General features: G+C 31.9%; 2 protein-coding genes and 2 long non-coding RNA genes across 13 annotated transcripts; 3 read left to right on the top strand and 1 right to left on the bottom strand.

Moving 5' to 3' along the window:
- Positions 1–29,942: 29,942 nt before the first annotated feature.
- Positions 29,943–35,668, top strand: LOC107920793 (kinesin-like protein KIN-14G). 4 transcript variants are annotated; one of them, XM_041108706.1, is made up of 19 exons: positions 29,943–30,034; positions 30,878–31,044; positions 31,137–31,280; positions 31,398–31,625; positions 31,717–31,788; positions 31,863–31,931; positions 32,013–32,090; positions 32,165–32,341; positions 32,429–32,510; positions 32,581–32,676; positions 32,758–32,934; positions 33,046–33,152; positions 33,242–33,420; positions 33,507–33,668; positions 33,750–34,003; positions 34,093–34,256; positions 34,372–34,527; positions 34,610–35,091; positions 35,171–35,668. In XM_041108706.1, exons 2-19 carry the CDS (start codon positions 30,973–30,975, stop codon positions 35,277–35,279), a joined length of 2,808 nt encoding a protein of 935 aa, XP_040964640.1. In that variant the 5' UTR covers positions 29,943–30,034; positions 30,878–30,972; the 3' UTR covers positions 35,280–35,668. The 4 variants fall into 4 exon arrangements, with proteins under 4 accessions (XP_040964640.1, XP_040964641.1, XP_040964639.1 ...); XM_041108707.1 differs by lacking the exons at positions 29,943–30,034; positions 35,171–35,668 and adding an exon at positions 30,050–30,573 and having other exon boundaries at positions 34,610–34,813; positions 34,918–35,077; XM_041108705.1 differs by lacking the exon at positions 29,943–30,034 and adding an exon at positions 30,052–30,573.
- Positions 35,669–40,748: 5,080 nt separating this feature from the next.
- On the bottom strand, positions 40,749–43,660 carry LOC107918471 (uncharacterized). 2 transcript variants are annotated; one of them, XR_001690113.2, is made up of 4 exons: positions 43,364–43,660; positions 42,244–42,411; positions 41,350–42,141; positions 40,749–41,213 (listed from the first exon to the last, which is right to left on the bottom strand). It is a non-coding gene; the product is annotated as an uncharacterized lncRNA (long non-coding RNA). The 2 variants fall into 2 exon arrangements; XR_001690114.2 differs by having other exon boundaries at positions 42,322–42,411; positions 43,364–43,656.
- A 664-nt stretch (positions 43,661–44,324) lies between these two features.
- On the top strand, positions 44,325–46,036 carry LOC107918994 (uncharacterized). 3 transcript variants are annotated; one of them, XR_001690329.2, is made up of 3 exons: positions 44,325–44,789; positions 45,518–45,737; positions 45,834–46,036. It is a non-coding gene; the product is annotated as an uncharacterized lncRNA (long non-coding RNA). The 3 variants fall into 3 exon arrangements; XR_001690328.2 differs by lacking the exon at positions 44,325–44,789 and adding an exon at positions 44,816–45,207; XR_005922678.1 differs by lacking the exon at positions 44,325–44,789 and having other exon boundaries at positions 44,802–45,737.
- A 20,679-nt stretch (positions 46,037–66,715) lies between these two features.
- Positions 66,716–69,715, top strand: LOC107920566 (probable protein phosphatase 2C 73). Of its 4 annotated transcripts, none has more exons than XM_016850332.2 (6): positions 66,716–67,848; positions 68,080–68,386; positions 68,476–68,784; positions 68,873–68,990; positions 69,074–69,297; positions 69,379–69,715. In XM_016850332.2, exons 2-6 carry the CDS (start codon positions 68,141–68,143, stop codon positions 69,559–69,561), a joined length of 1,080 nt encoding a protein of 359 aa, XP_016705821.1. In that variant the 5' UTR covers positions 66,716–67,848; positions 68,080–68,140; the 3' UTR covers positions 69,562–69,715. The 4 variants fall into 4 exon arrangements, with proteins under 4 accessions (XP_016705821.1, XP_016705818.1, XP_040964638.1 ...); XM_016850331.2 differs by having other exon boundaries at positions 66,748–67,076; XM_016850329.2 differs by having other exon boundaries at positions 66,716–68,386.
- Positions 69,716–72,089: the final 2,374 nt, after the last annotated feature.

Below are 72,089 nucleotides of genomic sequence, written 5' to 3'. Positions count from 1 at the left end.
AGCATACACACCAAACATGCTAGCCAAATAAACATATAGTATAAGCATTATAAGCATAGATAAGCATCACATTTATTTATGTATCAAACTTATCAACATGAGTTAATTCATAAACCATTTCTGACATTGCTACATACCAAATCATATACCAAGTATACCACATACATATACTATGAAACTTTATTTTCTCACATGAACTTTAACTATAACTAATAATGCACAATAATAAACATCATTTCTTTTCAACCGTTTATCGATTATAATCGAGAATACGGCCAATTATACACAAATCATTCATATGTTCTTCCAATTTTCCTCCTCATCTTCTCCATTCCACATCCTTAATGTGTATAACACACTTAAACAACATTAACTACAATTTTGCTATTCACTCACATCTATATTCAAAGTTGTCTATTCGAGTTAGACTCACTAAATTATTTTTACCTAGAGCTAAAGAACTCCAAATTAAGATCTGTAAATTTTACCCAAAACTATATTCACATATCTTCTTACCATAAAATTTTCAAAATTTTTGATTTAGCCAAATAGTACAGTTTATTCTTTAAAGTTTCCCCTATTTCACTGCTTGACAATTCTAACCTCTCTTCACTAAAAATTAATCATCTCATTATACAGAATTCAGATATTGTTTTTGTTTGTTTCTCTTGAAAATAGATTCACTAAGGATTCTAAACATATAAAATTTATTCAATAATTATTTTTGTACAATTTTTGAAATTTTTTCAAAGTCAAAACAGGGGATTCCAAACTCATTCTGACTCTGTCTAACTAAACTTCAAATATCTCAAAATATATAACTCTTTTGTTTGCTCTATTTCTTTTATGTGAAAATAAACTCATCCAGCTTCAATTTCATATACTATTCAGCCTCTAATTTAATCTCCACCATTTTGGTGATTTTTAAAAGTCACACAACTGTTGCTATCTAAACTGTTTTATTGCTAAATGTACTCTTTCATAATTTCACTTTTTCACTTTCAATCACAATTCAATTCAAAATTCACTTTTCTATTTCTAAGTCGATATTCAATTCAATTCCACACCTATGTTAATTATTCAATTACACTTAGTCAATTTCCCGATGAACAATTCAGAATAATAATAGATACTCGGTGGATTCAGCACATAGCAACCACCTTATTAATCAATGATGTCCGGTGGTAGCCTGCACATAGTACTACACATGTGACCATTACCATTCGATACACGTAGTAGCCTGCACATAGTACTACACACGTGATCGAAACTATCCAGTACGCATAGTAGCCTGCACATAGTACTATACATGCGACCTATCATTCCGGTACACGTAGTAGCCTGCACATAGTACTACACACGTGACCATCACTTTCACTTTTACATTGTGGCCTACACACAATTCGTGCCACACATGTGATCATTTCTGTCACTTCATTCGTATCCCTTTTTATTCCAAAGGTTCATTCGGGAATTTTTCACTTTTTCTCACTTTTCTTTTTATCGATCAATTTCAATTTCTCATCTTTCTTGATTTATAAAAATACATTTAACTTATATAACATTCACACTATTCATTCCAGTCCAAAAATCATAGTTTGGAAAAATTACGTTTTTGCCCCAAAAGTTTCACAAAATTACGATTTTGCCCCTAGGCTCGTAAAATAATTTTTATTTAATCTCCTTGCATTTTAGGCCTAGCTGAACCATTTTCATAACTATAGCAGTCTACAATACTCACTTATTCACACACTTGTGACATATTTTATAACTTTTACAAATTAATCCTTTTAAGCATTTTCATCGAAAATTACTTAGTACAAATTGTTTATCACACTCCAAACATTCATATTCTTCCATAAAACATCAAAATACATGCATATCATTCATGGGTAAATTTTTAAACACAAACCATAGTTCAAAAAAATGGTAAAAATAGGTAAATCTTGTTACGAGGATTTCAAAAACGTAAAAATCATTAAAAATGGGGATAGAACAGACTTACAGTCGAGCTTGGAAGCTTGAAAAACCCTAGACATGGTTTCTCCATGCAATTTTTGGCCTAGGGTTGAAGATGGACAAAAATTGGCTTTTAATTTTATTTTTAATTCATTTTAATAACTAAATAACCAAAATGCCCTTAATGAAAAACTTTGGAAACATGCCTAACATACCCATTTTTGTCCACCAACTTAACCAATGGTCTAATTACCATATAAAGACCTCCAATTTAAAATTTCATAACAATTGGACACCTCTAACATATAGAACTTAACTTTTGCACTTTTTACAATTTAGTCCTTTTGACTAAATTGAGTGCACAAACGTCAAAATTTTCACGAAATCATTTTGTGAATTCATGACCATAAAAATATAATGAAAATAAAATTTTTTTCTCGTATTTGTGGTCTCGAAACCACTATTCCGACTAGCCCCAAATTCAGGCTATTACAAATTGTAAAAAGGAATTAAATGTTGATACCCTATTAACTAGTCGAGTTGAGTCTGATATAGTTGGCATGTCATAGGATTGGATTGTGTATGGATTTATGTGCTTACACACTAGGATGCACATCATGTGCCAGTATGCATTACATGCCTATTTCCTTTATTTTGACTTATATAATAATGCACTTTGATGCCAGTCTGGTCTTTTGGTTGGACGATCCATGTATTCGTCCAAGTCCGAGTTAGGTTAATAGGGCTCACTAATAATATTCTTGATAACTTATACCAAAATGAATTGGTATGATACTTGAGAATTGAATAAATTCATATATGAATTGAAATGAATAAAGTATGAATCCTATTATGAAAAATAATCGAAAATGAGCTTGAGGGCCGAAGTGTATATGAAAGAGTCTGTAGACTCCAAAATTGGACCGAATGGCATGGTTATATAAATGTATGTGTTTAATTCTTAAATGTATTGTATGATTAGTAATTAGTGAACAAGTTGGAATTGAACATATATTTGCATTGTTGAGTAGATTGGTTGATAACATGTTGGTATGTTTATACATGTGGATTGATAATGAAATATAATTTACAAATTGGTTTATGATTTGGTTTAGTGTTAAGAATATAAATACATGATTTTTGCTAAAGCTTTTTGTTAATGTTAGGTTATATATATTTATGTCTTGAATTATAAATGTACCACTGAGCCTATTGCTCAACGTACGATTTGTTTTCTTTGTGCACAGGTTTAGGTACCTCCCGAAAAGTGAAGCCAACATCCAAACCGACATTTTTTACTGAACAAAGTTTGTATAGTTCGTTCATTTTGGTTTTGTGGCATGTACCTAAGGACTTTTGGCTAAATGTCTCAAATGGTTAAGTTGTATATGATAGGATCATATGCTAATGTTTTGAATTTGTGTTTGGATGTGTTCATTTAGTTGGTTTTAAGTATAAGATTAATAGATATGCACTTGAATGAATCTTGGTTGGTTTTGGATATATGAATGGTTGAAGTTAGATTGAATAGTTGTTGTTTTGGAGATTACTAATTGGTGTATTTTTTTCACTTGAAATCATTTGGTAAGCTTATGAATTGGTTGCATAAGAATGTATATAAGTGATTTCAGGTCTATTTTAACTTATAATAAGTTGAATTTGGAAAATATATAAGTGATTTCAGGTTTATTTTAACTTATAACAAGTTGAATTTGGAAATAACAAATTGTCACATAGCGATGACGAACCTTTGGTGTTGCGACGAGGAACAGTGTGGGATTCTCACAGCTACATTGTTGCTTCGAGGTCATGGCGAGTCTAGTCAAAGAGTCACATCGAGACGAGGAAATCATCTAACACCTCTAACCTGTACTCGTCGTCGGAATAGGGTTACATAGCATCACCAGAGTTAACATTTCAAAACTATCAAAAATTTAAATCATTTACTTCACAACATCAATCATATCAAATTACATTAATAACATACATATTGTCCCTTATACGAGCCCTCGAGGCCCTAAAAACTCATTAGAAACAAATCGAGACTAAATCGAAAACATATAGAATTTTTCGAAAAAAGATAAAAATTTTCTGTGTGGCCAGGCCGTGTGACTCACAAGACTGAGAGACATGCTCGTGTCTCAAGCCGACTGGACACTCGAAGTAGGGACACACGACTATGCCCAAGCCCGTGTAACTCTCTGACTTGGGTCACGTGGCCAAGCCACATGCCCGCGTGTCAGGCCATGTAACTCTCGAAATGCGACCTTTAAAAACCTATAGGGGACACACGGCCGTGTGGAAGAAAAATAGGTTATTTCCAATCCAATTTTCTCACATATAATCAAGCATCCCAAAGTGCATCAAACCGTGCAACAACAAGCTATCCAAATATAGTATATGTTCATACAACCATTATGCTCAAAAAGTACCTCAATCACAACAATTAAACATGTATAACCATATAAATAGTTTAGCCAAAACTTACCATTTTGTTCACATATCAAATCCACACTCATACCGCCAAATTGACCATTTAACGTTTAGCACTATAAGTCATAAATACCAACTACATTTTTAATACCAAAATGACCATGTTCAACTTCCATCATCTATGCATCATAAAAACTATAAATTTATCCATCAAAAGGCCACATACATATATCCAGATATCAACCATTTCAATCATTCAAAATACCAAATTTACAAGCCAAAACATAATGGCTAAAACATCAACCAAAAACACCTATAAATGTGTATATTTATCCATTTATCAATTAACTTGTTTCCAAGCCAAAACTTAACATAATTGCTACATAATTACCACACCATATTAAATTCATGCCATATCTAGTTCAAAACCTTTCCAAAGCATACCATATCTTGACCATGTTGAGGTCAATTCATCATATATCACTTTGATCATTCAAACATGCTTTAACAAATTATCAAATTAACACATATCAACAAGGCACCAAATGTACCAAGGCTACATCACCCAAAATGTCATATACATGCCAAACACATCAACTAATATTCAACTAATCATCAACCATAGGTTCACCTATACATGCCATTATAACCTTAGCCAAGACATCAAAATCTACCGATTTAATCGTTGGATAGTGTGATGGATCTCCAACTAGCTTTCAACCCGATCGAGCTTCCAATAATTTGAAAAGTAAGGAAAAATAACTGCATAATCAATGAATACAGTAAGCTCGTATAAACTTTAGTCATATCAATCCATTTCAAATATGAAATTTATACATATCAAGAATAATCCTATACCGATACTGCAAGATTCATGAAACCATATTCAACAACTCACAAAGTGAATAAATCCACAGCATCACATATACATATCATCCCTAGCATAGTAGAATTTTATAAAACTTTAAGCCCTTTCAAATTTTCTTACTTTCATTTGCATTTCACTACTTTCCATTTTATTTACTTTCTTTAGCTTAAATAACAACATTAATTTAACTCATCATTCCCTTTTTCATCATTTTACACTTCAAGTATGAACTTACTATTTCATTACCATTTCACACCTGTTTCATATGCTTAACACATAAGACATAAGCATATCATCAACCATAGCCACAAGCTAGTGCATTTAAACATAGTTCTTTTGAAATTAACCACATGATAAACCATTTCATAAGAAATTACATAATTTAAACGTTACCACTCTTTCATGAACACAAGCATATTTCCATTTGGGCATTTACTATTTCAATGCATAACTTATAAGTAATTGTAATACAATCCATCCAATAGCCCTAAGCATTCACACCAAACATGTTAGCAATATAAGCATAAGACATAGGCAATTTACTCATGGATGGTCACAACATTTAAACATGTAACATATGAATATATCATCCATCTCAACTCACATTTATCCATGTATCACCAATTCAATTCAATTCACATGTGAACATGTCTTAGTTCGTACCGAACTCTTACCATTTCCTTCCAAATCATATTCGTTGAACCGTTTAGAATACCATTGGATATTCAAGATAGCTCACACAAAGTGTGCTAACTCATATAACTATAATCTGTCAATTCCTGTATGTATGCTCACATGAGCTGTGAATCAGAATGCTCACACGAGCTGTGAAAATGGGCCTGCTCACATGAGCTGTGGATCAAAACGTAGTTACACGATGCTACTCACACGAGTTGTCGAGTATCCGCAACACATGCCAAACCTTAGCCATCGATAGGACGTTCAAGACCAGAACCTGAATCATGTAAACCATAATGATATGTCATTTGTATCCTACAAATTCCTAAGGTTCAACGGGGCTCGGTAGTCATCAAAACATCGTTGGATTTCCATCGTTACATTACAAGATAAATTGCATACAAACACATATATATATTAATTTAATCACAATATAATCACATATTAACATTCAATTTAATCAAAATTATATAGAATACATTTCATACATGCTTACCTAGCTAAATTGCAGAAATACCAAAGTTCAGGGGCATTTTGATATTTTTCCATTTTTCTCGATTTTTCACCCGATATTGATCTAAATTAATAATTTCATTCAATTTATCAATTTAGACAGTAAAACAATGTATTTCATGCAATTTGGTCATTTTTGATATTTTTCCAAAATTTCCCCTAAAGTTTTACTTTTATTCAATTTAGTCCCTGAGCCCAAAACATGCAAATTAACCATTTTTAATGTCAAATTATAACTGCAAAATATTCATGGCACCCATATCAGCCCATATTTTTCTTAATTTCACATTAAATCCTTGTACTTTTACTATTTTAACAATTTAGTCCCTAATCAGAAAATTCATCAAAAATCACTTAATAAAATACTTTTAAATAACAACTAATATCTCAAATTCGTCATTTAACATCTAAAATCACAAGTTTCATCAATGAAAACATTCAAAATCTTTAACAGATTCAAAATCGAAGGTATGGGCTAGCTAAACCTAGTTGCAACGATCTCAAAAACATAAAAATTATTAGAAATAGATAGTTTAGGAACTTACTTGCACAAAATGAAAAATGGTCGAACCTAGCTTCCATAACCATGGCTTTAGGTTGAAAAAACAAAATACAAAGGAAGATGACAACCATATCTTTTACTTATGTTTTTATTTTAATTTAATTAATTATCAAATTATCATTTTACCCTTGGTTAATAAATAAATAAAACACCAAAGTCATGTACATATTTGTCCACTAACCTCTTGAATGGTCTAATTACCATTTAAGTCTCTTTTCCTTTATTCAATTAACCATTTAATCACTCAAATCAAATGGTGATCAATTTTTTCATCTTTTACAATTTAGTCATTTTTAATTAATTAACCATCGAAACGTTGAAATTTTTCAACGTAACTTTAATACTACCTTAATAACACTCCGATACCTCATTTTCTAAAACCACTTGATCTTAAGGTCATACCACTTGAACTTCATAAAACACTTATATAACAAAAATTACTATATCAAAAACATTTTTAAAACCATGTTTGACTCGTAAATATTAAATAATAATGTTTACGAACTTATTTGTCGAATTCAGTGGCCCCGAAACCACTATTTTTGACATCACTAAAAAACAGACTGTTACAAACTCTGAAGTCACGATGTCGACTCGAAACTTTGTATTTTTTTCATTTTGGTCCATATCAATCTTGGGTTAGCAAACAAGCTTTCATAAGCTTGTATAAGACTCGAAAATGATTATATATTGTTTAATAAACATGATTTGCTTGTAATTAAATTTATATTAATTCTGAATAGAATGTTATAGATTGCAGTTGATCCGACAACGAATGTGGCACCTTATAACTCGGACCCGACGATCGAATCAGATTTCGAGGTGTTACAATAAGTGTCATGGATATCTTATTAGGATGTGATTAGATGGTAGACTTGGAGGTAGCAAGTGAGATTGGTAGTGGAGTTATGAAAGGGCCATCGATCAACACTAAGACGTGATCTGACAGTGAACTGTGTGAGAAGCACATGATCAAGGGAGTCATCCTTAATTAAAGCGGAAAACATGACAAAGCTATCTAGGAGAGGTGGTTATGTAACATCCTGATTTAGGGCCTAGTCGGAACAGTAGTTTCAGGACCACAAATCCGATGAGGAAAAATTTATTTTTACTATACAATTTCACGAAAAGATTTTGTGAAAATTTCGTTCAAAAATTTTGACATTTGGGCACTCAATTTAGTCAAAAGGACTAAATTGTAAAAAGTGAAAAAGTTGAGTTTTATATGTTAAAGTTATTTAATTGTTATGGAATTATAAATTAGGGGTCCTTATATGGTAATTAGGCCATTAGTTAGTGATGGACAAAAATGGACATGAGATAAGTGAAATAGGATTTTTTTTTAGTAAGGACATTTTAGTCATTTAGTAAATAAATAGAATTAAAAGGGAAAAAGATGTAAAAATTGTATTCATCATCTTTGCTTGCTGCTGAAATTTGAAAGAAGTCATAGCTAGGGTTTCTTCACTTTCTCAAGTCATAGTAAGTGATTTCAAGTCTCGTTTTTAATGTTCTTTACGTTTTTGGAATCCCGGTAGCATAATTTAGCTTATTTTAGCAATAATTTAACCTAGGGTTCATATTTGGAAAAATACCCATAGGTGAAATATTTTTATTTTGATGTTTTATAGTAGAATATGAAGCTAGAAATTATGTTAAACAACTTTTGCTAGTCGATTTTAAGTGAAAATGAATATATTTACATAATCGGCAAAAATACCTAATGTTCATAAGTAAGTGTTAGAGTAAGAATTTGTTGTTGTCATAGAAGGGAAAAATGTTCAGCATGTTATAAAACGTAAGAATAAGAGATGAAGTTTAATTTCCGAGCTTTGGGGTAAAAGTGTAATTATGTAAAAGTTTAGGGGAAAAATCATAATTTTGCCAAAGTTAGAGTCGATGACTGTTTTGATGAATGTGAGTATTAAATAAATTAAATTTGCTATTATAGATCAAGAAGAACAGAATCCGAGGTTAGACAAAGGAAAGAATAAGGTTGAAGACTAAGTGGATGGATTTGGCTATATTTTATACCGAGGTAAGTTTACGGTAAATAAATACAATATTTCAATAATTATTATTAATGCTGCTATTTTCCAGAAATTATGTATTTATTTTATGAAATTATTTAATGTTGACTCAAGTATGAGACGATAGAGAATTAGTATTAAAAAGTCCCGTTGAAACTTTTAGAATGTATCGGATACAAATGTCATGACATTTGGGTAAAGAGATCCCATGTAAGACCATGTCTGGGACATGGCATTGGCATCATTGGGATTATGAGAGGTCCCATGTAAGACCATGTCTGGGACATGGCGTTGGCACCGAGATGAGAGGTCCCCCGTAAGACCATGTCTGGGACATGGCATGGACACCGATATGAGAACTCCCATGTAAGACCATATATGGGATATGGAATTGGCAGTACATGAAACATCTCATGTAAGACCATGTCTAGGACATGGCTTTGGCATGTTATTATCAGAAAAGAGACCCAAGTATCCTTATTATTCCAATGTGGCTCAACGGGCTAGTAAACAAATTATGTTCCATGAAAGTTCAGGTAAAAGCATAAATAGCAAATTCAGGTGAGTTATAAGAGTTAAGAATATATTATGTCATCAGTGAGAATCAATATTTCAGCAAGAGAAGAGTAAGTTGTAATCTTAAGCTATCTAAGCAGGTAAGTAAGTAAACAAGTAAATGAGAGTAAGTAAAGAGAAAACTTAAGAACATGATACTTGCATATCATTATTTATGTTAAATGTTGTTATTTATTTACTTGTAAACTTACTAAGCTTTATGCTTACTTTTTTTATTTCTTTTTCTTTCATATAGTATTATCAAGCATAGTCGGGATCTTGAAGATGTTGGAGAGCATTCACACTATCAATCACCACAACTCGGTATTTTAAGACGATAAATGTTTTGAGCTATGGCATGTATAGGGACTTAGTCATTTCGATTGTTTATTCTTAAATTATGACCAAAAGATGATATGTAAATATTTGATGATGAATAATTATTAAAATGGCTAAGTATGAAGGTGTTTGTTGTTATAAATGTCTAGGTGATAAATTATGCATAGAAATCATGAAAAAGTAAAAATTTATAGTGAATCAGTTTTGAGACAGCAGTAGTGATGTGATTTTGAAAAATCACCAAGGATAGTAGAAAATGAATTAGAGGATGGATGAGATATAGAATTAAATATTATTGAGTCTATTTTCATAGAAAAATAACTATGTAGACAAAGGAACTATGTATTCTGAGATATTTACATTTTAGTTAGACAAGGTCAAAGTGGTTTTCGGAATCCCCTGTTTAGACTTTGGAAAATTGTTAAAAAAATTTCAAAAATATTTATGAGTTGTAATTTATATTTATAGATTCCTTATTGAGTCTATTTTCTGTAGAAACATTTGGGAACACCATATGAAGTCTGTACAATGAGATAATTAAATTTTAGTGACGAGAGGTCAGGACAGTCGATCAGTGAAACAGGGGAGACTTTAACTAATAAAATGTACTAATTGGCTGAACTAAAAATTCTGAAAACTTTATGGTAAAAATATATATGAGTCTAGTTTCAGGAAAAATTTACGGATCTAAATTTTGAGTTTTGTAGCTCGAGTTATAATTGATTTAGTAACTACTGCGCAGGTGAACAGCTTTGTTGTGAATAGTGAAATTACTTTCAAAAGTAAAATTTTATACCCCGAACTTTTAAGTTAAGTCAAGTAACGCCTCATACTCGACTCTGGCAACGGTCTTGGGTAAGGGGTGTTACAGGTTAGATATATTTTTGTTTTTCATTTCAACAAGACTATCCCACTCTTTTTCCAATAGGGACTTTTCAAAAATGATACTAACAATTCACTTGACTAAGGCCCTTGCACCGCATACTCATCAACATTATCCCACTTATTAGTCACTAATAGAAAAGGCCTAGGGAATAACTCTTTTAGAGGCAGCTTTTTTCATCTCAGCAACCTCTATAAGTTTCATAATTCCTCTTCATCTATAGGACATATTTTCCCCATATTCAGCCTCGGGAACCTTTTTCTCCGTAACAAGCAAGGCTAATTAGTTTTCTTCTCCCCATTTCACGAGCAACGCCTTAACTTTTCCCATTCATAATTCATAATTACGAGAACCCCTTCGTATGTTATGCCTCTTTTATCACTTTCCATCATTTCTAGTTTAGAATATTAAATCGATAATTCATACAAATTAATGCACATAAAAATTCATGTATCTAGTTTATAAAGAAAAAAGGAATTCAAGATAGTTGAGTAGTCCAATTCAGTGACTTGGAAGTATTAATGACATCCACTAACGCTAAAATATATAGGGACCATTTCATATTTATGACAATAAGGGAACTGGTGATGAAGACTGATTTGAAGACGGGGACAATGCTAAACTCTTTGCCCTAAAAGAAGAACATTGTCTGCTTGAACTTTACATTTCCTTTGACCAGATACTGTCTTTGTCAAAAGAAGGTTTTGGACAAAATAATTTCACAAGTCATTGCCTGAAATGAAGGTTTCTTAGACTAAATTAAGCTATTAAAAGGGACAATTGCCTTCATATAATATACAAATATGTATATTCCCCTTTCCTTGAACAAATGAACTGGCTATGTGAAGATATGTTCCGAGTTTACTTAGACACATGGGCTGTACACAAAAGACCAACCAGGATGACGAGGTGATTGAACATCATAATTTAGCATTAGGTTGAGATAAAAACTTGGGGGTTTTCCCATTAAGAAACCAAGATAAGTATGTGTAGCTTTTGAGGACCTACTTTCTTCTCTTTTCTGTGCCAACCAAACCCTGAAATTTAGGTTTTATGCAAGGGTTCCAGTTTTCCTTTCCTAATAACTTTATGGGACAATAATTAACAAGAAAGCTAAAAGAAATAGACCCCATAGTCTATATATGAACAAGGTATGATATTGCATCTGATTGAATAGAAAGTAATTCACTTGATGGTATGCTATTGCATCTTTATACAAGTGATCACTTCCTTTTTGCACTCCCGGTCCGTGGAAGACGACAAAGCTCGATCTTTTGTCTAGAAAGGTGGCTAAAGGTGATCAATTTCTTTTGAATTATATATGAACATGTTGGACACTTGTCCTAATCAAGGATGATTTTCTTGCGGGGTTCTCTGGCTATGTATACATATAGAAAAGTTATTTTGAAATCATTTTAAGATTTAGATACCTAAATTCAGTCAAGTCGAGTGAGAGAATTCCTGCAGCTGTAGAGACAGAAAATGAATGCCTCTAAAATCATGGCAAGACGTATGTGTTCTCTTATAATGGTGCAAGACATGTGTCAAGATGTGGTTCATGCCTGAGAGTTTGATAAAGAAGAAAAGAAAATCTATAATCTTGTTTGCTCCAGAGATCTACTAAAGTTACATTGTCTGACCCATAAATGCTTGGACTTAAAACCCTAATCAACTTATTTCTTTCTACTTAAAATTTAATATTCTATTAAACTTTTACTCTCTTTTTTCTTATAGTGCTTGAAAGGGAAAATTATTCTATTAAGGGTATTTTGTGTTATTTTCTGTATTATAATCATTTTTAAAGTATATACGTATTGTGTTCTTTTTTATATTATGTTTTTATCATATCATGTTTAAAGAAATTACTTGAGATTGAACACACTTTCATTTCTCGCAACTTAATGCCCTTGTCACTAAACTAAGAGGTTATTGGCGTATTAAATGTAATTATGTTATTTAGTAAAATTAATCTTGATTTTTTTTATTTATCTCTTAAATTTAATCTTATTAATGTTTTATCTTATTTTGTATATTTTTCAAAACAATAAATATAATAACTTTTTAACAACAACAAAAGAAGAGGAAGAGATGCTTTATTTTTAAAATAAAATCAACTTTAACAAATCAATAAGATTATCAAATACATTTAAAAATTTTCAATTTCAATGAAATGAAAATTTTCGATGGTTTATCAAACACAACCTTATTTTTCAGTTTAACAAACAGCACCTAAGCTTTTTCTCAAATAAATATATTCGATTGTTTGTTACTAATTTCTAATGTCATGTGTGTTGTACATGATTTTACATGTTTTATTTTTTAAAATTTAGGGTGTGTTTGACATTAAATATGTTTGATAACCATTTTAACTTTTTACTTAATATAAAATTCTCAACAAAAAATTTAGTGAATAAGATAAATAGGTAGATAGCTATTTATCACTTCATGGTAAAAATATTATGCTAATTTTTTAATTAAAATAAATTATTTTTCAAAATAAAATGAGGTTTTCAGATTATTATATTTAAATTTTATCCAAAAAATATAAAATATTATATTCATAAGATTAAAATTAATAAATTAATACTTTTTAAAAAATAATATATACTTTTATCAAACAACATATTATATTCAACACTTGTTTTTTATTAATTTACCAACCAATTTTATAATTTTAAAAAAAAATTTAAAATTTTTTTGAATTTTTAAATTTTTAAAATATAATTAAATGTTGATGTGTCAAACACGGTCGCATCAACAAAATGAAAAAACAATATTAACTTTTCATCCATTTTGAGGTGATTTGACAAAAAAAATATTCAAGACCTAAAAAAGATGCAACATTAAATAAAGTACTAAAATGGCTTATATAAAATTGGGAGGCCAAATAAATTAAAAAGTTAATAAATTGAAGGAAATAGTTTGTAATTAATATAAAAATAAGAATTATGTATATATAAGATACTGGATTATGAAAATATATTATTTATATAAAAAATTATATATGGGGTTATTATATAAATATTAAATTTAATAAAATTTTCTTCTTTCTTTTTCAGTTAATGAAATTTAATACTATTAAAGATAAAGCAATGCACCAACAAATGTTGGGTGTTGTAGTGAGACACATTGTACTCTCAAAGGAGAATTCATATTTGAAATTTAGAGATAACATTGTTGAGAGACGTAACCATAAATCTCAACATGGATCATCAAACGAACATGAAAAATACCAAAGAAATAAAAAAAATAAAAATTTTAATTTTTTTTATTTACTATCATATAAATTAATTAACAAAGCTTTGGGTAAGATTAGAATTCTTATTTATAGATATGATAAATCTTGTAAATAAAAAAAAATTGAAATGGAAAATTTAGTAATACTATGTAGTTAGTTTTTTTTTCTCCAAACTTGTATTTTTATATATAATAATTTTTATTATCATACAAGATTTTTTGTGATTATTATTTATTCATTAAATAAACAAATAATTAATATAAAGTAATATTATTTAAATTTTTAGCACAATTAAATATATGAACTATTTTGATAGTTAAGATATTATAATAACAAAAAATTGAAACCAAAACTTTTTTTGGGTGATTTTTCAACTACTAATCAATGAAAATACAGTTAATACATTTAAGCGTAAGATTAATAAAAGTGAATAACTTAAATTGACATTGTAATTTAATATGGTGTAAAGTAAAATTTCTTGTTTTTTATCAAAGGCAATTTATTGGAGTGAGCTCAATAATTAGTCCTCCGTATTTTGTAGGCCCATTAAGGAAGTAGATATTGGTCACGAGTTTTAAAGTTACTCCATACTCAAGGCAAGAATTGAACCATTGACTACTAATTAAAGTAGAAAAGATCTCAATCATCTTACTTAACTCTCGTGGTTAATATAATTTCCTTTTTAACATGTTTTCTAATATCAGTTTAGTGATGTTTAAAATTGAATAGTTGAAATTATTGTAATAAATATGTATTTTTATTGGTTGAAAATTTTTATCCAAAATTCAATTTTTATATATTATTTTTAAATATTATATATATAAATAAAAAAAAGGGTTTGCTTTTATTATTTGACTGATTTCTGCCTCTTTTTAAGTAAGCCAATGGAGCCCACTTGATTCAAGGCCTTAGATTGGGCCGGTAACCTTATGCGCTTAAACCAAAACATGCCAGCATGGTGCTTTGGGTCCTACAATACGGCTCTTTGTGGCCCTTTTAGATTAAAAAAGAAAAAAGAAAAAAGAAAAGAAAAAGAAGTGTTAGTAAAATTGTTTGTTAGACTGAAGCTTCAGGTTCGGATCCGAACCATATGTTTAAAACATTGTTGATCGTTGGTTGGAGGGAAAAAAAGAAAAAAAGCAACGATGCAATTCTTCTGAAAGTCCTTGTACTATGAGATTCTTTTGGATTAATCCATATGCTTCATTTCATTATGTAATTTTGTAATTTTAAAATTTCCATCTTAACTTAAATAATAACAGCTAAATAAAATTATGTGAATTTCTTTTTATTGAAAAAAAAAAAAGAGAAGAGATTATTCTCACTTCTTTCCCTCTCTTGTTCTCCTTCCTCCACCATTAGGGTGACAGTAAGGAGGCAGATAAGGGCCTGCCCCTCAAAAATTTCCTTTTAAAACCTTCTAAATTTGTATAATTATAAGTTAATATATGATGAAATCGCACGTAAGTTCAAGAGTGGTAAAATTACGAGTTATCTCAAAAATTTGTAAAATGTTTATTGATTTCAAGAAAGTTTGCCATGACAAGCAGCACGGTGGTTGTGGGGCTATATAAAATTTGAAGATAGAGAGGAGTGTATTTTATACAGAAAACAGAATTCATATAACACACATCAACATTTCATTTCTTGTTTTTCTCTTTATGCATGATAAAAGGTAAGTGAAAACATAAAAACATGTATAAATCATGAAATCAAATGTAATATTTTTATTATTTGGACATACCATCCATATTATATATAGTTTTTTTTTATTTTAGCTTAACGTATGTTTTATATAGTAAAGTCGAGAAAACGGACCTAAATCATGATGATGGTATGTGCTTTTTTAATGAAATGCTACCTAATTTTTTATCCCTTTTTCTAGGAAAAAGTTCTATCCATATGATTTTTTTTTTAAAAAAAACAGTAAAAGTAATATATTAAATAAAAATTTAGAATAGTTTTTAACTAATGTCTATAAACACTATAAATCCAACTAGATTAATATTTGATATATTTAAATATTATCATGTATTTCATTTTTTTTACTATACACTAAAAAAAGTATATGTTACTTTCAGAAATGTATGTTGCTTTTTTAAATTTTATTGATAATATATTATATAATCTTTAACTAAACTTAAATAATACTTTATAGTAATGTTTAAAAATGGGTATGATTACCAAGCAACCAATAACATTAATTTAGTGTATGGATGGGGTCCAAAGATTAACCCTAAGGAAATAGTAGAGTTGTCTAAAGATGAAGTTCAAAGTACAACGAGAGTAATAATCATATCTTAGCTTTTCAAAACTTTGTTTATATTTGTGGTTCAATGTTTTAGTTTCTCTAATCATTCTCACATCTTTATTCTTTACACACAGGCAAATGAACGACAACCTATCTTTATCCTTTCATGTAATTCCATCTCTACTATAATATATATAAGTATCATCCATGTAGAGGTGTTCATGAGCTGAATCAGATCAGACTCGAGTTGGGCCTATGTATGATATTAATATACTTACGTCTCATTTGGTTTCTAGTGAAATAACATAAGGAAAAAATTTATTTAAAATATATGTTTTAACACGAGGATAAACTAGTGTACTAACATGATGAATAAATAACCCATCATTTGGTAGGTAGATTGTTAATCATGTAATAAACATATATTGCTTTGTTTGGTTAAAGTGTTAAACATAGGGGTGAGCATTCGATCGAATCGAATCGAATCGAATCGAAAATTTTCGAGTTAATCGAGTTTTCGAATCTCATTTTATCATCCTAACTTTATTTGAAGTTTTCTCGAATCGAGTCGAGTGAGATGGAATTCGAATCGAATCGAATCGAATATATTTTTCAAGTTAAATTTTAAAAAATAATTTTAGGTCCTTGTAACCATTGTCACCCATCGTAATAAAATTTGTCCACCTTAATCAAATTTTTTATTAACTTTCATCACTTCATAATTTATTTATTAATTTTTTATATACTGGTTAGCTTATTTGCTTACTTAGTTGTTTCAATTATCTTCAGATTCTTGTCACTATATATTTTAGAATTAAAAAATATATTAAATATAAAAATATAATTTTTTAATAAAAGTTATTTTAAAAATAAAATGTGAAATTGATACCAATATAAAATTTTAACACGAATATTTTATGGCATAATTAATAATTCAATTTTAATATAAATATTCAATATGACTAAACAATTCAATAATATAAATAATATAAAATGTGAAATTTAATTTAATAATATAAATAGTAGATATAAATAAAATTATTATTATTTATGTTTAGTGATTTCTTTTGCATAATTTTAATTTTTTATTTGAGAGTTAAGGGTGATAAGTAAAAGTTTAGGGGAAAAATAAAAAGTTTTGGAGAATAAAAGTTTGAGGGAAAGTAAATAGGGGGAGTAAAATTTTGGAGGGAAAATATTTAAAAAAAATTGGAGGGAGGAGGGTTTGGGATAGATGGGAGGTGGGATGGGAAGTGAATAAAAGTTTTAGGGGAAAAGTGGGAGGGAGTAAAAATTTTGGGCGAAAATAAAAGATTTTGAGGGTTTTGGGGAGTAAAATTTTGAGAAAAAATAAATGGGAGAGTAAAATTTTGGTGGGAAATGGATTTTGGGTAGATTGGGGGGTTGGGAGGGGAAGGGAGTAAAGGTTTTGGGGGGAAAGTGGGAAGGAGTAAAAGTTTTGAGGGAAAAGTAAAAAGGTTTGGGAGTTTGAGGTAAAAATGTAAAATATTATAGTTTGATATTCGAATTATTCGAATTATTCGAGTTATTCGAATTCGAACTCGAAATTCGAAAAAAATTCGAGTTGATTCGAATAACTCGATTCATTTAACTCGAAATTCGAATTTTATTTTTATTTTTTTGAGTCGAATCGAGTTTTGCTCACCCCTAGTTAAACAAGTAAAATATAAGTGTTATTCTATAAATTATCAATTTTACCCATAAACCCATCACATATTTAAAGAATTATGATGCAACAAATGAATCAGTACACTATAAATCTCAACCCAAGAATTCAATTGCAGTTATAAAAATGTTTGCTCCAAGACATATAAATGGGTACACCACAAATTTGGTTCTTGTTTATCTATCTATTTTCAATTTGGATATCATTTTATCTCTCGATTGCCCTAAAAATGCTTAGATCAAACATAACCTTCAAAGACCAAAATACGAGTCAACCAATATTTAAATTCAATACTTAAGGGTCTGATTCTATTTTCAGAATCAATGCTCAATGACTTAAAAGACCAAAAATTGAATCAACTAATATTTAAATTCAATAATCATTTATTAGAAACAAATTCAAGGATAACAAGAGAAAGAGGAAAAGAAGAAAGAACTCAAAATAAGATATGAGAGTGTTGACCTCTTAAAATGTAATTTTTCAAAAAACCAAGATGATTTTGTCTACAAAATAGAAAATAATTTAAAGAAAATAAAACCCTAAAACATATATTATCACGCCCCAAAATATAGGAGGTTAATTGTAATGAATAGATTAGAAATTAAATAAGCTTGATGGTTAAGTGTTACTCCCCTATCCTAGAGGTCCTAGGTTTAAGCTTTATTTCTCTCATTTCTTTTCTTTTTATTTTCAGCAACGTAGGGTAAAGCCATAACTAACATATATACTGTTAGGAGTAAAGATTGAGCAAGTATTAGGTTTTAAGCCTAATGGGTAAAATGCTAGCAATTCCCTAAGTGACCCGAGTTCGAGCCATCCAATTCCCCTTTTAAGTTCAACCAACTTTGGGATATTTACCCTTGCCGCCCCTAGGGTTTACAAACTCTAGCTGTTTAGTCCTTCCTTCTCTTATTTTGATTAGAATAACTTTTTTCACAATTTTAGTAAAATTCCTCCTCATTCTCTATTTCTTTTCTTCCTCTTTTATTTTCCTCCTATTTCTTCTTATAATTGCATCATATTTCCAGCTTTGAACTATTGATCATTTTTTTTCTCGTATCGAATCAATCCCGTTTCTTGATTTCTTAACGGTGTTAGAGTTATCATCAAATAGCATCCTTAATATTTTCCAAGAATTGGTAAGTACATCTCAATCCTGATGATTAAATATCAAATTTTTGTAGTATTTCTATCTGGTGCTAATCTTACGCTAGATTAAACAATCTTTTACAGTTATTGCCAAATCTTTTGTTAATCTTGGCGAATCTTAAAATTAATCATTAATTCACATGTAAATTTCGTTTGAATGAGCGAATTTAGGTGAAACAGATCAAAATCGAGCGTGAGGAACTTTGATCGGACTCTTAGTTAAAGGTGTGTGTTCTTTCCCAAGTGAATCAGGGCAAACCGTGTGTAGGATTAGGGCCACACAGTCTTCCACAGGGACATGCGGACCACATGGCCACCACACGGCCATATGCCTCTAAAACCCTAGGTTAGTTTGTGAACCACACAGCCACAACTCTTTCACACAACCTGTCACACGACTTTGCCTCTTCTGTAAGGTAATTTTAACGTTTATCACACGGCCACAGTCTGTTACACGACCAGGCCACATGACCATATAACCCTTCCACACTGCTTGTAGCTTCTCACACGACCTGGCCACACTATTTTGTGTCTCATATTTTATAGTTTTGCCCAAAAATCTTTAATATGTTCAGTTTAGTCCATGTATATTCCCTGAATTATTTTTAGAATTTCTTTTTTTGCTCAATTAAGTCCCTAGTATTGTGTTATTCTGGAATTTGTGATTTAATGACTAAAAGTGTTATTGTTATATCGTATGAAAAGTGAATATTACATGATACTGTCATTGTAGTACTGATGAACTGTTACACCACGTTTGGTTCAATGTAATGGAGTAGGGCTGTAATGTAATAGAGTTGTAATAGAATCGAGTTGTCATCAGTAATTCAATTGTTTAGTTGAATGAAATGGATTAGAACTATAATAATATTCTTATGTTTGATTGAATGGAATAGATGTTGTAATAGCATAAAAAATTGAAATGACTAGAGTACCCTTAACATAATTTTTTAAGTAAATGATTATTGCTATTAAATTTTAATAATTTTTTATTAAATATAATTTAATAAAAATAAAAATTAATAATTTAATCATGTTTTAATATAATTACTATTCAATATATGTAATATGTATTATTACTCTAATAAAATAGTAAAATATTTAATAAATATAGTAAATTTTAATTAATATATAAGCTATTTTTTATTTCTATTTTTGACTTTTTCTTTCTCTCCCTCAAATGCTCTTTCCCTCTTATTTTGAAAAAGATGAACGTTCATCTTCTTTTTTTCCAGAAAACCACCTTCACCCCCATGCATCGCCACACCAACCACCATGTGTTGCCATCATCTGGTGACTTTTCTTTCTCAAATTTTCAACTTTGGATGATTCTAGCATCCTTTTTTCGATTTTTTTTATTAGTTTTCTCTAAATCGACTCCTAATACGCATTTTACCTCCTTCCCTAAACTAGAAGCCCCAAAACAAGTAACTAAAAGCAAACCCACAAAATCATTGATGAAAAAACAAATAAGCTTCAAGCCCCTCTCTCTTTGTTTCAGATTTATTTCTTATTTGGTGTTGGGTACCATGGAACCAAAAGTCTCTCTTCTTTCTCTTTTTTTTTTCTTTTTTTTCTTTTTTTATTTATTTTTGTGCACCATGTTGAATTGCTCTTTTTATTATTCTGTTTTAGATTAAGAGAACCAAAAATCTCTCATATTTTGCTTTCTGTTTCAGATTTATTTGTTATGTGGATAGTATGTTGAATAATGGTGAAATGTAGGTTAAAAATTAATGAAATAGTGATGGACTTTTTTGGAATAAGAAAATATTTTCATATTCATTGAAGTGTCGAATGGCTATTCTGAGAGGAAAGATTAGAATAGTCATTCTGTGGTTTTGTCGAATGGCACCCAATGAGGGATTCCATGGAATACCAATACAATGAACCAAATTCTTGAATAACAAGACTAAATGGACTCATGTGTGATTCGGTTGGCTATTACAACCAACCAAACATGTTGTTAGTGTTAATATTGTCACCACCTTTTGAAGTACACGTTAAGCATATCTATTACTAATGTTAAAGTGAATACATGTTAAGCATGTTGATTGCCAATGTTGAATTGAATACATGTTAAGCATGTTTACTGGTAGTGTTGAATTTTTCTATTACAAAAACATGTCATATTGCATTACATGGGGTGGGATGATATGTATGCAAGAAGAGTGGCAGCTTAATAATTTGCAAATAGTGGTGGCTTGTCCATAACCCAGTGGCAGCTTTTATCTACAAATATGTTGTGCATCCACAACCTAGTGGCAGTTTATTTGCAAATATGTGGTTCGTTCACGAACCAAATTGTAATTTATCTTAAAATACTGGTGGTTTATATTGGGAAATGTGCTCATATTGTAGTAAACATGTAATTGTTTTCTATTTATTTGAACTATGAATAAATAAAGTTAATTTCACATTTCACTATTATGTCTTTTATATTTCTATCTTTTATATTTTGCATGCATAGCGAAATTATGACAAGCAAATATTAGCTCTTTGATTGTCTAGTTCAAACTAAAGATAACTGACATTGTAAAAACGTTTACATTGCGAGAAAGGTAACTTACTTCAGTAGATAATCTAAATAAGTTCGTAATCTCGTAAAAGAATCGAAGTGAGCATTTGATTCAAATACTGAGAATGATTATTATGTCGTCTACAATTCCAATTGCGGAGATGGCTAGTTTTGGCTATCAGAGCAGTTGACTCCACGGGTAGAGACATAGATGTATTCATTGGTAGAATGATACATAGAACCAAGATGAATTGATTATGATTTTTTTTTGTGAATTAATTCACTTGTGATGTTCATGGTGTGATTTACCTAAATCTTGAGTTAGTTACTGGCCATGCATATGCAACTCATGTGCTTTGATATAAATGGAGGCTTATGCTCTAAAGATGATCGATCTGATAGCCGGTATGTTGGGTATATGATTAACTTAAGTATGGCATGGCTTTACTAGTAACAATGGAATTCATAGTTCAATTAAAAGATTTCATGATATCCTCTCATTGACATTGTGTGGATTGATAAATATGGAATGTGATCACGAGTTACTTGTTCTCAAACAAGCAATTTATCACAATCATTTGTTAATAGTGATCATATTAATCATTAATAAGATACATTGGTGACAATGAGATAAAATGAGATTGTATTGAGTGAACGAATTTAACTCAAATGAATCAATGATATCATATGAGGGTAACACACACATGAAGGGGTCATAGGAAAACATAGTTGGATGAATTGTTTTCATAAAGATTATACAATAAGAACTTTTTAATTATGGTACTTCTTGTAGACTGACTCCATGATCAAATAATTGTGAATTATCGGAACGATGCTTCTGGACATAATTGCAATTACTAGAGCCTAATTGTATACATTTGATTGGTCCCTCCGGTAGCTCAACAAAAGCTCGATCAGACTGTATTTGAATCAGAAGAAAATTCTATGACTTTGGAAATAATTTAGTTGAGTCGATTTATTTGATATGGAATTAAATTTAGTGGTCGTGAGAATTGTTCAACTAGATAATATGATTAAAGAATTTTCTTTAAAAATTAATTTGGAAAATCTAAGTGATTTTTGAAAAAACTAATTTGATCAAGTAAAATTAAATTAATCAAATTAATTAAAATTAATATGATATTTTAAAAAATTAATTTTCAAGTCAGACAATTAGCCTAATGGGTAATTGAACTTGAAAATTGGACTGAGATCGTAAATTAGGTCAGGAAGCCCAAAATCGAGACCAAGACCCAAAAATTGGTTGAATCGGGCCCAGTATGTGAAACTAGGCCAATGGTCCAACCGGTGGCTAGACCAAACTGGATCGGTAAGGTCATTACGGAACCGAACCGAACCAGTAGTAACCAAACTAGCTCGGGGTGCCGTAAAGGTGTTGCACCTGCATCACGGGACACAACAGTGCCAGTGACTGCGACGGCGGCGTTCCAGTGGCCGGCAGTGGTTGGTCTTTAGTAGTTGAGTAGTTGAAGAGTTACACTCCTATTGAGACTCTAGTAGAAAATTTGATTTCAGATTAACTATCTAAAAATAATATTATTTTAATATTTTAATATTAAATTTAATTTAATACTTATATTTATAGTATTTTATTAATTTAATATTAAAGTGATTATCTTAATAGAAATTTAATTTAATGTTTATTTACAAGATAAATATTTTATTATTTTAATAAAATTTAACATTAAATTTAATATAATATTTATCTTGATAAATATTATATTAATTTAATATTAAAGTGATTAAGTTTAATTATAGTTGAACTCTCTAAACTCTCCCTTTATAAAGAAAGCCTTGAGTCATTATTTACACACACTTGAATTTAAGAGAAAGTTGTAAAGAGAAAATTCTCTGAAGAGATTATTTTAGAAATTTTCTAGAGATATTTTCTGATTTACAACTTAACCCAAACGTTTAGAGAAATTACGAAATTACCCTACTGATAATTTTTGTAAAAAAAATTTTGATTCAAAGCAAGCCCACACTCGGCAGACGTTAGCTTGAGGATAGCAGAGAAGACTACTCAGTGGAAGCGCTCATCTTAGCCGAATAAAAAAGGTGCAATTTTGATTAGGTGTTTATTATTTTAGATATCACAACCAATACCTTGTTTTGGAAAAAATTTTAAAACTATGTTTTCCCTAAATTTATTTTTCCACTACTTTTTTCAAATTTTCAAACCTGTTTTTCCCAACAATTTACCCACAATTTTTACAAACAAAGTGGCAATTTATCTGCGAATCAGTGGTTGTTTATCCACAACCCGATGAATAAGGTTGGATGAGTTCTTAACAACTATAACACCGGTATTCTGAATGGGCCATTTCAGTGGCTAATATAATCTTCCGAATTTGGTCTTAACATCTAGGTCGGGTTTGGGGGGTTACATTTAGTGGTATTAAAGTCAGGTTTAAAAAATCGGATTGTGGATTTTTGAATGAGTCTGCATGCATGCATCTAAAAGGGGTATTTTGTAAAAAATCATGCCACAAATTTTTTGAAAAATTGGTTTTTTGCAAGAATTTAAATCTGAGACTCTAATGCCGATTCTACTTTAGTTTCTTTTACTTTTGAAACCTTAGATAAAATATAATCTTTGAATTGCAAAAAATCAGGAAATAACTAATGCTTAAACTTTTATTTGAAAACTGTAGATATACTTTAGATTTTAAAACTTCCATGAGATCATTATGACCACTCAAGGTAGACGTCATAGGGGTAGGCTGCGTAGGGCTGCACGCAGCCTACCCCTATTGAGCCACCCACTATTTAGGGAGAAGACCCAATCCCTGATAAGGAGTACGTAGAGAATTCTACAACCAGTTTGCGAGATTAACTACTTCAACCCAAAACACTTTTTCTAAACCTGCGTTGGAAAACATACATCGGGCTTTCTCAAGTAATGTTATATTCATTCATTTGACAACACCATTTTGCTACGATGTACCCACAACTATGCGATGTCTTTCAATTTCTTCCCATTTGCAAAAATCATTAAAATCGATTGAACATAACTCGAGCCCATTATTCGTTCTGAGTCATTTTACGAACTTTTCAATTTTTTTTATTAGGGTCTTCCACTGCTTAAAGATCCCGAAGACTTTGCTTTTATGCTTCAAGAAGTATACCTAAATTTTTCTAGAGTGGTCATCAATAAAAGTTAGAAGATATCTGCTACCTTCTTTAAAGATGACTAGTGAAAAACCCCATAAATCATAATGCATGTAGTCTAGGGTCTCTTTAATCATGTGTATTTCCTAATCAAAGCTAACTTGGGTCTGTTTCCCATAAATGCAATGCTCGCAGAAATCTAACTTTCCAACTTTGATGCTTCTGAGAAGACCTCTTTTGCTCAAAACGATCATACATTTTTCACTCATATGATCGAGTCGCATGTGCCACACCAGGGTTGATTCAGAATCTAAAACGAGCGGATTTTGTTACGTCATCGTGACATCAAGGGAGCCCTTGTCGGGACATGGCGATGATCCCACCTTTGCTTCTGTAATTGTTACCGAATCGGACACTGTTGCACATTGTAAAATGTAAAGGCTGCCGACTTTCTACCCTCTTATCAGAATAAGGGCTCCATGAGATACCTTTAGGCCATTTGACTCAATGACGATCTTGCAACCATTCGAGTCTAGAATTCCTAAAGAGACGAGATTTTTCTTTAAATTAAGCACATGTCTGACATCTGACAATGTTCTGATTATCTTGTCATGCATCCTAATCTGAATGATACCAATGCCAGTTATTTTCTAGGGTGAGTTATTTCCCATAAGTACAACTCCTCTTTTAATCGAATTGTATGTAGAGAACCAGACCTTATTGGGACATTGATCCGCCACAAACTGATGTGGCAAATTAGGCTTTTTCAACACATTTAAGGAGCTTTTTCTCAAGCAAAATAGAGTTTTTAGCTTACTTTTTCATTATTTTTGTATTTTTATGTTTTTCAAGTAATAAGTGAAAATATCTCGTTTTTATCTAGTTTTTTTTACCCATATTGGCTGATAGTGCCATTGAGAGGTCTAATGTGTGTTTGAGTGATGAAGAGCGAGAACGACATCTAGGGTAAGGGTATCGCAATATCCAACCCTTGAAATCGCGATACCTCCAATAGTATAGAAGACCAATGAGACCCTTCATTGGTATCATGAAATCTTCCTTGGATATCGCAATATCCACCTCTCAAAGAAGACCCTCAAGTTCAATATTGTTCGATATATCGCTATTTCCTCTTTTAGGTATCTCGATATCACCTTCGTTAGAGGGATAATCTTGGACAAAAAAGGCAACCTTTGTCTACCTGACCCACCAATTACACAAGGCCCGTGTAGGGGAAATTTTGGCATTGAAAAGTCATCAGAACACCCTTCAAAATAACCAAAAATTGTTGAGGAGGATAGAGACACATTTTAGCTTAGTTTTAGGTTTAGTTTTCTCTATATTTTCTTTAGTTTTCTCTGCATTTTTCTAGGGTTTTTATTTTTCTCTTCTTCTACCTTAGATTAGAGTTTATTTTTCTTTATTTACTTCTTGTTTTTGATTTTTTTATGTTAGTTAATTTAGTTAACATTGTTGCTAAGGTTTATTTACATTTCCAATCTTTGTATTTTGTTTTTAAGACTCTTTAAGCTTTAGTTTAAAATGTTTCATTAGGGGTGAACAAAATCCGATTTGATTCGGAAAATTTGATAAAATTTTCAAATTCTGAATTAAATAGTTCGAGTTATTCGAGTTATTTGAGTTAATTAAGTTATTTGGATCAACTCGAATAAAAAATTAAGTTTTTCGATTTAACTCGAATATGAATTACACAATTCAAGTTATCCAAAAATCTGAATAAGAAAATGCAAAACTACGTCATTTTGATAAATGGCTTACCTTTTCTAAAGTTAAAAGTCAAAACCATTAAGTTAAAAGGCATAACTACTTCATTTTGATAAATGTTTACTCATTAAGTTGAAAGCCAAAATCATTATATTGTTTATGTAGTTAAATAATTTTATACTTCGTTTACTAGTTAAATAATCGGTTCATGTAAACGCAACATTAAGTATAAGTAATAGGATTTGCTAACTCGACTCGACTTGACTCAAAATTTTTTTACTCGATTCAACTCGACCCGATTGAATACTCACCCCCATATTTCATTTTATTTCACTTCAAATCTGTTAAAGTTTGTTCCCTTTATGTTTCTTGCTTTAGATTTCTTTGTTAAATGCTTTTGGTTTAATGCTATCTAATTTTTCTTGCATAAAAATCTAAACTGTCACATTTTTTTCAAGTTTTACTTTTATGACTGCTTTGTTTTCCATTTTTATGTTTATTTGCTTGACTTTGAGCATGTGTACCTAAATCCTTATGGAGGTTGGTTTATGGAGATGTGGATTAGCTAAAATATTTGGACAAATGACTAAATTGTAATAAATTTGAATAGAACTAAGAACTTAGGTAATGACACCCCTAAGGGAATATTAAGATAAAGTGAGACCAAAAGGTAATCTTATCGCGCACTTGTTCGTTAGTCCCAGATTAATTAGTGAGATTGGAAGATAAACCGGACCTAATCCACTTAAGTTAGTAAAATTAAGATAGAAAGATAAAATAGAGCCACTTGGTAATTTACGCGATTTATGTCCCTAGTCCGAGATTTAGTAAACCACATCGAAGTCAACCAAATCATTTGCTAGATAGTCCCTCTAGTTTACATTTCTTGCAATTTAGTACATAAAGTAGAATATTTAATTTTCTTACAAAGTTATCTTTTATGAATCGCCATAATATAAAATCGTATTAGTAGCCACTTAGCCTTTATTATGTATGCTAGTTATTACTCAATCACCTCTTTCTTTGGGTTCTATCCTTGGAATACTTCGGTGTTTCATTGTAACACTATAAATATTACAACTGACCTGTATGCTTGCAGTAAAACCAGAATTTAAAAATTGTTTCAGAAATTAGTTATTTCAATGTACACGAGCACAACTGGTTAGACACATATGATAGAAACACCTTGAATCTAAGATCCATTCGGATGTGAACTTAGACCTTTTAGGTCATTGATACTAGCAATAAATCATCACATTTGTCCTCGGCTACACTAACATCTGCTACATCAGCTTTCTGCTTCCCTCTCTCGTCTTTTTCGATGGCCCTCTTAGTTTTATTCTGAAGTTTATAGCATTTTACTTTGATGTGACCCTTCTTTTTACAATAGCCATATTCCTTTTCACGGTTCCTTGACTTATATCTTGCCCTTGATCTTCTCTGACTTGAATCCTTAGATTGTTGCCTTCCTTTAGCAATCGAAATCGAGGCTTACCCATATAACTTTTTCTTTGAGCCTAACTCGTTGTCGAGTTTATCCTTACTCAAAATATTTCCCTTCACATCCTCAAACGAGAGTCTCTCTCTATCGTAAATCAGGGTTTCCCTGAAACTTTTGTATGAAATGAGCAAAGATCAAAGTAGTAACATAGCCTGATCTTCGTCGTCTATGTTGGCCTCGACATTCTTCAAGTCATTTAGGAGAGTTACAAATTCACTAATGTGAGCCCTAATAGACTCACCTTCTGCCATGCAGAATGTATATAATAGTTGTTTTAATATCAAACAATTTACGAGGGACTTTGTAATATACAAGGCTTCCAATTTCCTCCATAGGGCTGCTATTGTCTTTTCCGAAAGTACCTTTTGTAATACATTGTTAGTGAGGCATAATTAAATTTTTAATAGTGTCTTCTCATCAAGTTCTTCACACTCTATCTGATTTGCATTTCTTCACACTCTGTCTGATTTGCATACATGGGCTTTTTTTCTTTGTAACGACATTTTTCAAACCATTCTGAACTAGAATTGTCGTCATCCGAACTTGGCACAAGTTGAAATTTAACTTCTCGATATCCTACCTTATTGCCATCTCTGAACGGGTTGAATGCAGAAACTGAATCAAGCTTTGATACCAATTAGTTAGGTCAAACCCGAATTATGAAATGAACACAAATGAAAATCAAGAAAATTGAATACAAATATTTACTTGGAAAATCCCCTCTGAAGAGGATAAAAAACCATGGGCAAAAAAAACTTCACTAAAGCGAAAAAAAAAACTAAAAGGGGAGTATAAGATGGAGAAACAAATAAACCTTGAACCCAAAATACAAAGATTCCCCGAATTCTCACAAATTCTCTCTTAATTTTGTTGATGTTATCCTAAACTATCTAGGGTTGCTAAGAGGCCTATTTATAGGTTGAATTTCATGTACAAATATTACTAAAACATCCCTAGAATAATTAGAGTTAGACTAGGAAAATATAATAGAGTTTAACAAGGAGAAGGAACCCGATTAAGTGGGGATCATTTCGTTACGTCGCTATTAGCTCGTTGGGAAATCTATCATCACATCGTCGAGATGTGACGTTACTTCTCGTTGGTACGCCTTAGTTGCGTCGTCAAGAAGACGACTCTTCCTCGTCACAATGTAAACTCTGTTTCGTCTAAAATACGATGCACACTCTACAAAAGGCGCAGCCGATGAGGAGACAAGCAAGGGCCTTGGTCCATTGCCAATTGGTGAAATTGCTATGTAAGGCTCTCTAATAAGTAAAATATTAAATTTAAGCACTTTAAACCTGTAGTTAAATGAAAAAATTCAAATTTTGGCCCCTCTAAAGTATAAATAATTTAATTTAAGTATTTTTAACACAATATATTTAGCTTTGGCCCTTCAAAATTTTACAATTTTATTTCGTCCCTTAAACAAAATTCCTAACTTTGCCTCTGAATATGTCATATTAAGCCTTCAATTTAAGATTACCAGTGAAATTTGTATTAATTTTTATTGATGCATTTTATGTATTGTTTAAAATGTTGTTAATATTTTAAAATAAATTATATATTTATAGCTTAGATTTTATTTTTTTAACAAAAATATTTATTAATATAATGCAAAGTCCCACATGCAAATATAGACATATATTTATCCGAAAACATAAAACTTAGAAATATATAATATAATTTAATGATTAAATTTTATTTTTATTAGAATTATAAAAATAAAAAAGGATTAAAATATTAAAATCTTATACAAATCCTAGATATGAATATTGGGTAAAATGGATTGAAACACGCCAAAACTATCAAAACACATAAAAAAAATTTAATCAAAAAGGTTGGAGAAATGGTATGATTGCCGTTATTAACCATTCATAATTTTCATTAAACTAAAAATAAAAACATAAAAAATAATATCAAAAGAAAAGTTTAAAATTAGTCCATCATTTTCTCACTTGAAAAGAAACAAAAACAATGAAGCTCTCTCATAACCGAGAGGCACGGAACCAGGTTGGGCGTGCATACCTTTTCCCTTTAATATTTGAGGGGAAACAAACTGTGAGGAAAACAGAGAAAGACAGATAGAGAAAAATGAGAGAAAATCTTTTAAACCCACCCAATTTTTCTCTATCTGTTTTTCTTCTTAGATAGATTCAATACCATTATGAACAAAATTTAGAAAATAGGAAGAAAGAACAAAACCAAAAAAAAAACCAGATTTTTTGGTTCTCTGTTTTTATTATCCTCTGTTTCTTGACAGTCTTGACAGAGTTTTTCATCACACAAAAGATTCAAATTATATATTCCTTTTCTTTTTTGGTTTTTCAAGATTTGGGTGTTCATGTTTACTGTAAAGAAATTCATATTTTGAATTGGTTCTGTAAAAATCTTTAGATTTTTTTATTCAACGGCTCGTTTTTGTTAGAAAAAAATGGCAACAGAGACGAATTTACAAGTCTCTGTAAAATCTATTTTCGAAGATGTTCTTCAACAGCAAGGAGCTCGATCATGCAACATTTATTTGGATTCGAGAAAATCCGATGAATCTTGTAATAATCTAATTGTTTTTGATTGAATTATCAATGGTTTTCTTTTACTTGTGTATTCTTTTATCAATTATTGTGGCATAAACGTTCTTGAGTTTTCTTTCATGATTATCAGTCTTTTATGTTTCTTCCTTGTTTTTGATTAAATTTAAGTTTCATATTTTATGAATATTATGTTAAGAGATTCAATCAGAAAATGGGAAATCCCTTTTACGTACCAAAGGACAGATTCGTTGAAACTACCTGTTCTTGGTTGATTTCCATGAGCTTTTGTTCTAAAATCATGGCCATTGTTATATTTGTGAAGCTTTAAGAAGATATGAAGCTGCTGGGTGGCTGAGAAGAACAGTTGGAGTGGTTGGGGGAAAAGATTTACCAGCTGAACCTTCTGAGGAAGAATTTATGCACGGATTGCGAAGTGGCATAATCCTTTGCAATGTTCTTAACAAGGTTCAACCTGGATCAGTGCCAAAGGTATATAGTTCCAGCAACAATTTTCCCTGAAAATTTTACATTTTCTCGGTTAACTTGCCTACCCAAATTCCTTTTTTTTTTTTAAATTATAGGTAGTTGAAGGAGCTTGTGATTCTGTTATTCTTTCTGATGGGGCTGCTTTCTCAGCATATCAGTACTTTGAAAATGTGAGAAACTTCCGTGTAGCTATTCAAGAAATGGGGCTTCCAACTTTTGAGACCTCTGATTTGGAACAGGTTAGAATTCGTGCTCGACATCCGTGTTAAATGCATATTGAACACCGATATGGAGATATGATCCTCCAATCACACTCACTCAAAATGAGGGTTTCTTGATTGAATTTCCTTTTGCAGGGTGGGAAATCTTCAAGGGTAGTGAACTGTGTTCTAGCATTAAAGTCGTACAGTGAATGGAAACAAAGTGGTGGAATTGGTACATGGAAATACTCTGCAAATTCAAAACCCGCAGGTTTCGGGATAGCCAAGTCCTTCTCAAGAAAAAGAAGTGAATCCATGAATTCCAGTTTTAGTGAGAAATCTTTGGATAGCTTTTGTAGTGACCAATCAGACTCCATTGAAGCAGTTAGTGAGCTTTTCGCTTTTCATTTTCATGCTACTTCATTTATTTCATCTAACATCTAGTCCAATACCTCCTTTTCACTCTTATCTTCAGGGCTCTGTAAGTTCTTTTGGGATTCTAGTTCGTGCAGCTCTTTCGGATAAGAAACAGGAAGAGATTCCAATGGTAAGACCCTTGTGCTGTAAACCCTTTTTCGGGATCGAATCCATGTGTTGAAAAACTCTTTTGGTTAATAACAGATTGTGGAATCTATGATCAATAAACTATCGGAAGAGTTGGAGAGTCGCTTGGCAACCCACAAGGAGCTGGTAAGAAGCTTTTAATTCTTCACAACACTTAAAAGATTGTTAGTGTGATCTCAAATAAACATGTTTTTGGTAATTTGACAGATTAAAATTACTGCAAAAGCTATGGAGGAATCAGCAACTGGTCATTCTCTTTCGCAAACAGCTTCATGTGATGACAAGGTAGGCCGAATGATTTGCTTCATGTGATTATCTTGTAAATGTGTTGGAATAATTTAAATAACGTAATGGTGAAGGCTGAAGGGGTTGAAGTAAAGGCCTCCTCAGCTGAGGAAATGGTTGGAGATGAATCATCATCAATCGAGTCAGAAAGAAAGGAACTTTACGATTACAAGTCCGATGCTAATGAAGAACCGATGCAACATGTTTTGAAACTGCATGCATTGGTTGAACAAAAACGACGAGATATTCAGGTAATTTGCAATTAGCATTGGTTCAAGTTACAAAAATTTCCATGATCTTCAACAAGGACGCTGTAGTTGATTTATCTGTACCTGTAGGAACTGAAGCATTGTCTTTGTTCAACAAAAACCTGTATGCAAGTTCTGCAGATGACATACCAAGAAGATGTTTTCAATCTAGGTATAAACTTAACTTCGCCTGTTCTTCAAATTAAGATGTAATAATTTCTCATTCTAGCTTCTTTTAATAGGTAAACACTTATGTAGTCTTGCTAATGCGGCTTCGGGATATCAAAGAGTTCTGGAAGAAAACCGAAAGTTATACAACCAAGTGCAGGACTTGAAAGGTAGCAGTCTTAAACAGTGGCAACGTTTGATTGAATGAATATATCAGATTCAAATGAAAATCTCAATTGCATTTGTTCCAGGGAATATAAGAGTGTACTGCAGGGTAAGGCCGTTCAAGCCCGGGCAATCCAACACTTTAAGTTCAGTAGATCACATGGATGAAAGAACTATAACAATTCTTACACATTCGAAAAATGGAAAAGAAGCAAGGAAAGCATTCACTTTTAACAAAGTATTCGGCCCATCTGTAACCCAAGGTTAGAGATTCAAAATGGAGTTGTGTTTTAGCTATGATTTTTTATCCATGTCGAATGTCAATATTTTGCAGCCTGCAAGACTTTCCTGACATGAACTCTCGTTGCCTGCAGCTGAGGTTTTCTCCGACATGCAACCTTTGGTTCGATCTGTTCTCGATGGTTATAATGTTTGTATATTTGCTTATGGCCAAACTGGATCAGGGAAGACTCACACAATGGTAAGAGATGCATCATCTTTTCACTGCACTGATAATCTATGTTACTCGGGCTAAGAGTTTATGCTAATTCATCCCATTGATGAATCCAGACAGGCCCGAAGGAGCTTACTGAAGAAGGTTTAGGTGTAAACTACAGGGCATTGAGTGATCTATTTCATATCTCAAACCAGAGGAAAGAAACCATTTCCTATGATATTTCAGTGCAAATGCTTGAAATTTACAATGAGCAAGTCAGGGATCTCCTTTCAGCTGATGGTGGAAATAAGAGATATCCTTTATATCAAACAAATAAATCTTGTTTATTGTGATTCATACACTTTTTTCTTTTAATAATTTTCTTTAACTCCTACCTACATTAGAAATCCGAAACAGCTCGCACAATGGGATTAATGTACCTGATGCCAACCTTGTGCCTGTATCATTAACGTCCGATGTCATAAATTTGATGAACATTGGGCATAAAAACCGTTCAGTTTGCTCCACGGCGTTAAATGACCGAAGTAGTCGATCTCACAGGTACTGTTGACGGTCTAAAGCATGAAGTTATGCTCTAAAATGCATGCAGCTAAGTTTCTAATGCCGCCTTCAAAACTGCAGCTGCTTGACAGTTCATGTACAAGGAAGGGACCTCACTTCGGGGAACATTCTTCGGGGCTCTATGCATCTGGTTGACCTTGCAGGAAGTGAAAGGGTGGATAAATCTGAGGTGGTCGGGAATAGATTAAAAGAAGCGCAACACATCAACAAATCTCTTTCGGCTTTAGGAGATGTGATCTCTTCTCTTGCATCAAGAAGTTCACATGTTCCTTACAGAAACAGTAAACTTACTCAATTGCTCCAAGATTCACTTGGTAAGAAGATGATTATCCAAAACCCTTCAACTGAAAAACTGTACCGTATTTGTAATTGCTGAATCATGCCATTGGTCTAAATCTGTCAGGAGGACAAGCCAAAACACTGATGTTTGTTCACATTGCTCCCGAGTATGAAGCTCTTGGAGAAACAATCAGTACCCTTAAATTTGCAGAAAGGGTTGCCACCGTCGAGCTTGGTGCTGCTAAAGTGAACAAAGATAGCGGAGAAGTGAAAGAGCTTAAAGAACAGGTTTCTTCCGGCCTATTGCAACCAAACCAAACCTAACATGTGCTTATATTTACTCATTATTAGTTTAGCAAACATTGTTTCACCTTGTTTACCACCTTTTCTCAACTGTTTTCAGATAGCTAGTCTTAAAGCAGCCTTAGCTAGAAAGGAAGGAGATCCTGAGAACCTGCCTGGTAGTCCAGAAAGAAATAGATCAAAGCTTGGATCATCCCCTTCTCTTCTTAAATGGAAGAGCTTAAGTGATCTGTCTTGCAGCACTGTTAACACTGAGGTATAGTTTGAGTGCCATTCGTAGGCCATTTTCTGTTTGTTTATCTCCAACATGATATCTAAACCTGCCTCTGCTGATTCAGTATGAGTCTTCATCGACGTCTAGAAGAGACAGTTTGGAGTCTCGAGAGACGTTAGTGACTCCATCGCATTGGCAACCTCTTGGCAGTCCACTTTCTTCAAGTTTTACGAACGAAGATGACAGAGATTCGGAGGCATCCGGTGATTGGGTGGATAAAGTCATGGTGAACAAGCATGACAACATGTCAACAAGGCCGGGTAAAGAAGTAAGCAATGGCCAAAAACTGTCTGACAAGTTCTATCAGAGTTATATTCCTGATCCTACAAAGATATACCCTGAACATAGCTTGAACAAAATGACTACAAACAGAAAGGGCAACCGAGACTTTGATGATGACTCCGATCGTGAATCTGTAACCAGTGATTGTTCGGAATCAGATTCGGTTTCATCCAGCATTCCTAAAATCACGAGTAGTCCAAACATGTTTGCATCTAAACAGAAGAAACCGCAACCCAAGACGACAGCAAAGAGCACCGAAATCAGGTAAGCTTTCATGCTGGAAACTCACTGCCATTTTCTTACATTAAGCCTTGAGTGTTCATTTTTCTTGGCTTCCACTCAGGAGTTCAATTCCGTCACTAATACCTTCGCCATCATCAATGCGCAAATCTCCCAGTGGAGTGAATCCGAATTTGCAAAAGGGAAAACGGAAAACCGGACTTAGCAAGTGATATAAACTAAAATGATGAGAAGGAACTAAGCTTCCTCATTGTTTCTTCTTTGTGTGTTATCGCTTTTGTTGTGTATCTATGGATTAGTTGCAGTGAGGAGAGGTTCACTCACATGTATGAAATTAGAGGCAAAAATTTCCAGTGTTTAGTGGTGGTAAAAATCATATATGATGATCCGTTTTCATTATTTGTGTTTGCTCAAATGGGTGTGGACTTTGGGAAATCTTTGCCTTCCCCCCCCCCCCTTCAAATTGCACTTCATTGCATATATAAGAACAGAAGGGAAGATTTGTATTATATTCGGTACATATTTTCTCTCATTATTTTGGTTGTATACAACTATTTGATTATCACCAAATGATGCATAAAACCCATGTTATCTTACCTTACTTCCACTCTTCCTATCTTTCTAAATGGTCATGACATAGCTAATCACTAAAATTCCAAAAAAATATCCAGATAATAAAAATATCTTAATAAATTATATCAATACAAAATATGTGTATATATAAAACTGAAACAAAAAGTTTCAACATGAAACAATGAAAGAAAATGAGGAGTTTAAATACACATCAAAATGAAAAGTCACAATTAATTCATATTCAAATCTACATCTAAAGCTGTAAAGTCAGTGGTTAAGTTTTTCATTAAGTTTTGACATTGATTATGAAAATAAAAAAAAAGAATCAACCCATAAATTCATACCTAAGCCCTGCCATTTTTCTCATTTCGGCACCTAAAGATTTTTTTGGTCACGACTGAAACTTAAACTATTTTTTCTCAAATTAGTACCTCTATTAGTTCAAATGTTAGTTAAATCCTTAAGTCTATTTTTAAAAAAAAATAACCAATTAAAAATTTTCATGTAACAAGAAAAGAAAAAGTCTTATTTTCTTTATTATACATTTAAAAATTATTAATCATTAAAAAAAAGAATTTAAAAAAATAGAAAAATCGGTCCAACTGATTTTAAGTCTGTATAATTGATTTGTATTGGTTCGCAAGTCAACTAGTTTAGCCCCTATCTCCGAATCAATTGTCAGTCTGAACGAATTCTAAAAACATTGGTTTTAATTTGTGTAAAAACTTTTTCAACCCTCTTAGGTTGAGCAAGTAGGCGGTGAAGTTTGAAAACAGAATTAATCACCAACGTCTCGACTTTGGAGAACCAATTTCGAGCATTATTGGCATTGCCCAACATTATAAAAGAAAAACAAATAGAAAAAAATAAATAGAGATATAATGTAAAAGAAAATAAAAGAATTGAAAATTATTTTTAAAAGTTTATATGGCATAGCAATTTATTATTGGTTGAATATTTTTTTATAGATATAACAATTTGATGTAAAATGAGTAATAGAAGATTAATAGATATCACTTGTGACAAAAAAAAATTTAGGTATCAACTCGGGGAAAAAAAGAACTGTTTAGATACTAATTTGTAGGTTAAACTTAAAAAAAAATTAAATGGTTTGACTTACAAATGTACCAATTTGAGAAAAAAAAGTAGTTTAGGTGCTACTTGTGACAAAAAAAAGGTTTTAAGTACCATAATGGAAAAAAATGTCATAATTTAGGTATCAATTTGTGGGTTAAGTTGATATCTTATTAATCTAGCAATTTATGAAAGGTTGGACATATGTATAATGTTTGTTGTTACATTGTTTTTTATGAATCACTATATAGTAAAGTTTATATTAAAACCATTTAGAATGATAGAAACATATAGAAATTCTCAAGAAATCGTTTGATATGTTTGAGGAATTGAAAAGATTTGAATATATGCATTTTTATAGAAGGATCATGATCAAAGTTTATTATAATTATTGTTAGAATTTCTAAAGAAATCAAAATATATTTTCCCAAAATTCTTCCTCATTAATACATTCAGAAGAATGATGATATAATCGTTTAGCTAATCCGATAAAGTGATCAATTGAGAAGGTAGTATTTAATATTGAAATACATATAATATAAGATATTGTTTGATTTTGTCATAAGGGGGAGTAAATACGCGACATACTCTTTTCTATTAACCAAGGTTTTGTTCTACTGAATTTTCTTAATAAAAGTTTTAATGAGACAATATATTATGGGTATTATAGTTGTTTGTATTTCTTTCCTTCACTAAAAATTTTTATCTTAATAACATTTTGACGAGACATAATATTTATCAATGGACATCCAAGGAGAATGTTATAAATATTTTATTATTATAAAGTGAGTGTTGATTAAGGTAAGAGTTTGATGAACTTCAGAATTCTATTGTCCATTTGGAATATAATTATATATCATTTATATTTCTTATATTCATAAATATAGATTTTGAGAAAGCATTATAAATATTCATATTGATAAATAAAAATACATATTCTCTTTTGCTTTTCTCTTTATAACAAAATAGAGCTTATTTTAACATTTTGTTTCTTAAAAAAGATTATTTTGTTTAGGGTAAATTGCACCAGCAATAACTCAACTTTGATGCAGCTGACAGAACAGTTACTTTGATTTCAATTTAATCACTCAACTTTCGAAAAATAACAAATCGATCACTAACGTTATCAAAAAGTGACAAATTAGTCACCCACTAACATTTTCTGTTACAGACCTAACGGGACAGATGCAGTGGCCAGTTAACGAGATGACGTGGCCAGTTGGATATGCCCATGGTGGAAACCCACCCAATTCAAGAAGAAATTGAAAAAAAAACCTAATAATAGAAGAAGAAGAAGAAGAAGAAGAAGAAGACCAACTTCAGAGATCACGGAAGTGATAACTGCACTGAGAATTACCATCGAAGTTGTGTTAGTAAGTGACATTGATGAATTCGCTGACAATGATGGCCACAAAACTGACTCAACAGCGAAAAAGCAACCTGCAATGACGACATTGAAACCTAAAGATACATATAGAACAAAGTAAATTAATTAAAGAGATTCATTTCCAAAAGAATTATTGTCTAAAATTTCAAAAACGAACCAGATGACATTACAGCAACCAAAAGGGAGAGCTTGGTATGAGAATTTTTATCTAAAAGAGAATGGATTTCTTTAGCAATGGAGGAACCAATCTCGACGCTTGGACCTTCAGGTCCTAAGGAATTACCAGTCCCGAGCGTGACACAAGCTGCTAAAGCTTTCAAAATAGAACCCAACACAGCTTTGGCATTATAACTAGCTTCCGAAACAACGTCCCTAAGAGCGTTCAAGATGCTAACAATTAAAACCGCTGCAAGCAGGCACAAAAATGACATTTACCCAAACGGAGTCAAGAGGCTCCTCTCGCAACTAGGAAGCACCTCTGTAAGGAATCCCGTCCTAGAAAAAGTCACGAATCTCGTGCATGTCGTTGTTGAACAAAATGACGATGATTCACGTAAAAACACCGCCCAAACAAGCCAAATGATGACCCCAATATCGTTGAAATCATCTTTGGAGATGACGGTTTGTTCGTCAGTGAAGTCGAGTAGGGCAGCAGTGGAGAAAGAGGAGCGTTGGTTTAGAAGGGAAAAGGTGGAAGAGGAGAAACGATTGTTGTTGAAAGGAAAAGGGGGATTTTTTTTTCTTTATTCTTCTTCTTCTACTATTGCAAGTTAACTGAGATGGTGTAGAGGCCGTTGTTTCCACGTGAGATGCCAACATGGCAAGTTAATGGGCCACCCTAGCTTTCTATTATGTCTGTAACAATAGTGACCGATTTTTTATTTTTCAAAAGTTAAGTGACGAAATTGAAATTAAAGTTATTATTTTATCAATTACATCAAAGTTGAGTGGCTGGTGGTGTATTTACCATTAAGTAGTATGATTAGTAATATATAAATACTCCAAGGGTCAAGCAAAAATTCTAATACATTTACCATAATCAATGGTTGAGGGTTTGATATTCGTCCTGGTTATAGAGCAGTTTTAAAACTCGGTATCGCTCCAATAAATACCTAGTGAAAAAAAAATTTCTAATACATTAACCCTTCTACCACTAGTGCCTGAGTGCTCTAGGTTTTAAAGTGGATGAACCAATTTCTTAAACATTGTCCCCTTTTCTTTCTCCATCTCTGTTAATGTCGTGTATCCTTGCTTCGAAGAAGATTTTCTTAGAGCAGGAAGACGAGGATGTTCCTAGCGAAATCTCTCTTGAAGGAAATGCAACATGGAAATATCGTCAGGTTGCAAGATGTAGTGCATAGTGAGAAGCGTTTATATTTGGTATTTGAATATCTAGACTTGGATTTAAAGCACATGTCCAGAATTTGGGAAAGGTCCACGAATGATAAAAACATTCCTTTATTAATTTCTCCCTGGCTTCTTCACCGAGATCTAAAACCTCAAAATTTGCTGATAGATCATCGTACCAATGCACTAAAGCTTGCTGATTTTGGTATTCATGTCAGAACATTTACACATGAGGAAAATAATAAAAAATAAAAAATGATGCGAAGTCATAATCAACATACGAAACAATTATCGTGTATTATTTACGGGCAATATGCGCTAGTCCTAAATCTCCTCCGACACTGGTGCCGACTAAGGGCCAGTTCTTTATTGCTTTTGAGAAATGCTTTTGAGAAATTTGAGTATTTGGCATTGCTGTCAAAAAGTACTTTTAAAGAATAAAATGTCCATTTTAGACATGAGATTATAAAGTAATAAATATCTATTTAAATAATGTTCAAATTAGTTAATATTATGATATTTTAGTAAAAATATAAAAAAATAATTTATTATAACTTATTGTTAATATTTTAATATATAATATTAATTTTAAATATTTCTAAGTAATTAATATTAATTATTTATAAAATTTAATGAGAATATATAAACTATATTTAAATATTTAAATATAAAAATTAAATATTTGTAATTAGATATTGACACGATTGTATTATTATAAAAATTATTTTTTATTTTTAATTAATACTTTTAACACATTTGTATTATTTTATTTTAAAATGTATTTGAATATATAACTCATATTATATACTAACATAACATAGAAAACATAAACCTAACGAATTAAAATATTACATATATTTGGATTAAAGTTTTAAAAAGGAATAATATTTATATACCAAATATAAATACTAAAAATTTGTCAATAGCATTTACAATTTAAAGTGAATACATTAAACTAGATGCTATATTTGATAAGCATATGAAAATGATTTGGTTATATTCAATAAATGATTTGGTTAATACAATACTTATATTTGATAAGCATATGAAAATGAAATTTGGTTAATACAATACTTATGAGGAGTTCAACAATCCATCAATATTATCTAAATCATACAATAACATTTAAGGAGTTCAACAATCCATCAATATTAAAATGGGAGTTGGCTTTTCTTTCTTCAGTAAGACCAATTTTTAACAAACACTGAAAACATTGAATTTTGCAAGAACAATCAAAAGGTCAATGCATAATCTGTACCAAGAAATGTCAAGTGTTCTGGAACATGATGAACAATACACATATAAAAGCAAATTCATTCCCAGATATCAGCAAAAACTGAATCATCAAGACAGAGGGGAAAGACAATTTTCTATATCTTCATCTACAAATTGTACCACTATAAAATCGGATTTCAAGGTCAAGCTTCTTGTTTTCTAGATCAGTTCCTAAAAGAAGTGTACAAATCGGAAAAAATTCTTCAAAGAATGACACCTACGAGTCAACTATACTAAAATAGCATTACATATATGTATAAAAAAAAACACTATACCAAAATAGCCAAAAAAAAATTTACTCGACAGACTTTGTGTAACTTCCTGGGATATTTACTAGCTTTGCATGATGAGTGTTTTGATCAACCTCCACTTTGGTGTATATCACAGCAGCTCCAAAGCTCCTGGCAAGGTTGATACCAGTCTCATTGACTGGTATTGTGGCAAGGTGAACCATGAACACTGCAAATTCTACGGGGAGTGGTGCCAACACCTGGTTTGTTTTACACATGCCAAAATTTAATCACTCCCAGTTTTATTATTAATAATCAGATTTAAACCCTAACTTGATATATACACATATAAAAAGAGATATTTAAGAGATGATGAGTGGATTAAAGAGTACATACAGGAACATGGGAATCCCTAGCATTCCTCTTGGGATCAGTGGTGGAGAAAACGGTGTAGACAAGAACAAAGGTACCAATGATTTCAGCACCTAAACCAGTGCCCTTGTTGAACCCACTTTGGAGCTCATTAGCACCACCTCCATAGTCGTTGTAGTAAGTCTTTTGGAAAGCTTTGACCAATCCACACCCGCATATGGCACCCAAGCACCCGTTGTAGTAAGTCTTTACTTCCTATAAAGAACTGGGAGAGGACGCCTCAGATGAGGGGGTGGAATTCGACCTTTACTTCCCATTTTTAGTGGCTACTGTATGACCTGTGCAAAGAAATACAACTCATAGGAACACTGCTGCTCTCCACTTTGATTGACTTCATTAAGAAACTTGAAAACTACTCATTCATCATGTGACATGAATAACAATCTGATATTGATGCAATGCTGGGGGATTTTAGTACATACATGCAACACAACACAATCAAGGAACAATAAATACAATTGAATCTATAATCCAACTTAAAACTCAATGACAAAAACATTAAGGAATATGTAGAAGATTTCATTAAATAATACTTATTATCAAAGTGATTACTCCTTTGCAGTATCCTAGTCCATTTCATTTTGCTCATACAGTTTTAAAATTGAAAGAACAGTCTATCATAACAATGTCCAGCATATTAGATATAAAGTAATGCATTATGTAAACACAAAGCCATAAGCAAATTGGTCTGCCACAGAAGCATTACAAGTGTCACCAAGGCATTTGTGACCAGCATAACAACAACTTCAGCTATGCCTGAAAAAACAATTAAACGAGCATTAGAGTGAAGCATATGCTAGCAAAAGCAGCACTAGAATACTTTAAATAAACAAAAGAGTGCAACTGGTTACGACTTACACGCTGTTGTTTCAAATGCTTCTAATTGAGGAGATAATATGGCTATGATGTCAAAGATGGAAACACATGTGCACTTACAGTTGTTTGAATGCTCTTCAAGATTTCTTTCTGTGTTTCCATTTTACCATCCAGGTTCTGAATACGTTGATTCAAATGCTTCTTCGCAGCCTGCCATTGTAGGATTTGTGAACTAATTAGAGGCTCTATGAATATCTCATAGCATACCATTTTAATATAAAAACTAATTAGAAAAACACAAATTGGAAGATGTATATTCATTAAGAAAACTTCAACATTACAAAAACACTCTGCAGCAAAATTTCCAAGAAAACATTTCATCAAATAATAAATTCAGTGAACTTAAACGAAAAAAGAATACACACTGGAGGAGTAAGTAGAAACGAAATCTTCCGCTTTTGGAAAGACTATAACGAAAGTCTTTTAGTTTCTACTCGATCTCACTGTATATGGAATTAATTAAAAGGCAACTTTCCATTAACATGAATCACAATTACTTTGACTAGCCAAATCCTCTTTTAGTAAAATAAATAAACTTCGTGGCATTTTCACAGAAAACTGCTTCAGTGAAGCTTTTGACCCTAAACCATGATAGAAAGTGCAACGAAGAGAGCATCTGAGACAGAATCCAGATGTTTGCCATATTGAGTTTTGTGACCCAGAAAAGATCAGAGAACGAAATGGCCTAGTAATTAGAGAAGGAAAGGAAAAAAATATGTTCGTCAAATTACAAAGCAGACAGCACGAATGAGGTAATTGTAGAAGTTAACATCAAAATGTAGAAGTATCGATTTTGTTCAATAATACAGATGCAAATAAATCAAAAGTGGCAGATGCAAATACATAAGGTGCCCAAACGAAATCCAATTTCATACCGATTTCATCAACTGAAATGCTGTAATTACTGTGCCTATTAAACAAAGCAGTTTTAACAGAATCCATGAGTTGGGGTTCAGAACCCAGAAGCAAATTCAATAGAGAGAGGGTGAACAATCGAAGAATGTAAAATTTCTGTAAAAATTTTGCTAAACTCTAAACAATCAGAAAACAACTAAAAACAAAGCAGAATGAATAATTAAAGAGAAGAAGAAAAGAAACTCACCGGCGGAAGAGGAACAAAGAACCAGAGGAAAAGAAACAAACGCAAAGAACTTGATATTTCAGGCAAAGAACCAGAGGGAAGAACGGTTTTTGGGGGAGAAAAATGGAAATTAACAGCCAAAAGCACTTTCGGCTGAAGAAAAGGAGAAAATTTTAACTTCTTCATCTGGAGAAAAGGACTTCTCCGATGGCGATTTTTTTTTTCTAAAATGGAAGCCGTTCTTCGTTCCTTTTAAGAGAAAAGGACTTTTTATTGAAAAAGTCCTTCTAAAACGCAAATGAGAACGGGCCCTAAGATATGGATGACCCAACAATCTAAGTAACAATTGCCGTAATGCTTCCTTGCAAGCCAACATTGGTTGGAAAGGTAATATTTCTTTGACAAAATGATTACACGTTTTTGATAAAATGGCAGTACGTGGTATTCCATTTTGTATAAAAATGAGTGTTAGAAATTTGTGTTACTTTCTGCAAAATTGGGCATGGTGGAGTTGTTCAATTAAATGTCTGAAAGGGGTGTCGTCATTAGTCATTTGAAATTTGATAATTCTAGGGTTTTGCAAATATGGTAAAGAAAGGAATGTTTTTTATGCTTTTGTGCTTCGTAGTTTGATGTCAAAACGAAATTGTAAAAGGGATTATATGAAATTATAATTTCACGATATTCTTATTATTTTTTAATTGAAGAATGATAAATTAAATTTTAAATTTAATAAAAAATACTAAAAATTAAGATAAAAAATTTAATCTATAATTCTTATATTGTAAGGGAGAAAGATGATGTGAAATCAAAAATTGATACAATCTTTTCTCCCTACCTATAACGAGCTTATTGAAGGATTGTGCAGAGCTAACTGACCTTATAGGGCAGTGCTCCTTCTCGGAAGCAATGGCTTATTGCCTAACCGCGTGAGTTATAATGTTTTAATTAATGAGTTGTGCAGAGAAGGCCATTTTAACATGGCTTATTGTTGGAATTTAAACTTGTTAACGTCCCATTGAAATTTTAACTCCATTAACGGCCTAAAATCCTTTCCGTTGTGAAAGTATGATTCAGGTCAGCAAAAAAATGGGTCTTCCATCTCATACAACTGAAAATGGTGGATTCAGGGCAGTCCCGTCTCAAAGAGCTTTGCTACAAACAGGAGGTCAAGCGTGATTTATTGGTGTTTTCAAATTTTGCGTTTTCGTGTAGCATCATATCAGTGCTCACTGGTATCACCACTCTCGACAACAAAACTGGGTTGACTTTTGGTGGACCAATCTCTTTGGTTTGTAGTTGGTTTATAGCTGGTGGGTTCACCATATTTGTTGGGTTATCAATGGTGAATCTGTTCCTCTTACCCAACTTCTGGTGGCCTTTATCATTGGAGTGCTAGGCTTGCTGGCCGAAATTGGGCACCCTTTGCCTCTTGGCTCATTGGCTGGTAATTGCGGGTTTATTATTATATATCTCTAGTACAGATGCTATTATTTGTATGCTAGATTCACATCGTGAAAGTCCAATCACCACAAGCATCTTTATAGTGCATAAGCTAAATTCTCATGCCGCTTTAACTTAACTTTTGGGCATTTGCTTTCTTTTCTCTTTTTTACTCTACTTGAAAGTAATTGCTGCTACTAGTGATATTAAATTATAATCACTCTTTATCCAAATATTAGTTTCCAGAGTCTTGGGCTAGTGAATTCTTGTCACCAAGCAATGGGTATCTTTTCGATGCTACCTCTTGGGCATGCCCCTTCCCCTTGTCATGATCCAAATATGGTGAATGAAGTTTGTCGCTAATATGTGTTAACTAGTTGATATACTTCCAGATGTACTTAGGAAAGTAATCAAATAAAACAGTATGATCCCAAACCTTTTTTATTTCTCCCCTTATAGTGCTATATTCTTTACAGCTGGGTTTGCTTTGGATATATTCAGTCTTTTCTTTTAGCTAACCATATTATACCTTTCTTAATTTGATATTCGAGTGTTGGGATTCGTTCTTTTGATAGAGAGTTATAATTGCTTGAGTTAACTTCAATTCTGTGGTTCTAATCATTGATACATTTCTTAATTGTTGTTGGCCAATGAGCAACTGTTGGTTTTTGTCCCCTGTTGAATTAACTAATGAAGCATGAACACAATGAGTGCTTGTTGATATGTATGCAGAATATAGGTCATTGATGAAGCTCGCACACTGTTTGATAATATGCCAAAGAAGGGTACTCGGGGGCACAAGCTTATTGCAGCCAAATCTGTAGCAAATTTGATTAGAGAGAAATTGTACAATCTAATGCGGGTTCAAAAACTTGCAGCACGGAACGCTATGGATTGTAAGTTGAATTTTTGTTCTGGTGCTTCTTATCTCAAGAAAATGCTGATAAATAAGGTAGATTTTGATCATATAACTTTAAATACTTTGCTCCATGCTTCCTTTGAGATAATGACGTTAATTTTGTTTCATTCATCTTCCATGTTGCTGCAGGTTATAATGTCATATTCAGAACATAATTGCAATTATGGATGGGATTGAATTCTATCGCGGTTAGTTCCTTGAGGGTTGGTATGGACACAGGCTACTCTATCTTGTTATTCTTTCTCCATGAAGGAACCATTGTGTTATGCTAGTAATTGGACAAGCTTGCTACTGTGTGACTATAATTAAGTTACATGCATCTATCACGTCTCTTGACTTGTCTTTTTCCCCTTTGTTTTCATTGGTCATTTATTTTCTCCACAAAACTCAATCGGGTATTCTTAGTCAAGTTCTTTGATTGCAATAGTTGCATGCATTCAAAAGGCATATTATGTATGACTGAAACGTGAAAAGTTTATCTCTGGCATTACCCCCAATAACTAAGTTCATGAACTTTAACAAGTGCACCACTCGAGTATATACATTTTTATATTGTCGAGCCATGGGCATATTACCCGCTAAATCACAAAGTGAAATTTATACAAACCAACACACTATCCACCAATGCATTATTAAGGGTACAAATGAATTTCAATAGTCTTGCAAGGCATTGCTTATTTCCTAGACATCTGACCAATAAATTGTACCCTCCACCTTGCAAATGGTTTTGAGACATGGTCACTTTATGATCACTTTATAACTTACCTCTCGATTGGGGGATTATTGTAATATCTCTACCTCACATTAGACTCGATTGGACCCTTCATTGGGCCGCTCATGACCCACTTAGTAGCATAATTGGGTAACAACTAACAACCCTCACTTACCTATAAATACCCCAAGGAGCAACATGTACAATAGGGGGACTACTTTTCACTCAAAAATCCTAATACACTAAGCCTTCTACCACCTCTGCCTAAGTCTTACTTTTCTGACATTCAACCCTAGAGTGGGTGAGCTGGCTTTCTTTGACACTGCCCCTTTTCCTCCTCCATCTCTGTTGATACTGTGTATTAACAAATTTCATTTGATTTTTGCATAGATGATTTTTACATAGATAGTACATCATTGATGAAATGGATTAACTGTTGAGACTTAAAAGCAACCTTATTTTTTAAATGTGAGGAAATTAATATTGTAAATCAAAATAATAGTACTTTTGCCGTATGTATCTTTTTTTTTTTTAGTTTTGATCTATATGGGAAAGTAATTTCCCGCAAATTATCTAGAGAATTGTTTTCATTGTTTGTGAGAAAGTAATTCACAAAATAATGTTACATTGTAAAAAAAAAGTACATATAAATTTTTGTATTCCAAACTTTGGTATCATATTAAATTCCTTAAAAGATCAAAAATTTCAATTATAACAATCGTTGCGGTAGTATCATAACAAATATATATATTGGATAACTTGCATTCTAAGAAAGCACAACAATCATCCAGTAACAAGTTGAAATTGTGGAATTGTTTGGAATAGATTATTATGTTAGTCTCAACTTGAATGATATCTTTATGTCATCGTGATTAATCCAAATTTAGGAGAACATAAATATCTTTATTCATCTGAAGGCTGCAAGAGTATTCTGAGGAGAAATGCCATCCTAGCACTTGAGGGAACTTAGCATCCGACTTGGCTCCATCTTCCAATTATTTGAAACGTGAATGTGATAGAGAATATGTTGGACATGAGTATATCAAATGCTTTCTAAGTTTCTTCATATGATCATATCTGATTCGGGTTGAATGCTCTTAAACAAGCACAGCTACCATGATATGATGATGATTGATACAATGGTTTAATTCTGCGTATATACAGAAATTGTTTTCTGTCGACTTGATTAAATCTTCCTGTCAAAGGAGCATATGAGCCGACAATTTACCAGTGTGGCTTCTACTTATCTTGACCTTAGCTAGAAGGAAAATTTAATTCAGGTTTACTACATGCATGGTGAGAAATGAAGGATAGGAATTTGGTTGCATTGCCTGAATTTGATCGTCCCTTTGGCACTGTCAAATTGGGAGATTTGACTTGCATAGTGGGTAGTAGGGAAAAAGTGTGTTTCCCCTGTGGATCATGACCTTGTTATTGGGCTGTAGACACAGGCGATTTCATGGGTTTCCTGGGCTGTCATGTCGACTTACTGGTTGAATTATTACTAACAAAGATGGTTTTCATAGCTAAAACTAGTTAATTGAATACGTATGATTGATTTCTACAGAATCATGGGTTTGTGTAACTTGATTGCTATCTTCTTAAAAAGAAAAGAAGGAGATGATGAATTATGATAATGTGGTCTTAGAAACAACCTTGATAATACTAAACAAGGGGCTTTGAAGTTATTAGTGGTGATTGTTGTCCAAATTGGTCACCTTCTGTTGCCAACTAAAATAAAATGAATAATATGTATTGAATTAAACAATAAAGAATTCATCTTTTTAAATATTTGAATTTAATTATGCCTCATCTAACTACCAAATACTTTTTCTTTTCGTTTCCAAATGCCCTTAATTTGGTCCACACCTACCCATCAGGTAGAAAAAGGGGGAAATGAGTGCAAAGTAAGGCCAAGGTTTCCATGTCGCTATCCACAAAGGCCAAGGTTTCCATGTCGCTATCCACACTGCACCGCCCCACATGTGATTGTTGAGAGGATTACGTGTCAGCTTAGGATTTGTAGACCGTTTGATCTTGTGGCCCCCAATGCAATCTATGATCAAGTAGCCTTTTCAACAGCTTCATCACGCGGTCTTATTACTGTAATTATGAATCTAGAAAAATGTTGGTTTATTCTACTTAGCATAATTACTAGAATGATTGTTTTCCGATTGTGATTGATTTTAATAGCTTAAAGTTAGATCTTAGAATGTGTTGTGTAAGGCTTTCAAAACAAGCTTTTCCACTATGTTTTTACCTCATTATATTTTCACTATCTGCTCTACATTTTAATTGCATATTTATTATTTAATTATATTTTAGGTCCTAAAAAAATGTAATTTAGGCATCTACATTACATAGTCAATCATTTTGGTCACTCATATTAAAATTTAAAATGAAAATCTGATGCGATATTTTTCTTTTAAATTTTAATTTTAATTTTCCATGTAGTTAAAGTAAAATCCATATCATTATTATTCATAAAAAAAAGTATCATTTTTGTTCCCAAATTTTTAATTTAATTTAATTTTAATCACTCAACCATCACCTATAAAATCCATATCTTTATTATTCATAAAAAAAGTATCATTTTAGTTCCCAAATTTTTAATTTAATTTAATTTTAATCACTCAACCATCACCTGAAACCAAAATGTCATCAACCGACCATCATCAACTCCTCAACCAACCCCCTCTCAGCTCTCTTCTAATTCTCACCTCCATTCATGCATACCGCCTCCGCCACACTACCCTACTACCTTAATTCATTCCACCATTTTTCACCACCTCATCCAAACCCTCAATTCCACCACCCTTAACCACCCTTTCCTTCATCACAATAAACCTTATCCGTTACTCGAACTAAACATTGACCTAAACCAATCATAGCCTCACACTACACACCGACAGCCTTCAAACCATAAATCGAAAAGAGCAAATAAAGAATAAAAAAGCCTCAAACCTAAACCTGCGACAATCCCGGTCTTTATTTCGACATTGGAGCCCCGTTCAACAATCTAAGTGGTGAAAGTAGAGAAGGGGTTGAATAGAACAACATATTTCAGGCTTTCAACGATCTAATGGTGGATGCCAACGGATCAGGGTTGTAACACATCGTACCTATCCCGATTGCCGGATCCGAATGCATAATGTCACATTATGTTGCCAAAGCAACTAAAACTACTATAATGCAAATACATTCAATTCAATCATCAAAATAATTCATATGCATGCATTTATTCACTCAAGGTTTTCAAATTCATCAATTTACGGGGTTAGACAAGTTAATTTCAGAGTTAGGACTCAAACCCAAATTCAAATGTCAAATTTCAAATTTATGTCTCAAGACAAAGGTATCCATATCTCGAGACAAGTCATAAATTAATTTGTGATTTTTAGCTTCGAAGTCAACATGTCTCAAGACACTACATGATATGTCTCGAACCACGGTCCTTTATGTCTTAAGACTAGATCTATAGACCATCCTCCCCTGTTTTCCTTTTTTTTTTTTTGATGTTTGAATGTCTCGAGACAAGCAGAACCTATCTTGAGACTTGGAGTAGGGCAAAATCTATTTAGCTTCGATGCTCTTCTGTCTCGAGACTAAGATACAATTGTCTCGAGACTATCAAGTATGTCTTAAGACTACAGGCTCTTGAATACAAAATTTAAGTGAAATTTGTTTTAACGGTCTTGAGACATATTCTTTCAGACTTGAGACTTGGTGACCAAATGGTCAAAATCTTGCACTTTTAAGTGTCCAATGCCTTAATTAAATAAACCTAAACATACCTGATAGGAGCTAAAAGTAACATGTTTTAGTCTCATTCTTAATGCGTTTTTGGGTGATTATTTAATGTTAATGGTGAATTTTATGCTCCTAGTCCTTAAATTTCATGTTTTTATACTTAAAAGAGCACTTGGGAGCAAAAGGAGAAAAAAACAAGTGAAAATCGAAAAATCAAAGCGAGTTACAAGAGCCACACGGGCTGGACCATTCCACACGGCCTGGACACACGGCTATGTAAGCCACACGACCATGTGGTAGGTCGTGTCAATTTCGTAAATTTGGACCTTAAATTACGGGAAAACATGATTTTTAGGTTTCTCAAGCATTCTAAGACCTATATATGGCAAAAATAAGAAGATAGGAGGGAGCCGTCATAGAATATTCAAGAAAACAACTCGAAAAACACCATTGAAGTCGATCCTGAAGTAGATTTTCGTCAACATTGAAGATTCCCCTTTGATTTCTTTGGGGACTATTATGAGTTTATTTGTTTCTTGTGGTTATAATGTCTTTGAGCTGTTTTTAGTTTCAAGTATGAACTAATTTTCTAAATACTTAAGAAGATGAACCCTATGATGAATTTTGTTGTTTGATTTTTATTTTACGCATTAAAGACTTAGATATTTTTCTCAATTATGTGTGTTTAATTATTGGTTTGATATTTTTAAATTATTGATCCATGTTTGATGTGCTTAAATCAGAGGAGGAATAGACCTTGTTTAAGAGTAGATCTAGTGTAATTGAGTGGAGTTACATGCAATCCTAGAAATAGGACGACATAAATCTACTGATTAGAGTCAAACCTAATAGGGAAATCCATAAATCGAGTTAATGAGATAATTGGGGTTTTAATTAGAAAGAAATATCAATTAATCAACCTAGAGTCAATTACTCTTATTCTTAAAGAGAGATATTAACATAATTTAGGGATTTCTACGAATCAAGATACTAAGTGAAGAAATTGCGTAATTTAGATTGATAGTTATAGATGAAGTCTAGGTAAATTCTTTCCTGAGTATTGTTTCACTTTTTGGTTGCTTACTCGATTATTTTCCTAATTTGTTCTTTGTTGCATTCGTAGTTAATTAATTTAGTTAATTTTAATTTTAATCAATCACTTAAATTTATTGATTAAATAATAGAAAGACAGTAATTACTAGTACTTTTAGTCTTCGTGGGAAGGATATCTTTGCTCATCGTATCTATACTATTAATTGATAGGTGCACTTGCCTTAGTCAAATTTTTAGTTGGTTTCATGGACATCAATACCTAAAATGTATCACAAAACATATTCACCCAATTAACCTATCTAAACATATTCAAACCTTACCAAATTATAACCTTCAATATATCATTACTAAACCAACCAATTTGCACATTCAAACTCACATAATCAAGCATAATTAACTAGTAATCAAAAGATAAAATTAAACCAAGATAACATTATAGGTCACTTGCCAAAAGAGCCAAAACTAACTTAGGCTACAAGGTAACCAACCTAGGTACATGCCATATGATCTCAAAATATATAAATACATACAAAACATGACTGTAATAGCTTTCGAGCTGAGCTTGAGAGTTGGATGCTTGATCACGAATTTTTTAGCTTTATTTAGGATCTGCACACACACACACACACACACAAAAAAAAAAATTTGTATGTTAAGTAATGGTTACTCAATGGTGCTAACATAATTAAAATTCAATTATAATAACAAAACTAAATAAACATAAGTAACATGATAATTCAAGCTATCTAATTAACCATTTCACAATAATATCAAATATATGTATATACCAATAGATTATTTTTCCTTCCATCTTATTCACATAAATGGTTTATTCTATTTTATCGATATAATTTCTGATGCACCCTTAGGGTATTCGCATCTAACTTAACATATAAAAATCATATATCATATTTGTTGGATTTGGTGCCCTAAATATAGTATTTTTGTCTAAGTGTACTTGTAATTTTTTCGAACAAATTGGTTAATAATTATTCATGAATTACATTAATACTTTATATATTGTCCTCACATAGTTTTTGCATGCAAAACAAAATGGAAGCAAATGTTGCTCACTGATTGTCTAATGTTTAACTAATATTAAGTGGTATTATATAGTTAGATCATAATACAGAAAGACAACTTATATTAGTAAAAAAACCTAAACATATCCTTAGTCTAATTGGAAATGAGGAAACAAATTGAAAGACTAATATTTTGTCTATCAAGTCCAATTGGGGAGATGCTTTGCCTTGAGTATCAGAGCGGATGACTTCCAGAAGATAGAGACTTAGATATGACTGACTGGACTAACAGTACATCGGACTAGACCTATGAAAAATAGATCCTGAATCCGTTTATAGATTTATTCACTTGTGACATTCATAGTGTGACATACCTAAATCTTAAGTCAATGACAAACTATTTATGCATGACTCGTACATTTTTATGTAAGTAAAAGTCTGAGCTCGAATAGATAAGGAACCGAAAGCTGGAGCGTTAGGTGCACGACTTTTACAGTACGTAGCGTCATTCACAACAGGGGAATTTATAGCTTGAGACATGGGTAAATGATATTCTTTCATTGGCATTACATGATTGATGAAAAATAAATATGGTCACAGGTCATTCGTCTTTGTGATGAATGACTTGATTACAATTTGATAGTAATTGACTTTTTATGAAGGAAGATGTAATGATTATCATGAGATAAAATAGGATCATATTAGAAGGGCGAATATTATCCCAAATAGATTAAAGATATCCTATGAGGGTAACACATTTATGACAAAGTCATTGATGAGCACTAAGTAGATGCTTTCATAATGGTATGTCGTTAGGGATAACTCTGTCACGATACTATAACGGAATGACTTCGGGACTAAATGAGTTTATAATTAATAGGCAAAAAATCAAAACTTAATTATAAATCATTTGAGACCTAATTAGATATATCCAATCGGTCCCTCCGTTAGCTCGTTGGAACCATAAATGAATTGTGTGTTTGAATCAGAATGAACAGAATGAATAGAAACAGAGAAATGGAAAACATTTAGAAATTATTATAATTTTCTCCGAAATAGAGAAATGAAATCATTTGGAAATGAATATGGGTTTCTAAAAAAAAATGAGAAACGAGAAAGGATCCATTTGTAAATATATATGGATTACTTAAAAATGATTGGAAGAATAAATTTATGTTTTTGAGCAATTTTCAAGCCCAAAAATGAAAATAAACCATTTAGTCATAGTGAACAAGTTTAGTTGTAAAATATTGAATATATTTTCTTGGAAATTTTACCAAGGGTAAAACTGTCATAATTTTATCAGAGGTAAAATTAGGATGTGAAATTTATTTAATTGGAAAATTAATGTTTATTTTGGAAAATATAAAAATATGTATTGGGTTGGATTAAATTATAAAGTGTTGAGTTACAAGTCCAGAAAACACATATAATTGTGCTCAATACAATGAAAGGCCCGAATCCCGATCATAATACATATAAGGGGAAACACACTCTATTAATTGTGCCCAATACAATGAGAGACCCGAATCCTCATCATAATACATATGAGGGGAATCACACCCTATTAGCCCTTCTCCCTCTCCTAGTTGAACTAAGAAGTTGTTTTTTTATTTGAAATGAACCTCTACAATTCAATAAGGGTTTTACCTTCTTTCCCTATAAATAGATGGCACTGATAGAGCTATTTACAGAACTTGGAGAGATTGTTACTCTACCGAAAAATAGAGAGAATTTATTCTCAACTATTAAATATATTTTTCTAGAATAACAATTCTATCGATTTCTATTAAAGAGAGAATTTTTGTTTTCACCCCAAATATAAAAGAAAACTTTTTCTAGTTTTGTGTTTTGATTCAATTGGTTTGAGCCCACACTCGAAGCAGTTCGTAGTATGAGAATAACAGAGAAGATCGTTTGGTTGAAAGTTAGAAAATGGCAAGGATCCGCTTATCCAAAAAACACAAGTATGATCTTGGTTCAAGGTTTATTGCTATAAATATCACAAATTAGGTTGATTTTTAAAATTTTAGTTTTTCACTAGGTAAGAAAATTGTTTTCAAAATAGATACAAGAACAAATACACGAATCAATCCACCAACACACCAAATATGCACCGAAGTGCTAATCAGACATGAAAGCATCAATCCCACCAACCACACCAAAATACGCTTGTACCTCCAGGGTATTTGAGTTGGTGATACATTCTCGACCTATTGGGTATTAGAGAACTATCATAATATGTACGCACATAGAACTTAATCTCCCACCTATCAATATGGACCCTATGACATGTCAACTATACTTGTGACTCTATCCGACTACGTTAATAGGACAAGTTTCATAATTAATCATCATTTAATGTTAAGTCAGCATAAACATATACAAATCACATACCAATGACCACAATTACAAAAACGTGTGTATATGTACCTTTCAAATATAACCATATCGATATATTACTATTTCTGATCATTTGAAATTTCAAGCATATATATTTAATTATTTAACAAACTCTAATTATAAGAGCACAAACCAGATTAGCTATTTGTCAGCTGTTTTGCCTTTCCCTTTACTTTCGACATGTCGGCGTCGTCTTTAGCTACCTACAATAAATTTGAATATATGAAATCCATTAATCACACAATTCAAATGCAAATCAATACATTATAAACATGAATACATTTTAGTCACTTTAGTCTTTGTATACCCTAATATTTGAAACACTAATTTCTCACAATTTACTCGATTGAATTTAAATACGACTTAATAAATATAGTACATAGACCTCCTACAACCATTATTCATTTTCAACCCTAAAATTTTTATTCTTTACAAATAAGTCCTTAATTACACAAAATTTAACTATTTAACTATGCTTAATTCTAGCCTAGTTCCGTACTTTTCACTAAAATTTCATCATAAATAACAATAACCTTAACCACTATTAACATGCATGAATTGAATATTAAACTTTCAACTTCTTCAAGTTTTCATTAATGGAAATTCATATTAAACTCACTAATTTAATAATTTAAGTAGCGAGTCCTTAACATTTATTATATTTTAACTAAAATATAACCAAAATTTAATGATAAACTCATCCATTTTCCTTTAGCTAGGTTCGACAATCGTAGAATAAAAGGAAGAAATGATTTTCTTCTTCTTTGGTGGATGGTGGAAAAGATGAAGGAAGATGATGTTTTCTTTTTAATAATTAGTAATTTAATTAATCTAATTAGTTTTTTATCTAATGGCTTAATGAACTAGTTTAAACAATTCATGTCTCATATACCAAGTTTATACATTAATTCATTTGACAATTTCATATGAACATACCATATCATACTTTCTAACAATAAGTTACATTTATTTCCATGTCATAATATGCCAATTATTCATTTCATTATCTCATTTCTTTTTCGAATCTATTGATTCATTTCGTTTCCATATTGGCCCTCAGGGCTCATATAAACCGGTTCGCATGATCTTTCACATGCTGACATTTTCCACATTTTATATTAATATGGATACACAGACACAGACTCAAGAGGGATACATGAATCATCCAACCGTCACACTAATACAGCACATAGTATAAAATGTCCGAAGTATTAATTGTGCTCCACACTTTATCGGTATAGCCGAAGTAAAATGTGTTCTGCACCTCATCAGACGTTTGAAGTAAATATGTACTCTGCACCTCATAGGTAAAACCGAACTATAAACTCATATGCAAATATAATCCTATGACTTGTCGACTATATCCAACTTTGTTCGAACAGTTAATAGGGTAACCAATGTTCCAATTATACATCATTTACATATTCACATATCAAAGTTTCATACCATTTTTATATCACATATTATATATCACAATTTCATTTTATGCTCGGTTATGTTATGTTCGTTTCAACTCAATTCATAACATTTCATCTTACTTCATATAAATCGACTCATAAGACAAATAGAACATTTACCACATATAAACCAATTCTTAACATCCATGTATGTATATGTGTATATATATTGAACTCGAATCATAAAAGTACAAACTGAATTTTTGTCTCTCATCTTTCCTTTCTCTTGAGATGGCCCGACATCGTCTTTAGCTAAATTATATAATTTAATTATAAAACAATGTCAGTTCACATCCGAATCACATTAAAATACACAACCAACATATTTTGCATTTTATTCATTTTAGTCTTTATAACTGAAATGCTCACATTCTTCTATATCTAACATCAGATTAAAATATGATTTCACATTATTTCATTAGGGGCCTTATAATTTTCATTTATAGAATAATTTCTTGAAATTTTCAATTTATTCAATTTAGTCCCTAATATCACAAAGTTATCTAAAAAGCTTAATTTAATTTCTAACTTAATCCTTAATATAATTCAAGTTCACTATCTGACAATCTCTTAAATTTCAAGCTTAATTTCATCAATTATGCTTTAATGGCAACTTGCTAAACAAAAACTAATTGAAAGAATGAACACATAGGCTAGATCAAGCTCCCATGATTCATAATTTAAAAAATTTTCAAAGATTTAGCTTAATTACCTTAGAAAATTGAATGGTTGAAAGTTGAATAGATGAAATAGGTTTTTTCTTTTCTTTCTTCAACTTGGACAACATAAATGAGAAAGGATGATGATGGCTTTAATTTTTCCACTATAATCTAATATATACTAGGATTAGTTAATTAATTAGGCTTAATGTAACACCCCTAACCCGTATCTGTCACCAGAATAACGTTACGGAGCATTACTGGAAACTTTTAACTTAAAACATTCGATTACAACCATTTATAAAACACATTATATTCCATTCAAACGCATGCATAACATCCCTTTTTTAAGCCCTCGAGGCCTTAAAAACACTTTAGAAATGATTCGAGACTAAATTGAAAACATTTAGAACGTTATGGAAAAAGATAGAAAAATTCATACTATAGGGGTTACACGGCCTTGTGATTCACACGGCTAAGACACACACCCGTGTCTCAGGCCGTGTGGGCATTCAAAGTAGGGACACATGGCAATGTCTCAACCCATGTCTGTGCCCGTGTAACTCTCTGACTTGGGTCACACGGCCAAGTCACATACCCGTGTGCCAGGCCGTGTAACTCTCGAAATGAAACTTTAAAAACCTATAGGGGACACACAGCCATGTCGCGTGACTGTGTGTCACACACGATTGAGACACCTGCCCTTGTCTTAGGCTGTGTGGACAAGAAATAGGCCAAATTCAAGCCATTTCTTTCACCCAATTCAAGCACACCCTTACAAGTTATTTGCACATATATTCAAGCATTCAAAATGTACCTAACACATGCATATTCAAGCTAGATCATCATAGTATTTGATCATACAACCAATATTCCCAAAAGGCATCTCAATCACAACAATCAAACATGACTATACATTTGTTAAGTTTAACCACAAATCAACAAACCTTTATATCTAATTTTATGCCAACATTTACCACAATGTTCACATACCAATATCATACTCAAAAATACCAATTTGACTATTCAACACCTATCATCACTACCTTAGAAAACTTGACCATATGTCAACACATCCAAACACACCAAACTAGCCATTTATTAACTCAATGTTCACTATCAATTTCTATACCTCAATGATCACATTCAAGCATATCAAAACAACATTTCATAGCATGCATTTTATATACCATTCCAACTCCCAACCTTTAGGTACCAACATGCCAAAATATCAACCATTATAATACCACATATGCATGTTAACATAACAACTAATGCATCATCTAAAATACCATAACATTGAATAGTCATTTTCATCCCATTTTCATCTTACTTTCCATGTGATTTGTTCATACTAAAATTGGCCAAATTCATGATATTTCATCATTAACATTGAATAGTTAGATCATGATCATAACATCACTATTACGTAGATGTATAAAAAAAATCATTATTATGTATAAGTAATGTGCCCATTAACATTTGGAAGAGATTATTAGTTTTTTATCCCATGGGTTACATTATATGTATCAATTTTAAAATTTTATATTTATCATTCTAACATTTTAGTAATACTTGAGAAAGTAACATAAATAATATAAATTTTTAATTTTTAGAATTAAGATAATTTTTATTATGATAAATAAAAATTAAAAAAATTTAAAATTTAAAATAAACTTGAATTAATTGTTAATATTCATCAAAATGATAGAAAATTTACAACTTAAACTAATGCACTTATGATGTCAATGTTTCACATATTCAATCTCAACTTTAAATATTTGTTTCAAAATATTGTTATAAGTCTTACTTTAAAAAGAAAACTAATAATTAATTAACATGGGCAATATCTAAAAAATATGTGTTTTCTTTAATTAAAATGACATAATACCATTTACAACTTGTATAATAAAATGTGTAATATTTCTAGGTATTATACATTTTGTATAAAAAAAAACTAATAAACTTTTATACACTTTGTGTTTATAAAGTTGTTAATATTGAAATAGTTGTAATACATATGATTACTATGAGAAAGAAAATAGTTGTAATCCGTATGGTAATGGTGACATCTTATAAATGTCGTGTAAGAAAGGAATTTTTAAAAGAAAATAGTTGTAATTCGTTTGGTAATGAAGTTTTTATTTATTAAGTAAATGTGGTATAAGAATTAAATAGAATTTTGTGTAGTTAATAATGTTAATAAAATTATGATTTCCATAATTAAGATTTATGTGTATATATTAAAAATCAAATGTGAATATAAATAACAATTAAAAATTTAGATTCAATTGTTAACACCGTTAAAATTTTCTATTAAATTCAATTAAAAATTTAATTTTCGTGTCAATCAGCTCCTCAAGAGTGACGTCATCCTTTTCCTTTTCCAACAAATCTCCCAACTTACTAGTCAACTCCCTACGAAGATCCTCCCTTTCCCCCTTAATGGTTTTAGCCCATTTGCGCAAACCATCCCTAACCTGCTCTAACTTGACAAAAAGGTCGCCTTCACCACTATCCCATAATTTCCTAACCTCTCCCTCAGAGGACTCCTCCATTACCCACCATGCCTCAAATCGAAATTGCTTGGATCTCTGATGATAAGCTTCTCGATCCATCTGAACAAGGATGGGGCAGTGATTTGAGTACGAATAAGGTAAATGTTGCACCACCAAATTTGGGAACAAATTTAGCATTCCTTTATTTACCACTCCCTTGTCCAACATCTCCCTTATATTTGTTTCTGGAATATTTCCTCTCTCCCACGTGTACCATGTTCCTGAATATCCCACATCCATTAAGTGATAGTCTTCTAAAACCCCTCGGAACATTTCCATCCTCCACTCATCTCAAGGAATTCCTCCTACATTCTCAAAGGAATACATGGTTTCGTTAAAATCCCCACAAACCATCCACGGAAGATCTTATGAATTCCTTTACGAATTTAATAATCTCCAAGTATCCTCTATTCCTCGAGCATAAAGAGCCTTATAAAACCCAGTGAAACACCATTGTAAGGTACTTTCAGATTCTTGACTGTCAACATCAATATGGTGAATTGAATAACTTCTTAGGGTGACAGTAGTATTATCTTTCCAAGCTAAACTCAAACCTCCTATCGATCCATCAGCAAAAACTTCAAATCTATTCAAAAAACCACATCGCCTTTAAACATTCTCCATTATTCTATTATTCAATTTAGTTTCCATAAAGAAGATTAACTGGGGATTATACAACTTCAGTAGATGTCGAACTCTTCTAACTGCCCGTGGACTCTCCAAACCACATACATTCCAACATAAGATTTTCATTGTGCCCGGTCGGCTTGCCCCTTGGCAGCCGCCGATATAAAATGGGCTCTCCCCATTGGTTTTTCCTCCCTAACCACTATCGCATCTTCCAGCCCAAAAAAATTATGAGATCCAACCTCCTTTCAAGGCCTCTTTTTCCGGTCGCCACTCACAATCAGCAACTCCTCCGCATTATGCTCCATATGTATAAGACCTCCCACCTGCCCCAGAGAACTATTACCCCCTTCCAAATTAAGGCCTAACATAAGATCCAATCGCACCCCTAAATCTCGCCAAACCCTTTCTTGTGTGCCACTCCCCAAATTCGGTTGTTGACTATTACTTCCAAACCCTCCCCCATCGTTATCTTCTATGAACCACACACTATGCATAGCAGCAGCTCTTCTAAACTGCACCCAACTCAACAGACTCCTCTCCTTTAGACATCCTAATTTGACAGAAAGAATCATAATGCCCGATGCGACCACAGTAAAAGCAAAACATTGTTTATCTCTCATATTTAAAACTAACATAGGTATAGTTTCTTAATGCAAACATGATCTTCTTCTTTCGCTTCAAAGGCCTCTTAACATCCAACTGAACCCTGATATGGAGAAAATTACACACACCTCAACTAAGACTTTTAGAATCATATTCCAAAAACTTCCCCAGAAAGTCCCCCAGTTGTCGCGCAACAGTCTCTGAGAAAAAACTTATGAACTTGAACCCAAAAATTAAAAAAGAGTAACACCTTTGTCGGATCTTCCTCATTCCCCAATCAATGAAATACCAGGAGATGATTGTTAAATGTCTACGACACCCCTATTTAAAACCCGATCCAAATCCATCTTGTGGAAGAATTTAAAACTAAATTGTTTATCGCCCAAATCCGAGATCTGAACTCCTCTAATAAGATGCCAGAGATTTGCCATGGTACTCTTCATAGCTGGGAAATGGACTATACTAGCCGTCAGAAAACACCCTACCAAAATAAAATAATTCTTCACCACTTGAGATCCAGGATATCTCTGAACCAGTAAAACCTCATCTTTAACATCATCCAATGATAGATTTGCCAACTCATTCTCCATAGTTGTAGATCAAATAAACATTAATCCACTCCACCAACTAGAACAATAATCGTTGCCAAAAGGAGAAAGAAGAAAAATGAAATAAGAAAACCAAAGAAAAAGGACCTAAGCGTGCTCGCAAAGCAGACAGAAACGTGCTGGAATAATAGACCCAATACTTTTCTATATCTTTTCTGAAAACTGATTTTTTTTTAAAAAATCTATATTTGAACAAACGATTTGAAAATATTGTTGTAAGTCTTATTTTAAAAAGGAAGCTAATAATTAATTAACATGTGTATAATCTTGAAAACGTGTGTTTTCTTTAATTAAAATGACATAATATCATTTATAGCAATATTAGCATAACAATAATTGTATGATAAAATGTGTAATATTTCTAGATATTACACATTTTGTGTAAAAAACTTTGTATTTATAAAGTTGTCAATATTAAAATAGTTGTTATAAATGTTGTGTAAGAAAGGAATTTTTAAAAGAAAATAGTTGTAATACATATGGTAATGAATTTCTTATTTATTAAGTAAATGTGGTATAAGAATTAAATAGAATTTTGTGTAGTTACTAATTTTAATAAAATTATGATTTTCATAATTAAGAATTATGTGTATATATTAAAAATTAAATGTGAATATAAATAAAATTCAAATTCAATTATTAACACCATTAAATTGTTCTATTAAATTCATTGGTGTGACATTTTGATATTAAAAAAAAAAACTCAATTAGTAGCCATGTGAAAAAAAAAGGGTATTGCAATGAATTTGAATTTAACAAATAATTTAAATAACTCTTAAAAGTTACATGACATTTTAATCAAAGAAAAGTATTTGAGATAATGAATAATATTGTAAAAAAAAACTGAAGTACAAAGATTGAGTGTAGCACAGGGATCAACATTGAAATTTGATCGTTTTTATATAATCTAAAATTTGAGTGTAACATAGGGACTAAAATTGAAAATTTACCTTTTTCTCGTATAACACAAAAAAATGAGAGGTTGATTATTTGTTTGTGTCAATTTTTTGCATTATATAGAAAAATGGTCAAATTTCAATTTTGATCCTTGTGCTACACTTGAATTTAATATTCAATCTTTATACTTCAACTTTCTGACATAACTTGGTACCTCAATTTTTTTACAATGTAGTTTATTATCGTTAAAATTCTTTTATTACACTTTTTGGTGTGGAATTTTGATTTTTTTTAAAATATTCTCTTGATAGTCATATAACAATAAAAATATCATTGAAAATAATATTATGATTTTTTTCTAAAAAACACTCGTTCAAAATTGTCACGATAAAATATTTTTTTTCTATTAGAATAGTGTTCTTGAGAAAAAATGACTTCAGCATTTTGATTGAAATAATTAAGAAGATTAACTATTCAAACTAACATAATGATATTATAAAAGTAGATAAACCAAATTATGTTAAAAATTGAAGTATATAAATTAGTTCTCAAGTTTCAGCATAATCTAGAGGCCAAAAATCAAATTTGATCATTGTCTTATATTGTCAAAAATAGTCAAATCTAAAAGAAATGAGAAGTCATGTGTTAGTCTTAAGGGCTCTTAGGGTATTCAAATTATATATAACCACGTAATGTTTTAACCGAAAAGTTAACGATACTAACTATTTGGATTAATTAAAAACATTCTAAACATATAGAGACTAAATTATGGTAAAAAGTAAAGTATATATATTAAATATCAAAACTAGGCATGTTAGAGGGACCAAATCTGATATTTAACAATTTTTATAAAATGCAAAAAAGAGGTTATATAGATTATCAATTATTGATGCTTTAACTTAAAAGTATTAGGAGTGGGGCAACTGTCAATCATTATTTGCTTTTCAATATTTCCATAAACGGTATGTATACTCTTTAACTTTTACATCATAAATTCATAATAAAATAAATAAATAAATTTCCTTAAAAAACAAAAAATAAATAAATTAGGAATTGGTCCCGAATGAAACTACAGGTGATCATGGGTTGGGCTATCCGGCCTGGCCCGGCGGTCAGCCTGAAAAATAGGAGGGTTCCGGTAAAAATATAGGTCCGAAATATGGGTTTGGGCAAAAAAACGAGGCCCATTTTCAGGCCTCGAGTAAAAATTTTTTGGCCAAGTCCGGCCCGAATTATATATTAAATATATATTTTTTATTTTTAATCAAATATATATACTTTTTTGGTGTTGTAAAATTTAATATGGGTCAGGTCGGGCCGAGCTCGGGTTTAGCAATTTTCTTTGGGCCGGGCTTAGATAAATTTTTAGGCTCATATTTCGGGCCGAGCCCGGGCCTAAAATTTTGTCTAGGCCCGTCCCGGCCCATGATCACCTCTAAATGAAATCCGTAAAACTGATTTAAAACCAATATAAAATAACTTTTACACATTTAATTTTATAAAAAAATATTTTAATAATTTATTTAACTTTTTATCTTTTTTAATCTTTAAAATTAGATGTTTTTATCAAATCATTTCAAAATAAAAGTGTTTTTTAATTTTACATGACACACGCGGGTATGTTGAAGTGTACTCTGCTACATCACCCAATAAAAAAACAATTATTCCAACACGAGATGAGACACATGTGAAATAATAACACAAAAACTCAATTATTTAGAGGTTTCCCATGAGGGAGAGGTGCATGTTACCGACATGGATGGACTGTACTGTGGAAGGGGTCCCAAACAAAGTGACCAATCTTCAGCCTCTTCAGTCCGGACGAGCAGTTGTCTTAAAAACCATGCCCTTTCTCTCACCTCCACATCTTGTAACTACATATAATTCAACAATAAACAAATTATTGATGGAAATACCATAATTCTAGCCATATATATTCGACCTCGTATAAGACCCGAGAATGAATACGAATCGTTTTATACACATGTTTGACTTATATCTGGATGTTTAATGTTGTAAACTGAACTGTGACTTGATCATAGTTGCTCCGACAACCAATGTGACACTTTGTAACTCGGACCTGGTGATGAGTCGGGTATGAGGTGTTACATGTAAGATTGAAAATTTAAAATTTAAAATGTATAAGAACTAGTAATGATCAAATTGAAAAATATGGACAAAATCCATAACTTATGTATTGTACATAATTTGATCTAATGAATTTATCTACTACGTATCTATCATTTGAGTTAAGATTAAAATTTTAAAATTCAAAATATAAAAAAAAAAACTAATAATAACATATGAACATTTATTATATTGAGCTTTAGCATGGGAATTTATGCGAATCTTTCAGTCAAATGTGAAGTATGATATTATATTGGACATTGAGATTTTGCATGATTGAGACTGTACCTAAGATTTGGTTAATTAAAGATCAACTTTGCTTTTGAGTCATCAGCTGCAAATGCAACAAATGCCAAAGTCAGGCAAACAAAAACCTGTAAGAATCTATAAAAGCTATCCCAATGCTTAGGATAGGTTAATTGGAAATTGAGCAAGGCTAATTTTTAGCCAAATCAGCGAGGTCTTTTAAGAAGGTAATTATAGTAAATTAAAATCTTAAGGTAGAAAAATTTGATTTTTAATTTAAAATATTAAAAAGTTATTGAAGATTTACAGGATAACAATTTATTTATATTGAATTGGTTACATTTATGTACTCCTATTGTATTGTGTTAATTTCTTTTTGCATATAGTGGTGTTTGTTCATTTTATGCATGTTATGTGCATGCATGTTGTATTTATGTCATTCTTATGATGTAGTGTTATGTTGGTTCTGTAATTTATCATGTTGATATTATATTTTTACTATGATGCTGCTTAATATCTAATTTTATGATACATTCATGCATCGATGTCGTTTGTTAATTGCAATTATTTTCCATATTAGTTCATTTGGAAATTGGTAAGGTGGTATGAAAATGAAAGTTCCTATGGAGTTGGAGAACATTGACTAACATCATACATTAAAGACAAACCAATTGCTTTCGGGAAATTATTACTTAACATCAAGTGTTGGCCAAAGATTAGCTGTTTTTGTTGCTGCACTATGTTTGCCCCATTTATCAATTAATTTGGTATAATTATACACATAAAATCCTAATAAACACAAAATAATATTATATCAATAATTTACAAGAATTCAAATCAAAATTTTACATATAAAATTACACAAAATCAAAATTCATGTATACTATTACACATTAAACCATAGTTCATATATAGTTCTGGTATTTATCCCTTTTATTTTTCATAATTAATCTTTCTAACTTACTTACAACTTATAATTATACTCAATGTTAAATTTAGCTCTCAATGTTTACATCTTTTGTCAATTTGGTTGTTTTTCTTTTTTTTTCCGCCAAATTTAACCCTCAACTTTTCAGAAAAAAAGTTAGATTGCTCTTTTTAACTGAAATGCTGACTAAAATATTAATTTTTTTTAATAATATTGGTGTGACAACTTGCATGGCAATCCACATGTACTTTCATGTTGTCATGGTACTATTTCTCGTATATGCCATTGTCAACAAATAATTTTTAAAAAAATCAAAATATTAAAAGTTCATAAAATTAAAAATAAAATTAACATGAAATATAAGTGAATTGTCATTCAAGCTACCATATTTAAAAAATTTATTTTTTAGTCAGTATTTTCGTTAAAAACAACAAATTAACTTTTTTTTGAAAAGTTGATAGTCAAATTCGACATTTTTTAAAAGATTGAGAACCAAATTTAACTAAAAAATAAAGATTAAATTGAAAAAAAAAACATAAACATTCAAGATTAAAAATTAAAGATTATACCTATACTCAATCAATCATTATAAATGTTGAATTAATAATTAATTCAATTGAAAATAAATTTAAATCAAATTGATATATAATAAAATTCAAAATTTCTAACGTCCCCCCTTCTTCAAGTCGAGGTTGCACTAGCAATAAGATCATTAGATGCTTATTGTTATTGTTAAAAGAAATACAATAGTTTTAAGTTAAGGTAAACTATAAAAATAGTTAATTTTGTTTGTCTCATATTACATTTTAGTCACTTATATTTAAAATGTTATGTTTTAGTCACTTACACTATCGTTTTGTTACGAAGTGGTCACTTTACCGTTACCTCCATAACGGTGGTCCTACATGGCAGCCCAAGTAGATTTTAAATGCCAACTTGAATGTCCTACATGGCTATCCAAATTAAATTTATTTAATTAAAAACTTATTTTTATCCGAAAAACTAGACATCTAAGTTGGCATTTAAAACTCATTTGGACTGCCATGTAGGATTGCCATTAGGGAGGTAACGGAATTTAACGGTAGAGTGACCACTTCGTAACAGAACGATAATGTAAATGACTAAAACGTAACATTTCAAATATAAGTGACTATTTTTATAATTTACCTTAAATTTTAATGATCATATTTATGCTACTGAAATGATACAAGATGTGATTAATGTTGTAGAGAGCAACACCAAAATTCAAAATTTGTCATTCTCATGTTTCCTCCAATTTTTATAATATATATATAATAAAGTATTATTAAACTCCACAAGAATCTACAATTAAATTCTAGTAATCTTTTTATTCAAAAATTAATGCTTGAATTGCATGTGAATAAATTATAAAACACACCAAATCATGAGCTGTATCTAAATAAACCAAATTCAAACCTCATATTATAAAAAGGGAAACCAAAAGAAAGCTAAAGGAGCTTATAAAAGGTTTAACGAAAAAGGGCAGGGCAAAAAAAATGTTGTCGGATAAGGAAGGCAAAGAAGGAAGTCTGGGTTTTTAACTTTAACGTTCTTAGAACAGAAAAATGGAAGTGCTTGTGCTTGCTACTTTGCATCTACAAAGCTTGCTGCTTCTTTTGTTTCTTTATTCTTCTTCACAGATAAGAATTGGAGCTTAAAAATCCAGAACCAAACGAAGGAATTTTTCTTTCTTTTTAAGTATGCCCATCTTTTCTCATCCTTCTCCATCTTCTACCTCTCAGTTTCTTAGCTTTTCTCGTAAAGATCAAGTTATCACATTCTCGTTGCTTGCATTAGCTTCCCAGTCTAATTACAGCTTCTCTTTTCCATTTTTCTGGGTTTGATCTTGGTGCATTTTTTCTGTCTGGTTGGACTGGCTTGTTTGATTGCTGAGAAAGTGAAAGAAAAGCCTGGTTTCTGGATTTGTGAGAGAGAGAGAGAGAGAATGAAACTATTATCAAATCTTAGTACTCGACATTAATTTATAGGTATCATCAGAGAAAAACTAGAACTACGATTTAATGTGCAAATTTTAAAGTCGTGTTACTCCAGTAACTTTGCACGTTAAATTTTATTTTTCTTTGATTTTCTGGAAAATCGAAAATATATCATATTATCTAAGGAAAAACAGAAAGCTCTTCCTTTTAGTTTTTGCCTTTACCATAAAGGGAAATTTCAACTAACTTGATGTTCTAGTGAACTCTAGATTTCCCTTTTTTTTTTTACTTTTCAAGTGGCCACTCACCTGTCCTTGAACATACTACAACTTTGCAATTTCTGGTTTGCCCTTTTGTTCCCATTATCCTCTCTCAGCAACCAAACAGACCTGTTGATGGGGTATAGCCAGCTAAGCCTCAAGTATTGAGTTTATCTATTTACTAGCCGGCACTTGTTTAGCCTCTTTCAAATTTCTATTAGAGTTCCATGTCATGATGAATATTCTCTGTAAAGTGTTTCACATTAACAACAGGTTCTAATTTTTTTACTGTTATTAAATTGTTAGATTCCTACCTTTCTGAGTCGGATTATGTCTTTTCTTGGCTAACTGTAGTACTCAAGTTCAATGTTCTTTTAACCTTCTACCTACTATGTCTGGAGCAAGGGTTTAAAGAAAACAAAAACTAGAAAAAGAAAATATTCCCAAGGCTTCTTTTACTTGTCTGTAACTTTATGTCACTATTTATTTGTTTTCTGTGGGCAGACTTTGGATCTACAATAAGGAAAGCAGGCTCTTTTTTTCTGTTTTTGGTAGTGGGTATTGAATGGTAGAGACAATGAGGCAATTTTCTTCCATGTTCAATGGGTTAGCAAGGTCAATAAGAGGGAAAAATTCAGGGAATGGTGATGGAAAAGAAGCTGCTGAGGCAATGGCAAAGGATGCAAAGAAAAATGACCTGATTTTGAGGTCTTCTGGTTCTGTAAATGTCGATGGTTCCAACAATTTGGCCTCAGTTTTCTCCAAGAGAGGCAGGAAAGGAGTGAACCAGGATTGTGCCATTGTATGGGAGGTATAAAACATTGAGTGTTTACTTTGTATACCTTGTAAATTGACTCCCTTTTATGATTCATAAATGTGGCTTTTGTTTACTCGGAATAGGAATTTGGATGTCAAGCAGACATGTTGTTTTGCGGCATATTTGATGGGCATGGTCCATGGGGTCATTTTGTAGCCAAAAAGGTTCGAGAATCAATGCCTTCATCGCTGCTTTGCAATTGGCAAGAAACTCTAGCTCAGGCATCCCTCGACCCGGAGATCGATTTAGAGTCTGATAAAAAGCATCAGAGGTTTCATATATGGAAGCATTCTTATCTGAGGACTTGTGCAGCAGTTGATCACGAGCTGGAGCAGCATAGGAAGATCGATTCCTTTTACAGTGGAACAACTGCCTTAACAATTGTCAGACAGGTAAACTATGCTCTTATTATGGCATACTCTGGGTATTTGCTTCAACTATCATGATATTTGAGAATAATTTGACATTTATATTGGACAGGGTGACCTCATATATGTAGCCAACATTGGTGATTCTCGGGCTGTTCTGGCTACAACATCAGATGATGGAAACTTGGTTCCTGTTCAGCTTACCGTCGATTTCAAGCCGAATTTACCTCGTGAGTTCTCGCCACACTCTCTAAAACTGTTGGAAAGAGAAGCCATTAAGAATCCTTATGTTTTCGGTTGATGTTGCTTGCAGAGGAGGCCGAGCGAATAGTTCAGTGCAAAGGTCGAGTTTTCTGCCTGCATGATGAGCCAGGGGTGCACAGGGTTTGGCTACCTGATGAGGAGTCACCAGGGCTGGCGATGTCGAGAGCTTTCGGGGACTACTGCATAAAAGATTACGGTCTTATTTCGGTTCCAGAAGTCACACAAAGACATATAACCTGCAGAGACCAATTCGTGGTGCTGGCTACCGACGGGGTATGCATATATAACTAAGGGTTTGATAAAGTTGATAAAATGGCAATGCTGTTGATCTGTGACTAAAGCTTTGTTCTGCAGGTATGGGATGTTGTATCCAATCAGGAAGCAGTTCAAATAGTATCTTCGACACCGGACAAGCAGAAAGCAGCTAAGCAGCTAGTGGAGTATGCAGTCCGGGCTTGGAAAAAGAAGAGGAAGGACATTGCAATGGATGATATTTCAGCCATCTGCCTCTTCTTCCACTCTTCTCCCTTATCTTAGCATGAAGTTAATATTGTTAGAACTTCAAAATGCTGTCATGTATTGTATTAATTTCCAAGTTCAATGTAGTTTATCATGTCCATATCTTGTTCTGCTCATGCCGTTTTCCTCCCTACTCTAATAACAATATCTCTATCCACTATGATTGCGAATACGAGATAGAGCTACTAAGTTAGAATCAGGATTTGATATTCAGTTATATAAGTTGAATAGGAAAAACAATCAAAATTTCTGATTATTATAAGAAGTGGTGGTGGACTGTCAACCTGCTGTGCGGCAGAAGAAAAGAAAACAAGGATGTGTATGATGATAGTGGAAAACTATGCTCTCCCAATACTTACTCCAAATATATTTATGTTTTACATTTGTATTTAATAAATATTTCTATTTAAAAAAAAATTAAAAACAGCTTTCCGAAAATAACTTTTGAAAGATGGATTAATTTTCTGAAAAATTTGATATTTTTTGGTGTTTAAAATATTTTGGGTAAAATATTTTTAATTGTTTACCATATTTTCCTAAAATCATTATCTAAAACTAGTTCTTAGTGAAACAAGTTTAGACATATTCATGGGTGGGGCTGAGCCATGGCTCAAAATTTTTTTTAAAAAAATTCATACTCGGACTCGAGCCCTGACTGACTCAACTTGCCCATATCGCTATTTAAAAAAAATAATAAAATAATAAAAATATATTATGTTAAATTAATATTTATATATTATAAAAAATTTAAAATAAAAACATTTAATTTTAAATTGGGGTGGACCAACCCGGCTTGAGGGGATAAAATCTATGCCCAAACCCACTCAAGTTAAACTAGGCCAACCACCCAACTCATGGATAGGTTTAAAACAAGCACCACTTAAATATATTTGTTAGAAAATATTATAGTAGCATCTCCTTTTGACAATGAAAATTTGTTTTATAATAATTAATATCATATATAAACTTAATAATAAATAGAACCTAATTAAAACTTAATTTAAATTACATATATTAGATATATAAGAGTGGATTGTGACACATTAATATTTGAAGGAATAAATGAAGCTACACATAATTTAAACATGCACTTATATTTATATAATTAAAATATTGATACTTTTCTTCCTTTTCTAAAAAAAACCAAGAGTACTTTGCCGAGAGTCCTAGAGAAGGCAGTAACTGCTGCGGCTTGGGATGGGGGAAAGTGGTGGTGACGGTAGAGAGAAGAGGGATGAGATTTCCCTCCTAACAGAAGAACTTATTCAACTATCTATCAAAGGGTCGAAGGTGGTTCCGAGTGTGAAACCAACTTTGATTTGTACAATTTGGACATAGAAGCTTTACAACCTGGAGATTTTACGGCACAGATGAAGAGCATATGGAAAACAAAAAAGAAGTTTGAGATTCAGACAGCAGGGCAAAATTTATTTTTGATCGTGTTTGAGTTAGAAGAAGATTTGGAGCTAATTATGAAGGGAAGACCATGGCTGTTCCGAAAAATTCTTATTTTATTTAATAGGTTAATTCAATTGGTTGAAAGATCTCAAATTCGGCTTAACTCATCACCGTTTTGGTTAAAGATAGGTCCATGTTTACCAGAATTTAATAAGAAAAAGATCTATTACACGCCATAGGTGTCACTTTTGGAGGGGTGCTTAGATTTGAAATTAGTGGAGAATGGTGTCGCCTTAAAATAAACCTTAATGTGTAGAAACCCCTTCGACGAGGTATTTTTGTCTCAATGGATAATATGAATAAATGGTGGATTTCTTTTAAGTATGAGAAATTACCAATGTTTTGCTTTGGATGTGGAAGGGTGGGGCATGGCCTTTTAGATTTTAGTGAGTTGAATCCTGTAGAAAAAATTAAAATCAGAGAGGATCCACCATACGTGCTAGCACTAAAAGCAGAATCAAACTTAATCGGAAAGGAAAGTATTAAATTTAATGAGTTTTCAAAAAAGGTTAAGGCTCAATGCTCTTATATAGGTGGTTTTGAGGTGGAGGCGATCAAAGTTAAAATAACTGGAAAAGTGAATAGTTTGAAGGGGATGATGCACGAGAGACTACAATCGAGTGGTGAAGAGAAGATGATGAAGAAACATGAGGAAGTATCTATAGTCACGAAAGATGAACAGATGGTTGTCACCAAGAGCAGACATGTTAATAATTTAAATTTAGCTAAAAAGGAAAGTTGGAAAAGAATTGCTCCAGTACAAATGATGACTCAGCTAAAGGATGAAAGTTGTACTAGGAAGAGGAAAGCTTGTGAAGACGAATTTGAGATTTGTAGTGTAGAAGCTGCCTATGAAGACAGAACTAAAAGGCTGAAAAAAGATGGAGAAAAGGTATGTGGAGAGATGTTATCAGAAGCAATGATTAATGCTATGGAGTAGAGTGATGTTCAACTATTTATAGGATCGACTGCTGCCAAGAGACAAGCCGATCAAACGCAATAAAAAGCATTAGTTGGAACGTTCGTGGATTGGGGAGTCCACGAATAGTTAGAAGGCTGCGGTACTTTTTAAAGCAGCATAATCCCCA

Source organism: Gossypium hirsutum, chromosome D13 (assembly GCF_007990345.1).
Source record: "Gossypium hirsutum isolate 1008001.06 chromosome D13, Gossypium_hirsutum_v2.1, whole genome shotgun sequence".
Classification (NCBI taxonomy): Eukaryota; Viridiplantae; Streptophyta; class Magnoliopsida; order Malvales; family Malvaceae; genus Gossypium; species Gossypium hirsutum.
The sequence above is the reverse complement of the archived record's forward strand: the minus strand, read 5'-3'. Positions and strand labels throughout refer to the sequence as shown.

Excerpts from the sequence above, each read along its gene's own strand:
- LOC107920566 (XM_016850332.2), top strand. The coding sequence starts at position 68,141 with ATGGTAGAGACAATGAGGCAATTTTCTTCCATGTTCAATGGGTTAGCA. Across the intron at positions 68,991-69,073 it reads TTTCAAGCCGAATTTACCTC|AGGAGGCCGAGCGAATAGTT; the intron begins GTGAGTTCTCGC and ends TGTTGCTTGCAG. Across the intron at positions 69,298-69,378 it reads TGGTGCTGGCTACCGACGGG|GTATGGGATGTTGTATCCAA; the intron begins GTATGCATATAT and ends TTTGTTCTGCAG.
- LOC107920793 (XM_041108705.1), top strand. The coding sequence starts at position 30,456 with ATGGCAACAGAGACGAATTTACAAGTCTCTGTAAAATCTATTTTCGAA. Across the intron at positions 31,789-31,862 it reads AACAGGAAGAGATTCCAATG|ATTGTGGAATCTATGATCAA; the intron begins GTAAGACCCTTG and ends GGTTAATAACAG. Across the intron at positions 32,677-32,757 it reads CCAAGTGCAGGACTTGAAAG|GGAATATAAGAGTGTACTGC; the intron begins GTAGCAGTCTTA and ends CATTTGTTCCAG.